The sequence below is a fragment of the Mustelus asterias genome, chromosome 2, assembly GCF_964213995.1.
Source record: "Mustelus asterias chromosome 2, sMusAst1.hap1.1, whole genome shotgun sequence".
Lineage (NCBI taxonomy): Eukaryota > Metazoa > Chordata > Chondrichthyes > Carcharhiniformes > Triakidae > Mustelus > Mustelus asterias.
Genome location: NC_135802.1, coordinates 79,247,549 through 79,319,637, shown reverse-complemented (window position 1 = coordinate 79,319,637; position 72,089 = coordinate 79,247,549). Strand labels below are relative to the sequence as shown.

Here is a 72,089-nt window from a genome sequence, read left to right as displayed (position 1 = left end):
TATCCCATCAGCGAGATGGGTCTTAACGTTGTCCGTGGATGGACTGATCTCTATTCTCATTGTCTTGCTGCTGGGCTATTTACTCCTCGTCTGCTGGCCATGGTTTCTCCTTTGTTTCCTGTTGATTAGATCATCCCTGTCTCGACCTTCTCGTTATTCCCAGCCTCTTGCATATTCATGTGGCTGTAAAGTTCCTGACAGCCAGCCGGCCATTTTAACAAATTGTCCATTCTCCTCATCCCTGGGTTCTTTAATCATGGAGGATTTGCCCTAAAACTTACACCCCCTCAGAAGACAAACACGGGACACGGTAGAGAGTACCCTTCGGCATCCAGTACCTCCCCGGAGCGGAGAAGCTACGACATCTTCTCCGGAGCCTTCAACATGTCATCGATGAAGACGAACATCTCGCCAAGGCCATCCCCACACCCCCACTTCTTGCCTTCAAACAACTGCACAACCTCAAACAGACCCATTGTCCGCAGCAAACTACCCAGCCTTCAGGAGATCAGTGACCACGACACCACACAACCCTGCCGCAGCAACCTCTGCAAGACGTGCCGGATCATTGACTCGGATGCCATCATCTCACGTGAGAACACCATCCATCGGTTACTCGGTACATACTCTTGCAACTCAGCCAACGTTGTCTACCTGATATGCTGCAGGAAAGGATGTCCCAAGGCATGGTACATTGGGGACACGATGCAGACGCTATGACAATGGATGAATGAACACCGCTTGACAATCACCATGCAAGAGTGTTCTCTTCCTGTTGGAGAACACTTCAGCGGTCACGGGCATTCGGCCTCTGGTCTTCGGGTAAGCGTTCTCCAAAGCGGCCTTCATGACACATGACAGCGCAGAGTCGCTGAGCAGAGACTGATAGCCAAGTTCCGCACACATGAGGATGGCCTCAACTGGGATCTTGGGTTCATGTCACACTATCTGTAACCCCCACGACTTGCCTGGGCTTGCAAAATCTCACTAACTGTCCCGGCTGTAGACAATACACATCTCTTTAACCTGTGCTTAACCCTCTCTCCACTCACATTGTCTGTACCTTTAAGACTTGATTACCTGTAAAGACTCGCATTCCAACTATTATTTTGTAAATTGAGTTTGTGTTTTTATATGCCCTGTTTGTGAACAGAACTCCCATTCATCCTGATGAAGGGGCAGCGCTCCGAAAGCTTGTGGCGTTTGCTACCAAATAAACCTGTTGGACTTTAACCTGGTGTTGTGAGACTTCTTCCTGTGCTTGCCCCAGTACAACGCTGGCATTTCCACATCATGGCTTCACAGCACCAGGGATCTGGGTTTGATTCCCGGCTCAGTCCGTGTCTGCATGGGTTTCCTCCGGGTGCTCCAGTTCCTTCCCACAGTCTGAAAGACGTGCTGGTTAAGTGCATTGGCCATGCTAAATTCTCACTCAGTGTAGCCGAATAGGCGCCGGAGTGTGGTGACTAGGGGATTTTCACAGGAACTTCATTGCAGTATTAATGTAAGCCTACTTGTGACACTAATAAATAAACTTAGACTTAAATATGTTACCGAAATAAGTTTTTGCTGAGAAACAGATTGGCCAACAGTTCCCCAGCTCCATCCTGGCACAGCAGACGTACTACAGTGCCGTGCCTGAGACGAAGTATTGGGACCCCAGGGGTGGGAGAGGATGCTTTGGAGGATTGGGAGGGTGGGCAATCTCAGTGTTGGGGGGGTAGGCTGGGGGATGAGGGAGAGCCAGAGATCCAAGTTCCCTGAAGAGAATGTGCCCCCCCCCGTTTGAAGGGGTCTCCCGATTGAGGTGTTCCCCCCCACCCCCCACTTTCTGGCTGAGATCGAGAGTGAGAACTTTTTAAGTTTCCCACCCTCATTCATCAGGCATTCACCAGACCACAAATTGAGGCTGGGCAGGAAAAGGTCCTTATGTGGCCTCTTAAGGGCCTCAGTAGGGGCATGGGCGGGCTTCCTGTCTGAGATCCTACGTATCCCATTGTAAAATCACATTGGGATTGGGGTGAATGGGATTCTAGAGGGAAATCCCTTCCATGCAGATTTATGCTCCCCGTCCCCATCTCAGACCCCTTCAGGTAGGAGGGCAGGGGAGCATGGGGTAGCACGGTGGCATAGTGGTTAGCACTGCTACCTCACAGCGCCAGGGACCCAGGTTCAATTCCGGCCTCAGATGACTGTCTGTGTGGAGGTTGCACATTTCTTGTGTCTGCGTGGATTTCCTCCGGGTGCTCCGGTTTCCTCCCACAGTCCAAAGATGTGCGGGTTAGGTTGATTGGCCATGCTAAATTGCCCCTTAGTATCTGTTTCTTTATATTCTGTGCCTCTATTAATGAAGTAAGAAGTTTAACAACACCAGGTTAAAGTCCAACAGGTTTATTTGGTAGCAAAAGCCACACAAGCTTTCGGAGCTCTTAGCTCCTTCTTCAGGTGAGTGGGAATTCTGTTCTGTAATTTATATGGTTTACAGTTTGTAAAGGTTATATTCGATAGTAACGAGCGGCTCCTCTTGCTCCTTGTTCATAAAGACACAAACTCAATTTACAGAATAATGGTTGGAATGCGAATACTTACAGCTAATCAAGTCTTAAAGGTACAAACAATGTGAGTGGAGAGAGCACCAAGACAGGTCAAAGAGATGTGTATTGTCTCCAGACAGGACAGCCAGTGAAATTCTGCAGGCCCAGGCAAGCTGTGGGGATTACACATAGTGTGACATGAACCCAATATTCCGGTTGAGGCCGTCCTCATGTGGTCCAAGTGCAGGTCAGTGGGACTAGGCAAAAAATGGTTCGGCACAGACAAGAAGGGCCAAAAAGCCTGTTTCTGAGCTGTAAGTTTCTATGGTTCTATGGTTCTAATCAAATTGAGAATTTTCTTGATGCTGAAAGAGATAGAGATTAAGATGAAGCAGAAAAATGTGCTCGTGACAGATGTAACGTGGACCAGTGAGCCTGCGCATGCCAGTGGGAGAGAGAATGCAGCCAGAGTGAGGATATCGGGAATTTGGAGCTGAGTGAGAATCGGTGCCGAGGGCAAAGAGGTCCTCATCTTCGGGAAAGGCAAACCTGCGAAGGAGACTCGAAGGCAAGTGAGAGGTAGAAGGAAATCGAACCGTGCCGTCACAGCCAGCAGGTAAGTGATTGGTTGGTGACTGGTAAATAATTTTTTCTTTTCTTTTTACTCTTGGCATTGTAGTTGTTGTTGTTGTTGTACACTACAATAGTGTTTCTGTGTAATTTATATGGTTTACAGTTTGTAAAGGTTATATTCGATAGTAACGAGCGGCAGGAAAGAAGGGCCCAAGAGAATTGGAAATAAGCTGAAACAAAACATCTTTCAAAAGTTTAATTTAAAGGGGGAAGACAGGACAGGACAGCTCCAAGCCATGGTTTGCTCCTCTTGCTCCATGTGGTAGGCTGGGGACAGTTCCAGTCCCCTGGGTTAGTATGTGTGCGGGAAGTGTCTCCAGCTACAGCTCCTGGAAGCTCGAGTTTCAGAGCTGGAGCGGCGGCTGGAGACACTGTGGAGCATCTGCGAGGCAGAGAGTATTGTGGAAAGCAGGTATAGAGAGGTGATCACACCACAGTCTAAGGCTCCACAGGCAGGAAGAGAATGGATGACCAGCAGACAGAGCAAGAGAGATACGCAGGTAGTGCAGGAATCTCCTGTGGCCATTCCCCTGCAAAACCGATATACGACTTTGAACACTGTTGAGGCGATGACCTCTCTGGGGGAAGCAGCAGCAGCCAAACTCGTTGCACCACGGTTGGTTCTGCTGCAGAGGGGAGGGGTAAAAAGTGTGCCAGTGCAATAGGGATTCAATTGTAAGGGGAATAGACAAGCGTTTCTGTGGCCATAAACGAGACTCCAGGATGGTATGTTCCCTCCCTGGTGCTACGGTCAAGGATGTCTCGGAGCGGGTACAGGACATTCTGGAGGCGGAGGGTGAATAGCCAGTGGCCGTGGTACACATCCGTACAAATGACATAGGTTAAATAAAGGGATGAGGTCCTACAAGCAAAATACGGGGAGTTAGGAAGAAAGTTAAGAAATCGGACCGCAAAGGTAGTGATCTCAGGATTACTACCGATGCCACGTGCTAGTCAGAGTAGAAATGACAGGATATATCGGATAAATATGTGGCTGAAGAGGTGTCGGGGGAATGTTCAGATTCCTGGGGCATTGGGACCGGTTCTGGGGGAGGTGGAACCTGTACAAATTGGATAGATTACACCTGGGCAGGACTGGGGCTGATGTCCTAGGGGGAGTGTGTGCTCGAGCGGTTGGGGAGGGTTTAAACTAATATTCTCGGGGGGTGGGAACCTATGTATGGAGTCAGAGAGGGAGGGAACAAGGACAAAAGCGAAAGATAGCAAAGGGAATAAGAAATGTGATAGGCAGAGAAACCAAGGACAAAGTTCAAACAGGGCTATAGAGAAAAATATTGGGAGCAAGGCAAACAATGTGAAAAAGACAAGCTTAAAGGCTCTGTGCCTTAATGCGCGGAACATTTGCAATAAAGTGAGTGACCTAATCGCGCAAATAGATGTAAATGGGTACAATTTAATTGGGATTACGAAGACATGGCTGCAGGGTGACCGGGGTGGGAATTGAATGTTCCAGGGTATTCAATATTTAGGAAGGACAGGCATAAAGGAAAAGGTGGCAGAGTGGCACTGCTGGTTAAAGAGGAAATTAACACAATAGTGAGAAAGGATATTAGCTCTGACAACATGGAGTCTGTATGGATAGAGTTGAGAAATACCAAGGGGCAAAAAACATTAGTGGGTGTCATATGTAGACCCCCAAACTGCAGTGGTGATGTTGGGAATGGCATTAAACACAAAATTAGAGATGCATGTGATAAGGGAATATCAGTGATCATGGGTGATTTTAATTTGCGCATAGATTGGGCAAATCAAATTAGCCACAATACCATAGAGGTGGAATTCCTGGAGGGTATACATGATGGCTTTCTTGACCAATATGTGGAGGGACCAACTAGAGAGCAGGCCATCTTAGATTGGGTACTGTGTAATGAGAAGGGAATCATTGCCAATCTAGCTGTTCGAGACCCTTTGGGGATGAGTGACCATAACATGATAGAAATTCTTACCAAGATGGAGAGTGAAGTAGTTGATTCGGAGACTGGGGTGCTGAATCTTAATAAAGGAAACTATGAGGATATGAGGCGTGAGTTAGTGTTGATAGACTGGGGAGAGTTACTTAAAGGGATGACAGTGGATAGGTAATGGCAAACATTCAGGGAACACATGGGGGAACTGCAGCAACTGTTTATTCCTGTCTGGCGCAAAAGAAAAATGGGTAAGAGGGCCAATCCATGGCTTAGAAGGAAAATTAGAGAGAATATCCGATCTAAGGAAGAAGCATACAAATTGGCCAAGAAAAACAATAGGTCTGAGGATTGGGAGCAGTTTTGAATTCAGCAAAGAAAGATCCAGGGATTGATTAAGAAGGGGAAAATACAGTATGAAAGTAAGCTTGCAGGGAACATAAAGTCTGACACTAAGGGTTTCTATTGATACGTAAAGAGAAAGAGGCTGGAGAAGACAAATGTAGGCCCCCTACATACAGAAACAGGGGAATGTATAATAGGGGACAAAGAAATGGCCGAGCAATTGAATACATACTTTGGTTCTGTCTTCACAAAAGAGGACACAAATCAAATACCAGAAATGTTGGAGAATGCAAGATTTAGTGAGAGGGAAGAACTGAGGGAGATCAATATTGGTAGAGAAATAGTGCTGGGAAAATTGGTAGGATTGAAGGCAGATAAATCCCCAGGGCCTGATAAACTATATCCCAGAGTACTTAACGAAGTGGCTCTAGAAATAATGGATGCATTGGTGGTCATCTTCCAGGATTCTATAGACTCTGGAACAGTCCCTGCAGATTGGAGGCTAGCTAATGTCACTCCAATATTCAAAAAGGGAGATGGAGAGAAAACGGGGAATTATTGACCAGTAAGCTTAACGTCGATAGTGGGGAAATTCTCTAATCCATTATCGAGGACTTCATAGTAGAGCACTTAGAAAGCAGTGGCAGGATCAGGCAGAGTCAGCATGGATTTATAAAGGAGAAATCATGCTTGACAAATCTGTTGGAATTCTTTGAAAATGCAACTAGTAGAGTTAACAAGGGGGAACCAGTCGATGTGGTATATTTGGACTTGCAGAAAGCGTTTGACAAAGTCCCACACAAGAGATTATCATGCAAGATTAAAGCACATGGGATTGGGGGAAGTGTATTGAGATGGATAGAAAACTGATTGGCAGAGAAGAAACAAAGAGTAAGAATTAATGGGTGCTTTTCAAATTGGTATGCAGTAACTAGTGAGGTGCCACAGGGCTCAGTGCTGGGACCCCAGCTATTCACAATATATATTAATGTAAGGTTATTCATTTTGAAAGCAAAAACAAGAAGACAGATTACTACCTGAATGGCTGTAAATTGGGAGTGGGGAGTGTGCAGCAGGACCTGGGTGCCCTTGTGCACCAGTCACTGAAGGTAAGCACGCAGGTGCAGCAGGCGGTAAAGAAGGCAAATGGCACGTTCATTGCAAGAGGTTTCGAGTACAGGAGCAGGGATGTATTGTTGCAATTATTCAGGGCCTTGGTGAGGCTATACCTGTAGTGTGTGCAGTTTTGGTCTTCTTTTCTGAGGAAGGATATTCTTGCTCTTGAGGGAATGCAGTGAAGGTTTACCAGGCTGATTATGGGGTTGGCGGGACTGATGCATGAGGAGAGATTGACTAGGTTAGGATTATTTTTGCTGGAATTCAGATGAATGAGGGAGGATCTCATGGAGACTTATAAAATTCTAACAGGACTAGACAGGATAGATGCAGGGAGGATGTTCCCGATGGTGGGGGAGTCCAGAACCAGGGGTCACAGTCTGAGGATTCAGGGTAGACCATTTAGAATGGAGATGAGGAGACATTTCTTCACTCAAAGAGTGGTGAGCCTGTGGAATTCATTACCACAGGAAGTAATTGATGCCAAAACATTGAATGTATTCAAGGAGGCAACTGGATGTAGCACTTGGGGTGAATGGGATCAAAGATTATGGGAAAAAAGCAGGATTAGACTATTGAGTTGGATGATCAGCAATGATCGCAATGAATGGCGGAACAGGCTCAAAAGGCCAAATGGCCTCTTCCTGCTCCTATCTCCTATGTTTTTATGTTTCTATAATACAATTGAGAGTCAGGTTGAAAGTCGAATATTCAGAGGGTACTTGAAAAAGCAAATAAGAGAAGCAAAAAGAGAGTATGATAAGATACTGGCAGTTAACATAAAAGGGAACACAAAAATCTTTGATGGGCATATAAATAGTATAAGGGTGATAAGAGGAGTGGGGTGATTTGGGATTAAGAATGGGATTGTAGGCAGGGGTCATGGCTAAGGTACATAGAGAATACTTAGCACCTGTCTTTGCCAAGGAAAAATATGTATGTTTCCCATTTCATGGTGAAGGAGGAGGTACTTCAAACACTTGAAGGCTTTAAAATTGATAAGGAGGGGGTATTGGGTAGGCTGTGTTAAAGTTGATAATGCACCAGGACTGGATGAGATGCATCCAAGCATACCGAGGGAAGTGAGAGTTGAAATTGCAGAGGCACAAGCTATAATTTTCTAATCCTCCTTAGAGTTAGGGTAATGCCAGAGAACTGGAGAATAGCAAATGTTCCACTGTTCAATCTCAAAATCCCATTTCTCATTAAAAGTATTGAGAATATGTGAATCAGCATGAGCTCTTGTGCGATGCAGCAACAACTTGTATTTATATCGCATTTTTCATATAGTGAAACATTCCAAGCTGCATCAAAAGAGTGTTATCAAAGAATGTTGACGCCGAGTCACTTAAGTATATATTGGGATGGCTTGGTCAAAGAGGTAGGTTTTAAGGAATGGGGCGGCATGGTGGCATAGTAGTTAGCTGTGTCTGTACGGAGTTTGCACGTTCTCCCCTTGTCTGTATGGGTTTCCTCCAGGTGTTTCAGTTTCCACCCACAGTGCAAAAGGCGTGCTTGTTAGGTGCATTGACCATGCTAAATTCTCCCTCAGTGTACCTGAACAGGCGCTGGAGTGTGGCAACCAGGGAATTTTCACAGTGACTTCATTGCAGTGTTGATGTAGGCCACTTGTGACACTAATAAATAAATTTTAAATGGAATTCAACACCACATGGTTTTCAGACTTTTCATCTCCTGCTGAATTCTCTGCTTTGGGCTGCCATCAAACTGGCCATGGGTGAGATGGGAGAATTCCTCCATTATGTGAATAAGTGTGAAGTTATTCCGATCGTGTCCATCAAAACCTGGATGTCTCCGTTCGTGAGTCACTAAATGTTAGCTTGCAGGTGCAGCAAGCAATTGGGAAGACAAATGGTACATCGACCTTCATTGCGAGGGGGTTTGAGCACAGGAGTAATGATGTCTTGCTGCAGTTATATCGAGCAATGGTGGGCAATCTGCATCCTGGTGGCCACATGAGGCCCACCTGGGTTCTGAGTGCAGCCCATGAGACATGTTGTTGTCCACGTGCAGCATTGTCACATTCCACTGATTTCCGTCCGCCTAGCATTTTCCCACCGGTATGACTGAAGTGATACCCCATTATAAAGCAAGGTCAAGTGAAGTGAGGAGAATGCTGATTGCACACATTGACTGTGAGAAACGTGCACTCCCTCTACATTCAAAGCATAAAAAATGTTTTTGTTTTACCATTTGAAGTTGATGATAGTTCTGTTAATATATAAATGCAGCTCCTTTAACTCGTTATGAAATATTTGGCGTGTATTAAATGTATTTAATCTTATTCATGGGATCATGGTTAGTGAACAAGCCTGATTTCAATCTTGCAGCCCACTGAGATGAAGGAGGGCCACTCATGCGGTTCACTCACTAATCTAGGTTGCCCATCACTGATATAGAGCCTTGGTGAGACCTAACCTGGATCATTACATACAGTTTTGGCTCCTTATCCAAGGAAGGACATACTTGCCAGAGAGGGAATATAATAGAGCTTTACCAGATTAATCCCTGGTATGGCAGGATTGTTGTGTTGAGGAGAGATTGAGGAGAATGTCTGCATTCCCTAGAATTTCAAAGAATGAGGGATGACCTCACCGAAATTTATAAAATCTTACAGGGCATGAAATGATGGGTGTAGAAGATGTTTCCCCTGACAGCTGAATCTGAAACGAGGGGACATAATCTCAGGACAAAGGGTGGACCACTTAAGACTGAGATGAGGAGGGATTTCTTCTCAGACTCAGAAGTCTCAGGGGGCTGTGGAAACTCTATCATTGAACATGTTCAAGACCAATGGATGTCTGGAGACAAATTACATCTAGGGATTCGGGGATAATGTGGGAAAGTAGCATTGAGGTGATCTAATTGAATGGAGGAGCAGCCTTGATGGGTTGAATGGCCTACTCCTGTTGTCCCACCACAGCTGTGATGAAAAAACTGAGAAATGGCACAAACAATAGTTTACACAGTTGCTCTCAGGTTTCTGCTGCATTTATGGTGGGAGGTTGGATGAACCCCAATGGAAACAATGTCAGCTGTGTGCTTTGAATGAGCAGTGCTTATTGGCTGAAGTTTTGCTATAAACAAAGAGTTTATCATCACTGAAGAATCCCAGCTGCATATTGCTTCACATATTGCTGTTATATATCTTGGTTTTGCTGTTTTATCTCTGTTTCAGTAGATGCATTAGCTAATCTAATAAGCTTAAAGGAGAAGTGTATTCTGTAGAATTGTTTCATAATTTTAAATGTTAATATTAGTTTAGTTTATTTATTAGTGTCACAAGTAGGCTACATTAACACTGCAATGAAGTTACTGTGAAAATCCCCTAGTCACCACACTCCGGCACTTCTGGGAGGAAACTGGAGCACCCAGAGGAAACCGATGCAGACACGATGGCACGATGGTTATCACTGCTGTCTCACAGCACCAGGGACCTGGGTTCGATTCTGATCCCGGGTGACTGTCTGTGTGGACTTTGCACATTCTCCCCATGTTTGTGTGGGTTTCCTCCGAGTGCTCCGGTTTCCTCCCACAGTCTAAAGATGTGCAGGTTAGGTTGATTGGCCATGCTAAATTGCCCCTTAGTGTCATGGGGACTATCAGGGTAAATACATGGGGTTACGGGAATAGGGCCTGGGTGGGATTGTGGTCGCTGCAGACTTGATGGGCTGAATGGCCTTCTGCACTGTAGGGATTCTATGAACGTGTAGACTGCATAGACAGTGACACAAGCCGGGAATCGAACCTGGGTCCCTGGCGCTGTGCAGCAGCAGTGCTAATCACTGTGTCACCATGTCTCCTAATATAAAGGGAGTTGTTTTACAAATTACTAATGATTCTCAGTTATCACTTGTTACCCACTCAAACATGTTTAAATTACTATTTAGAACCAAACTGGACACTGTGTAGTATGTCTCCTGCTGTGATATTATCGTCTACCAACATGGATGGGACCAATGGATTGTGAACAGCACTTCATATTTTGAACACCACTGGTTGCTTTCAGTCAGCAGAACTAAGGTTTAGTTATTCAAGGGTGACTATAGGAGACACTGGTGCTTAAATATGTCATTTGAACAATTAGATTGAGAGGACATTTCTGTAGACCATCACCCTGAGTTTTACAGGAGGGGATGGGAAGGGTGCACAAGCGCTCAGAGGTAGATGATGAACCAGACAAAGTAGGAGACATGGAGGTCCTGCAAAATAGCTGGTGCTTAATTGAATGAGTAATTCCTGATTTGAACCTCATTGACTACCCAACCAGCAGGTGGGAATAAGAATCAAGTGATATTCGACACAGGTTCCGACGGTAGATAGAAGGAATTTCCTTGCATCATAGTGGGAGGGATAGGCTGGGGTGAGAGAATGGGGTAATGTTGGGGTTGGGGATTCCCTGAGGATTAAGGGGATGACAAAACTAGTGAATGCCAAGGGCCCATTGAAAAGCCTCAGGGATTAACGTTTCCTCTCCTCTTTTGGTCAATTGGATCCATCTGGCATGTTTTTGCTGTTGGGCCATGAATAGTCAGGTCTACCCATTTGTGGACCTTAAAATTACAATGCATTGCTGAAGACATCATTGATTTTTGGCTTTGAATATTAAGAGGGCTGCTACCTACTTTCTTATGTGATCCTTGTCCAGAACCTGAATCATTGCTGTAAATGTGAATATTATGGTGTCCAGGAATGCAACTTGAAGGTGATATCACAATTTTAACCCCTCACCTGACTCTTTCCTGCCCACCATGGGAGTGCGATGTACAGAAAATTGAAACGTAAACTTCATATGAAATTCAAAGGACCTCAAACCATATTAGCGATTATGAATTTCAATACACAATTGCATCTCAAAAAATGTATCTTGTATAAAAAAGACTCAATCCCTGCTCTCTGCTCATTTTAACCATAGTGTGACATTGGTGCTCCAACTGGTCACAGTGCTTCTGGTGAGGGAGGGAAAAAATTAGTTAAGGTTATTGCTCTTCATGACTATCCAATGCCCCTCCTAAAAAGATACATACATGCATGGTTACTGCAAAGGTAGGACTATTTAAGCTGTGGGGTACTTTGTGGTCAAATAAGCTATTGGCACTTATTATTGAGGTTCATGCATGAAAGTTGGACATTTGCCAGGGTTATATAGGTGCATGATGCCATTAGAACTTTATCCCATCAAAGATCCAATGCCTTTAGAGACAAATGACAAGACAATGTGACTAATGGAGAAAATGCCAGAGGACAGGGATAGATGGTGCTGTGTCGTGGGCCAGTAGTAGCCAATTGTCATAAGAATGGAAATTGAATTCAGGGTCATTGATTGGGAAACACAACAATGAACTTTAATATGTGCCATTTTTACAATTGTAAGAATGCAAATTTTGCCACTTTTCTGAGTTCTGATAAAGGTCATGTTGAACATGAACACTAAGCAAATCCATCAGAATATTCTGTTCAAGAGAGGCTTTCTGTTCATTCTAAGTTAATTAATTGGTAATTATTCAAGTTAACCATTGCCTCAACCCTCACTTTACAAAATGATGACCAAGAAATTTGGGAATGCCTAGTTTTGAGCATTTACCCTTAGTCTTAACAGCCTGTGCTTATATGGGAAGGTGCCCGATTTTGAGCCCTGGAGTTCATCACACTGCTTTAGGAACCTGCACAGTTAAGTTCTCCAGTTCTTAGATAAGTGGTGAGATTGGAACATGGGGGTACTGAGGAGGAATGGGTCAGTCTTGGTGTCTTTGATTGGGGTTTTAAGGAGGGTCAGATAGTAAGGTTTCAGGCCTTGGGTTTACTGTTGAGGGGTTGGGTTGGATGGGGCTCAGGATTTCTGATGAGGAGGGAGTAGAAAGATTGCAGAATTTGAGAATACCACTGAATGGGTTGGAAGTGGTGGGAATTTGGGTGGTACGGGGGGGACGGGGGTGGGGGGGGGGCGGGAGAGGGGTGGTGAGAGTGGGCTAGGCGTGTGAGGCTCTAGGAGGTCAAGGATAGGAGTAGGGGGAGATTGAAGGTCCTGGAGTTCAGAATCTGAAATGAGGTCCAAGATTTCAGGATCAGAAGTGGTGGTGATTTTATTAAGTACTTATTTAAAATTGACCTTTTTTTTTTGGAAAAAAAACTTCCTCATTTTTCATTTAAGTGGTTTTCCAATAGGCAATCAGCATTGACACTTGTTGCTTGAGGGGAAACTAAAATTGCAGCAAGGACCAGAAGTAGGTGCAAGGCTGCTTATTTGCTTGCGCAAATGAACAAACATCTGTTTCAGACATGGGTACAGGGTGCATCTTGTTTGTCCTTTAACAAGATGACCTCTGGCATGGTTTTCAGAAGCATGTTTGCCCAAGTTGGATGTCATTTTGGTTCCCAAATCGCATCCATAGCTCCCAAACAATGGACACCGCCCATTCCAATTCTACTTACACTTTGCAGCCAATTTAAATTGGGGCCTATAGTGAAGGTACCAATTAATTAAACAATGTGTCACTGGCAACAACAGACTTTTATTACCAGTCACTGGACTGAACAGAATCTTACATCTCCATATGAGAAGGGTGGCGACACCCAACCAAACTACACCTCGGTCTGTATGGAAGGTAGAGACTGAGGGTAATTCTATTTTGCAAAGTTGTAACATGAACCACAGTCATGAGAGAAGTTACTTCAGAACATTTTCATGCTTTATTTCACAATTATTAAAACATCTCACTTGTCACATATACAAAATAGGAACATTTTTAGTTTTTATTATTTGATTTTAGAACTGTCGCCACCTTTTTCCATTCAGTTGGAGTGAAAGTGCATGGCTAAAAGCATGAACACCTGAAGTAATGAGATGGAAATGGCAAGGAAGGTATCCACATGTTTAGTTTGGGAATAGACAAGAGGATTCCATGATCATAATCAATGGATTTTACTATGAAATAAACCACTGCATAACTTAACACAGCACTGAAAATGTGGCCTCACATAGTGACAGATGGCATGGGACATTCAGTTAGCACCACAGTCAGTACTTCAAGTACGGTATCTGCACAGTTCAATACCTTAGCACCTTTAAAAAATGACTTGAACCCCAAGTACCACAGTTAATTTTGAGAAAGAAATTATGTGTTTAATACTTTAAAATAAGTATATGAGGTAGTTTAAACCTTGGGAAGCTGTGGTTATAAACTTCCTCTTTGAAAAATATTCAAGACTACAGATGACACTTATTTTCACTTTCTTTTATTTACTTTCCATTATTCGTGATTTAAACCTTTAGGGCAAGATTTCACCTGCAATAATCTCTTGAAATTTCCAAGTTGTTGGGAACTGCATTAAAATTGCATGGAGAAAACAATGTTCCTTTTTTTTTGGATCTCCTACTTTTCTTTAAGCCCAGAACTTAAGCAAGTGGATGAGCAGAAGACATGGAATGAGTCAGCATTCAGTAAAAAATAAAAGAAAAAATGCGGAGAGTATTCTAAGTTAGCTCAAGTTCATTTATTTGAAACAGACTGGGCCAATGTCCAAACCAAATTCTTGTTCAGGGCCACCAATGTCCATAGGTGCAATGTCCATAAATGGCAAGCGAGATGTTTTCTGTGTTCTGTATTCAATGACTGTCTTACTCCATTCACCAGTATGTCTCTGTTACAAGTAAAACAGAATTAAAGGTTATTTTCAGGCAATGCATTTGTATTTGTTAAAAAGCTAAACATGACATGGGTTGTGATCGGGAAAATTAGACTTTGTTTCATTCTAAGCAAAAACAGATCGCAAAAGAATCATAGCATCCCTACAGTACAGAAGGAGGCCATTTGGCCCATCTTGTTCATGCCAGCCAGCTGCCCTTTCTAATCCCACCTTCCTTTACCCGGCCCATAGCCCTATAGTTTAGGGTGCAGATCCAGGTATTTTTTAAAAGGGTTTAGGGTTTCTGCCTCCACCACCAAGTCAAGCAGCGAATTCCAGTCACCCACTACCGTCTGCTTTAAAACGTTCTTCCTCATGTCCCCTCTACATCTTCTGTCACTCATCTTGAATCTATTTCCCTTGGTTCTAGAGTTTTCTGCCAAGGGAAACAATTTTATCCTGTCCACTCTATATCTTCCCCTCATAATTTTGTACACCTCAATCAAGTCACTCCTCAGCCTTTTTAGTTCCAAGGAAAATAACCCCAACCTATCCAATCTCTCCTCATAGCAACACGTCTCTAGCCCTGGCAACATTCTTGTAAACCTCCTCTGCACTCTCTCCACACCAATTACATCCTTCCTGTGATGTGGTGACCAGAACTGCACATAGTACTCCAGGTGTGGCCTCACCAGTGTTTTATACCATCCTAACATTCTTACTTTTATATTCCATACTTCTGCCAATGAAGGAGAGTATTCCATATGCCTTCTTTACACTTTGTCCACTTGAACTGCTGCTTTTAGGGATCTGTGTACTTGTACGCTAAGATCTCTCACTTCATCTAACCCTCTTAGTATATTCTCATTTATTGTGTACTCTCTATAATTGTTTGACCTTCCTAAATGCATTACCTCACACTTCTATATGTTATCACACTTCTCTGTGTTAAAATTCATCTGCCACTTTACCACCCACTCCCACCAACCCATCTATATCATTTTGGGAGATTATAGCTATCCTCGACACTGTCCACTGCTCAGCCAATCTTTGAGCACTTGCAAATTTCCCAATCACATTCCCCACGTTCACGTCCAAATCATTAATATATAATTGCTGCCAGTTCCTGCCAGTTTATAACAAACAACTGAGTGGGGTTTGCAAATAAGGCCCAGGACTTAAAATTGGCCTGCCTCTGCCATTAAAGTTGGGGGTGGGAGGGGCCATAAAAATCACAGCTAAAATGTCAGCTACACTCAACGCCAGTCTTATTTTCTGGCAAAGCAGCACACAATACCACAGCCTAGTTTAATTCACATGGTTCCTTATTCAATACCGATAAAGGAATAGAAAGGCAACACGTTAAATAAAGTATTCTTCCAGAAGTTACTAAGATCTCCTATTATTACCTTCACGCTACAGGTCTATCAATGTTTCAAACATGTATGGATTTTTTAACATAGTGTGTCTATTGTGGGTGGTATCAACATTTTGCACAAGCTTTACTCATGCAGAGCGTCTTATGTGTTGCAGTTTATTTGTGTGATTAGGATGCCTTGTTTTACAGGATGTATTTAACAAATGTACAAAATGCTCATCATTTGATTTTCATTTTACAGTGTCATAGCCAATCACTGGTAAGATATTCCAATTTCCATGGTTACAGGAGCAATGAGATAATGTGAAAGATGTAAAATTTAAGGCATGGCCAATTCTGGAAGTGGTTAAATGAATGTGGAATGGGTGAAAGGAACAGAAAAGTGATAGATGGATATAGAGAAGCTAGGAATATGGTTGAGATTAATAATGAAATGGAGCGGCTTGAAGGGCCAAATTGTCTTTGTACAACTAAATTACCAAAAGATTTAAATGAGAAAGAAAATTAAAACAGTATCTAATGGAGGATAAAGAAAAGTATTTTAGTTTGAAAATATTTCCTGCGAATTCAGAGTTAGGAGTCATGTTCCTTGTAAAATCTCAGTTTATTTATTTTATTTGTTTGTCATAAGGCTTATATTAACACTGCAGTGAAGTTATTATGAAATTCCTCTAGTGCCACATTCCGGCGCCTGTTCGGGTCAATGCACCTCTCATTGCACACAGTCAATATTTTTAATCCAGGTTCGACTAAGCCACGCACACGCGATATATAGCCTGGAACACAATCTGTGTGGTGCGGTAACTTATAGGCTGCCGTGTTGCCACTTATGTCTGCTGCTTATTAAGGCCATTGGTTAGGAGTATTGCAAATATATTCACTGCTGTAACAATTCAGATCAGAGTTTTTAATCTCTTCATTGAGATCTCTGATGCTTCACTACTCTGGTTCCAGCCAAAACAGAATGTGTGCAAGCAGATAATGCATTTGGTCACTACATATTTCTTATGACATGCACAATTAGTGTATCTGGATATGATTAGTATTAAGACAAGTAACTGGGACTTACTGTGCATCCGTCTTCCAGAACGCTGTAAGTGAATCTGCTGTTACCTTCAGCTCGGAGTTCAACATCATTGGAACCAAGGAGGATAACTGACTTTTTCAGATTTCCAGTCTCCTCATCCATATATGCTACACTGTTCTTACAATGATAGGTGATATTTTGTGCGGCTTCATTGGAGAGGAGGTGCAGGAAGGTCAGCTGGGTACCCATAACAAATGGAGTAATGTGTTCATCATTGTAAGTGAACTGGAACAAAGAGATTCAAGATAAGATATCTATTTCCCAACATTTCAAGTACTATATGTTGCATAAACGTTTATTGTTATGGGTATTGTTTTACCCTTACCAACAAAAATCTGAATTGGACTTACTTGGACACCATCATTGATAGTTTCACCAAACCATATGTGTTTCTGTTCTTTGGGAGTCTTGTTATTCCACCAGTTCTTGCGTTCAATGATGTCTGGGTTGGCATGTACACAAGTTTCGCCTGATACAAAGTCGCAGTAAACTCTGATGGCATCCATGATACATCCTTGGTTGGGATCGATCCAATAATAACCTAAATGTGGGAAAGTACAATGATGAGGCATACTTTCTTGTTGCCAGAAGAGATTCACTGAGAAGCAATTGAGAAGTAGAATGTTGGTTATTTTTTCTCTTTCCTGGGAGCCAATTATAACCTTTCGCTGGGAACTGAATTAGTTCACACAGCTCAGATCAGGGTTTAACCTTATGACCTTCTAGGTCATTATGTACCTGACTACATGATACATTTAATGATTTTTTTATTTTAAATTGAAAAACATTGATAATTATGTAGTAATTTTGTTCATGAACGTACCGGACTTCCATTCTGGGTGACTGAGTCGCAGGTCACGACATGAGCGAGCAGGATTTTTCTTTGATCCTTCAGGGCTGCGAATATTCTCAATTTGATTGGTCAGAACTTTCAGTTTGGCGTCAACTTCAAGATCCTTCTCTCTTACTGCAGCTGGCTGATCGGCTCTGTAATATTCATGATCATAGCTCACTTCGTAACTACTGCCAGCCATACCTGGGTGACCAGGAGAGCCGGGTGAACCAGGAGGACCCTAAAAAAGGCAAGGTTTAGAAGTCATTTGTCTATTTTCAGTTGACTCCCTTTACGTGACAAATTACTTGAATGTGATTCCCTGTTATTATCATACAATTCTCCTCACAATGGTTTTAAATAATTCATTTGGATCATTTTCATTTATTTAGATGATGTTGCTTTATATGTTCAGCAATAGGAGAGCTTAGAATGGAGTGAAACTCATTCTTGACAGTAGACCAAGTAGCAGCTAATAATTATCTTCTCCTTTAACTTGTAGAGAAAGTTCAGCTGTCTGTGGATAACTTGGTAATCAAATACCTGAACATGGAAAGTCATAGTGCTCCAAGGTAGTCTTATTGTCCAGTCAGCCTAGTTCATTTGCACCCAAAATTCCTCCTTCTCCAGTCTTAGTTTACCCTGCAAGCTAATGATCTGTGGATGGAGTGATTTGAATGCATGAGCAGTGGGGAGAGGTTCAGTCCTGAGAAATAGTGATTTTAGGTGGTGAAGCTCCATCAATACCCAAGGGTACAACTCAGGATTCCCATGTCTTAGCCTATTAATCTTTGCCTCATTCCATTGGACACATGCAAGTTAAGTGTGTCCTAACAGGGAAGGGAGTACCCAAACAGAAATTTTGGATTTGATGCAATGTTCTCAATCGTTCTCTCACTTCAAGGATTGTTTGTCTCCTTAAAATCTTTCATCATCACCCCTCTTCTCAAAAAATAAGCTTTTCACCCCCAATGTCTTAGCATCTACCATACCTTTTACAAGTTCTTTTTGTTCTCCATGTTTGAATCTTCTAATCAAGTTTCTGCCTCTCCGATTGTACTGAAACAGCTCTTACCAAATTCACAAATGAAATTGTAGGTGACAGTGATAGAATTAAACCATTCTTCCTTGTGCTTCTCAATCTGTCTGAGGGGCCATTAACGGTTGACTACACCATCCTCCCCCAACCCCAGGAATGAGTGGGTAAGCATTTCAGGAAAGGATGGACAGGCTACCTTTCTTTTGGCAGGGTGGACACGGAAATAAAATTGCCTTTTGTGGGAAAGAGAATTTCTAGAGGCCATCAGTAAAAGATAGTCACAAAGAAATTAAATTGGGGATTCAAAATAAACTTATTTACTTAAGGATTGGTGAGTTTTTGAAAACTTGATCCCGCAAGTGGTGGTTGCACTGTATATTAGAGATGCATTTAAAGGATAGCTAGACAAATATAAGAGGGAGAGGGGATAGTTCTGATGAGATTTCTAGCTGAGGAAAATATGAGGAGGTTTGAGGAAACCATTAACATTGGCATAGCCTGTTTCTGTGTCATACATTCTATACAATCTTGTATAATGTCATATTTCGCAATGCCATTGTGGCACTAGAAAAGTGGCCTGTGTACTTAAATATAAAATATTCCACCATCGGCTTATAAATGTCAAGTTACCATAGGACCATGATCACCAGGACGTCCACGATGACCAACAGGACCCATAGGACCAGGATGTCCCGCTGAACCATCTTTACCATGAGGACCGGAAGGACCAGCTGGACCCTGTGGAGAATGAGCACATCCATTTAATTTATTGTTAGTGGATTGTTCTCAATTGAAAATGACCAATTAGTCAAAATCTGAAAATTTGTTTCTTCACTTACTCTTGGACCAGAAGGACCAGTGGGACCATGACCACCAGCTTCACCAGAAATACCCTAGAATGGAAAGGAAATCAATCAGGAGGTTTCTACAGAGAATGATAGAAAAAAGCAAAGGTGGTGGGGGGGAGTGGTGGTGGGGAATGTTCAAGAATCTTAGAAAATACATACAGAAACGCCTGGAAGACCCTGCAAGCCACCAGGTCCTCTTAATCCTTTCAGGCCTCTGACACCGGCAAAGCCAGTTTCACCCTTTTCTCCACGTGGACCTTGTGGGCCCTGTAAATGATAAATAGATTTACTTAATTGTTGATATCATATGGGAAAAAAACAGAACAAAATTACAAAGGCTGACCCCAACGAGGACCCTAATTCTATAAGTAGTGGGTGAAAACAGACTTTGCTGTTAGAGAACAGCAGGAAGAGGCACAATCTAATTGCATCTGCAGTACAAGGACACTCACTTGTTAGTCTTTTTTTGCCTTGTCAAGCCCTTCAGCTTGAAAGGAATTCTGTTGAAGTCTTTTGAAGATTGGAGAAACAAATGAGGTGGTTGAGCTGGAAATGCCCATTCCCACATCATTATCATGCCACCGTTGGAGTTGTGACTTCATCGTGGGTGGAGATGTCTCTGCTCTCTTCTGGAGAAGCTCCATAAAACCCCATGCATGCAAGATCTGACATAATGGGTTCCACAACCCTTTTAATCTCCAGAGTAGCAGTGAAATGATTGTTTCCATTGGTGTAGGGGGATATATATTAAAGCCTAAATCATCTAACCTTTCCCCTCAACATGAATGATATTACAGCTGTTTGAAAATGTACTCACAGCAAGACCTCTTGGACCCATTTGACCAACAGCGCCAGTTGAACCTACAGGACCCTTATGTAAAAGGAAACAAAAAAGTATTTTTATTTCTAAGTTACAAAATTTAAGACTTAAATCCATTATTACGCACTTCCTTGGTTGAGAGCAAAACAAAATTGTAAACTTACGGCCTCACCACGATTGCCAGATTTGCCAGCGGGACCTGCGTGACCATGGGCACCAGGTTGACCAAGTGGACCAGATGTGCCAACCCTACCAGGCTCACCACGTTCACCCTGAAAACAAGAAAAACAGGGAGAGAAAAAAATTAATAATTGAAGAAGCTATGTGACATTAGGCCAAAAAGCTTTGACTTTATTGGAGGATAGAAGTCAAGACTGCACATACCTTAGATCCAGATTGTCCAGCACGTCCAGGGGAACCATCACGACCAGGATTTCCCTTAAAAGCAAAAGAAACGAAGAGAAAAGATCATGTAATGTTATATAGTTTATTCACTTACGATATCATTTTCTTAACAATAATACTGACAATTGTGACCGATTCATTCACTTACATCACGGCCAGATTCACCATTTTGACCAGTCAGACCACTAGAACCGACTGCACCAGCTGGACCGCGGGGTCCATGAGCTCCTGAACGACCAGTTGGACCAGGCATACCCTAGAAATAAGTAACAGTGAAATAAGATTTAACATAGCAGAACTATCTGAGCAAGACAATCTTAAATGGAAAGTGAAACATTTCATAAACTTAAACAGTATTCCAACACTTCCTAAAGAAATTCTGCAGAGGTTCTGGTATATTGCTCTGATTGCTTGGTTTCCTCATGGGCTCTCGTCAGTCCTCTCGGAGTTATGATGAGTTGCTCCTTGATAAATTTTGTATCTGAAAGGGATACATCTTATAAATAGCTGTCTATGGCCAATGCCTATTAGTGAAAGCCTGAATAAGTATAGTTCTAAGAAACCGATCCCTTGATTGCTAAGTTTGTGGAACATTGTTTTTATACACCTTTTAATGACAAATTCCAATGCTACACATATGGGAAGCATCTAAAATAGCTATTCTGATCTTTAACATTGAAACTTCAGATTGATGTGTTGACCAAGATCAGAAAGGTTCAAAATAATTTAGAAAGTGCCCCTTCTGTTTTGGATAATTATGATAACGATAATAAATCTGAAATAAATGTTTTAAAAGGGTAACTGCAAAGTCTGATTCCATATTTAGGAATCCCCAGAGAGGAATGTAAGCAGTATTTCAAGGAATTGCAGGCCGAAGGTAATGATTTTCTTTCTATTTAAATGAATAGACTGACAATCAGAGATGCAGCTTTCTGATTTCCCCACTAGGGGGATGTGCGGATGCTGCTTCTTGCTGCAAAAATTCCATGTTTCTAACCTATTTACGAATCGGAGAACAGGGGCAATTTTAACCCTTGTGCAATTAGATGGGTTTTCCTCCGGGATGTGCTATTTACGCTAGTTGAATGTGAAAGAACTACAACTCACTCCAAAACACCATTGTGGAGGAATAACCCAAATTGGAGCAATTAGCCCAAAATCTTTTGCTCTCAGTAGTTTGCTTTCAAACTATTGGAATTTTGCTGGCATACTTGAGGGATTTCCATGACTAATTTCTCAATGGGAATCCTTGGCTTTTTAAAAACACAATTTTGTTAGCACCTGGTTATAGTTTCTTGATTTACCTGGTTTCCTCACTCACTCTTTCCAACATTTACCTAGATTTCTGAATAATAAAGGTATTGAACAACATTCAAGTTTTTAATATATTATCACCTCATGCAAGGCACCACATAACTGAGCTGTTAACAATTTCAGCAGATATTGTTTGATAAAACTATTACACTTACATTTGGACCGTAGACACCTGGGAGACCGCTCTCGCCTCTTGAACCAGGAAGACCAATTATACCACCACTACCAAGGAAACCTTGAGGACCTGAGATGCCTGGAGGACCCTGGACAGAAATATTAACAGAAGTGAACAAGTAAGAATGTTGATCGAAGGAAGTAATGGAAATAATAAAGTTATATATCAATTATAACATTATTTTACTACTAGTTCAAAGTAACTTACAGAAGAGCCTGTTTCACCAATTGGACCTCTTCCTCCAGGTACACCAATTGCACCAAGTGGACCTGCTGAACCTGGACGACCTTGTGAACCTCCATCACCTCTTGGACCTTGTGGGCCAGGATTACCAGTTGGACCAGTGGCACCTTGTGGACCTGCAGGACCCTATGAAAGTGCAATGTATTAATCACAATTACCTATATTTATATTCCTGATTACTTCTTCTAATGCCTCCTGATATAACGCATTTTCTATTGTTCACTCCCTAATAGAAAACATGTTTCTTCCTCGTTGCCAAAGTCTTCAAATGTCTGTATTATGATGTATTTTCAGAATATGCATTCCAAGAACCACACATGGGTGTCTTCTGCTATGGTATGAATGTTGGTGGGATATATTCTGATAGATATCTCTATGGATATAACAATGTCAAAAGATAAATGCTGGAAGTCTTTACAATGTGGTCTTAAATTTGCATGGTCACTTCCATGATGATTTAACAAAAGGAATAATTAAAACAGGGAACAAGAACTATGAAATTTAAAAAAAAATGACAGATATTGGAAACACTGAACAGGTCAGAATTCATTGTGGAAAAATGAAGATAGGATTAATGTTTCAGGTTTACCCCTTTATCAGAATTGATAAAATTACCATCCATGTATTGAGGGGTACTGGATAATGGTTTTGACCTCGCAACATTAACTTTCAGTCTAGATTTTTCATTCAGAGCATTAAACACTGAAATTATTACTGTTGGAAAAAACAAATATTGCCCGATGCACCAGAACACACAAGTTAATGCTAACATTAACGTGAGCCACTTGAATGTTCTGCATCACTTTCATCACAGTGTCAGTGTCAAAGTTAATTGCTAAACAGTAGAACAAAATACTTACTGCTGGACCTGGTGTGCCTGCTCTACCAGCTGGACCTGGGAAACCTGTCATACCCTAGAAAAAGGAAAGCAATTAGTTGAAATTAGCCATTTATATACCAAGTCACATTTCTCAGCTTGATCACTGGAATTCGGAACAGCATTTAGTCTTACCACTCCACAACCTACATCTATCCTGTCAAACGCTTCAAGAATTTTTCACTTCTCTATGAAATCTTATTTTTCTATACTCGATGGAATGTGATCCCATTTGACTCAATGAAATATTTGCCGTACAATTATTATTCAACTTACTGATGGTCCAATAGAACCAACAGGTCCTTGTAGGCCAGGAACTCCAGAAGGGCCCTGAGGAGAGAAATACAAATAACAGGTTAGATTTTGTTTTTGTGATAACAAATAATGCACGAGATTGTTACAAGCAAGTCATTTTCTGATTGCTGTAGCGGGCACATATGATCTATTTTCATTGTATGTTACAAAATGACACCCAGCGTGAAGTGACCAGCAGGTAATATCTTGTTGATTCCTCATGGTAATATTGTTTGACACTAATGTTTGCATAATGGCTATTCAAATTCAATTTGCGCATTTCTGCGATATTATCACTTTGCGTAAGTGATGGATTGAATGCTGATTCTTGTAATTGCTCTGCTCAGAATAAATCAGAGTGGACAAGTGAGCATTATGAAGCAACGAGTGGAACTGTATTCAGTGTGCCATGTACAGCACAACTGGCCCAGGTGGAGCAGCTTAAAATGACAATGGGCAGCTTGTGTGGTAAGTTAATACAAGAAAGCAGAAGCTGAAGCATCAAATGTATTATTCCTTGCAGATTCCTGGAGCTGGATTCTTCAAAACTTCAAACATCCCCTGTTGAAGGCCTGCGGTACACCTTCATGCAGCATGCCAGTCACAGCGGAGCCCACCGGAATTACTGTGCCTTGGAGGCATTCCTGGCAAGCACTGCAAATATGTGAACCAATTTGTTGTGCTCAGGTCGATCTCAGCCATGACAATTAATTATTGCCAGGCCAATAATTTAGTTCCTTTCTCAGTTGACTAGCAGCACCAAAAAGGCAATATAAGCAACTTATTTCTCAAAGGTGTAGGAGTCACTGTATGCATCTTGACATCCATTTCCATATGCATAATATAACGCTCCATATGAAATGCAAGGGGTTTTATTGACCAAATAGGCAGCTAGTTTGCTGTTACCAGCTTAGAATTATATGAGTTAGTGGTCACCTCCCAGGCATAGCATGTTTATATTAAGACCATGGATTGTATCATTGTTGTTTGGCGGGAAAGTAAGATTGGAAGTTAGTTGCAGTTGCACCTTCTACTATCATAGCTCATGAAACTTTTGCATTAATAACAGATACATTAAAGTGTAAATAATGAGCAAGAATGTTTAAATGGCCGCATCAACAACTTTAATGGAGAGAAGGTTGTTCAATGTAATGTTCCTTATTCATGAAATTTGTGGTTTAGAGTGGAAACAGCTGCGTGCTAATTGTTGGGAATATTGCTTGGCTCTTTAAATTGTTTCAGGTAGTGCAATTCCGCAGCAACAAGATTTCAATGATGAGTTCCCAGGAATACTTACCAATGCCATAGGGCCACCATCTAATAGATTTAATAGATCTAAATTCAGCTAACTGCAGAAAGTTCACTGGAGTCAGCGCTGAGTCTGGCAGGCAGGTGGAATTCCTGCCCACCATACGTCTGCTAATGATAGTGCTGGAGAGGAAAGCCTAGCCTTTCTGGATGAAAGCAGTTTTGGCAGCCTTCACGTGGCAATGCCATGCATCACCAAGGGCTCCCCGACAGACACCAACGTTGCTGACTTATTCTGCCCCTGCCTGGCACACCAAGTATATTGATCTAAGAGTACTATTCTGCCTTGTCAGTGGTATTCATCCATACTCTTATTTCCTTCACCAAAGCCCTAAGTCCATGATTGTTGCAGTGAGATTGCCTAGGGAAATGCTGTACTGAGGTGATAGGATATGAAAATTGTACCTAGGTGGATGCTCACCACATTACAAAGGTGCTGGACAGGACTAACGTAGCTAATATTACACCCATTATTGTGTGCACAGAATTGGGTATTAAATAAAAATAGTAAAACTGTGGGGTTCAAAATGGACAAAATAATGCTGAAGCAATATGAGCAATATTCACTTAATATTTCTTTATTGCCAAAAGAACCATTTCTAAGTTATAAGCAAACATATGGATTTGGAGCACGAGTAGGCCACTTGGCCCTCAAACCTGCTCTGCCGCCATTCAATAAGACCACAGTTAATCAGATTTTAACCTCCACTTCACATTCTTGCCTACCCCCTTGATAAGCAAGGGGTGGAAGGTTATCAAGAATCTATCTAGCTCTGTCTTAAAGATATTCAAGAACTTTGCCTCAACCACCTTTTGAAGAAGAGAATTCCAAAGTCTTGCAACCCTCTGAGAGAAATTTTATTTCCTCAACTCTGTCCTAAATGGGCAATGCCTTATTTAGAAACATTTCTCAAATTCTTCAGGTCATGCAAGTCTGATTATGTCAGGTTAAGTGACATAGATAAATTGATAAAAAATGAAACGTTTGTCTGGATATCAACCTAAATCATATGCTGCATAAGTATGTTGTCGTTAAAATAAATTGTGCCCGTCAGCATTTTCAACAATTCATTTCCATGCAAACTAGTCCTTAGGATCATAATCCCAGCTAATCTTTCATCTTCATTGTCAGGAGTATCTTAAAGATGACCAAAACTGTCCTCGAGTTTGGACCGTTCAGGCAGGACCTTCCTCTGGTTTACTGCTGCTTTAGTTACAGTAAGAGTGGGGTGGCAGCTGAAAATTGGACAAGGACGCACTAAGCCAGATCACTGCCCATTTTTATGCCAGATGATTTATATTATTTTAAACCATGAGCTTGGATGTATAAAAAGAATTATTTGAAATGATTGAAGGTAGAATCACTTTATCTTACGTCAGGATACTTACCACAGCACCTCCAGGACCAGGTACACCAACAGCACCAGCAGAACCGACTTCTCCTTTGGAGCCAGGACCACCTTTCTCACCTTTAGCTCCAGAGTGTCCATCTGCACCCTGCATGAGAAAAGAGTAAGGTTTAAATAAGAAAAAGGCAATTGTTTGAAATGAAATGGAATTAATTCAAATAAAGAGAAAGTTTTGAAACTTACAGGTGGACCTGCAAATCCAGTAGGACCAGTACGACCAGCTTCACCACGTTCGCCCTAGGCAGAGGAAAATCAAACCAAATAATCTTATTGTCCGTGCTCCTTCTCAAACAGTGGCCCAATTAAAATGTCACGACTAGTACTGTTAATTACACCAGAGGTTCTATTGCATCATCAACAAAAATGTTTAGAAAACATAAAATACAAGATCTCAGTCAAAGTTAATCTTTCCACTTGCGCTTGTGTTCTCTACTTACTGGAGCACCACGAGGACCAGCTGCGCCAGAATGACCAGAGGCACCAGATTCACCCTGAAAAAAAAGGAAGTCAGCTGATGATGGTAATGAAAAGGTACAGACATGAAAACTATTATGAAAAGGATATCTGATTTGGAGCACTAATGAGCACAATGTGATACTGATGTCAGTAATAAAGGACAGCAATGGGAATATTAATAGAAACAACAGCAATTCTGATCATTGCTCATGTAAACTTTCAGAAACTCACCCTATCGCCAGGAGGGCCACTGGGACCAGGAGCACCTGCAGGACCAGGAGCACCCTATAAAATATCAAATGTTAAGACAAAGCTCAAGTCAACATCAAGGTTAGATTGTGTGTACTTACTGATACAGCAGTATTAAAGGCTTAAATTTATGCAAATAATTATGGGATTCTCACCCGTGGGCCATCCATGCCTGCACTTCCTTGAGGACCAGCTGGACCAGCATCACCCTGGAAAAATATGTATGACGAGTTAGACTGATTAAAGGGTGGTGCATATATTAGAAATAACAACACATATTGTTGCTTAATACCTCGACGAATTCTTTAAAGCACTATCTTAAACTGCTACTAATTTTATACTTTTTTGTTGGAATATCTTATTGCTCTGTCCATGAGCTGAAGTTGGTCCGTATACACTTCCACCATAATGTATCCTTTAAATCATTAAAAAACAATACTAAATGATAGAAACATATAGGGCGGGATTTACCAAGCGACCCGCCAAGTGTTTTGCCGTGGCAGGAAGCAGCCCACCATGGGCTGGTGACAATTTTCTGGTCTCACGTCTGACAATGGGATTTTCCGTCGAATGCACCCCTCGCTGCTGAGAAACCCGCGATGGGATATGTAAGTGGCGGGATCGGAAGATCCCACTGGTGTGAATGGATGGAAAGTTCTGGCCACAGCATGAGATATTATTATAAAGATTCTCGGATGAAGTACGGAAGATGAGTAAAGTTTATCAGTTTTTATTTAGATTGGTGCTGGTGCAGTGGTGATGCAGGGCAGCCGGGGGGGGGGGGGGGGGGGGTGGATTTGGAGGGGAGGCTAAAGAAGCCGACACTACAAATGTACTCGGAAGCTTGGGGATCTTAAAAAGGGAAAACTTTTGAGACATTTACAGATTGTTCCAAAATAGATTCACAATATTAAAAACAACTTACCTTTTCACCTTTGGGGCCCGGGGTTCCAGCACCACCTCTCTCACCTGGCATACCCTGAGCACCTTGGGGTCCTTGATGACCAAGCAAACCAATAAGACCAACTTCACCCTAATAAGGAATAAAGATCAACTGATGAAGATTGTCAAGAGTTAGTCAGTACAATGCCACAGTCAAAAACACTGAAAGCCCCTTTGATACCTCCTTCTAAGAAATCCAGGTGACACCATAAAACCCATTTTTAAGGAGGCTAATGCTAGTTTCAGGTGTGTACTTTGGATAACTAAGGGCAGAATCTTCTGCTGATAGATTATCTTCAGGTGCAGGCACCATCTCCAGGTCCTGATCCCACGCTGATGTGTAATTTGCACTCCCACGTGACCTTCTGGGTGGTGACCTTCAGGTAAGGATGGCTAGTGGGTTTCTGAGGCTGCAGGTCCAATCAGATGGCCAGAAGCTGTGAACACTGCTGCCTCACTTGGAGAGGTGGGCTCTGCGGAGGGGGCTAGGGGACTGCGAGTTTACCTCAAAATGGAAGCGTCCTTGGAAGTGTGAATGAAATGCTGAAAATAAAGAGGTCCGAGTCCACTAGACTAGGAAAACACCTATTCTGGTGTCAGCTTTGAGTGCAACCCTTCATGCCCACAAACCTCTTGCTTCGATGGCCCTCCCTGACCTGCAGCCCGTCTCCACGGAGCTGCATGGCTCTGCACTCATTGATGGTCCGTTCTTATATCGGGAGTCCTCATCAATACCCCCTATTGGGCATTTAATTCAACTAATTGATTACCTACCGTTGCCTGGTGGGTAGCCAGTGCCACGTTGACCCCACCTCCGGCATGACCACCCAGAGGTGGCAATATGTCGGGGCATCAACCCAATACCCTTATCTCTGATTTTGCTCTCCATCCTGCCTGTAGAGCTGCCTCCGGGGGATTGGGAAGATTCTGCCTTAAAGGTCAGCATGACATCCCAGCACATTACCAACACAACTTAAGTATGATAGATGGTGATATGAAATTTGAAATTCTTATACCAGAGAAGTTGAAGAATATAAATTTGTCCCCTATTAAATCCACTGTGAAATATGTTTAAATGATTTCAAAGAAATATTGCAAGTGATCAAGGAGATGATACCAAAGCAGAGGCTTGATAATGAGTCGTCTAAAAATATTCCTATTAGCTACTGTAAAAATGTGTTTAGAAACTTAAGAGTTAAATTATGAGAAAATAACATCAGTGACAAGGGAGAAAGTATCATTTGTGAATGTCTGATTAGATTTTCCCCTGGAAGTTCTGGCTGCATTCATAGTATAGTGGCATACAGCCAGTTCAAAGTGGTTTCACTTCATATTTTTTCCACTGTGTAAGGTTTTTATTGTATTATAATTTACAAACTGCAGCCGATTCCGATGAATTTAACAGAAATGCTGTCCATCATCTTCAAACAGAAATACATTTTATATTGACACAGCAGTTACAATGGGAATCCAATATCAGGAGCTAGCTGACACCTGAGCAAAGGAGAGTGAGATACATTGGGAGAGTTTCTCATTGCCTCTCATTGCCAAACTCTCAGTTTGGGTTTGAATATCCTCATCAAGTCTAAACTTCTAAATTAAATGCATTTTATTCATGACCCATTGTGTCATATATATTTCCTTATACATATTTCCTTGTTCAAATCAATCCATGTGGCATCAATAAACCTAATTTTATTCTCTTTAATTCACAAGCTGATATTTGGGCTTGTGCAAAATATAGTGGCATCTAATTAGATATCAATGATTTATCACAGCATAATGTTTATGAATGCTACAAACATACATATAAATTGCCTTTTGCAAGAGTGCAAACTCTGACTTTGATTCCAGCCCACCCGCCCACCATGGGAATCGGAGCAGGCAAGGGGCAGACAATGGGAAGGTCCGTTGACCCATGATTTTTAGACAGAAGGAAAAGTAGAGGTGATTTACTTACCCCAGATTATTTTGGTTTAATAATAATCTATATTATGATTTATTCAAACTAAATATTCTAATTTTTAAAGTAAAACTAACTGTAGAGCTTTACAATTAATTCTAGATAGAAGGCAAATGATCAATGTGTGGCAGTGTTCTGTTATAACTTAAAAATAAAGCCACCAGAAATTCACTAATGAATGAGTGAGTTTGGGTAACATCGATCACGCATTTGTGTTGTCTGTAATTAGATTTTAAGATATAAATCAAGCACCTTCCTTGTTTTGAAAGAACATTTTTAAAAAACAGGCATCGTTTGTTGAGCTGAGTTTTTTTTGCTTTCAGCATACCTTTCCGCCATCAGTACCAGGAGCACCAGAGGGACCACGGTTACCAGAGAGACCTTGGGGACCTTTAGCACCTCGTTCACCTGGGGGACCTCGTTCACCCTAAAGAGCAAAATATGAACCATAATGCTTTAATCATGATCTCATAAAATTAAATAAGCTGAAAGTACAAAAGTACAGAAGAAACTTAAGCTTACCTTTGAACCAGCAAGACCTGGACTACCACTGTCACCTCGGATGCCCTGTGGAGAAAAAGCATGGACATTGGTATGATATTTTGACATCGCAATGCATTATAAAGTACAAACTAATTTTTTAAAAATCTTAAGTTTGACCACTGTGATGAAGATTTTTCTGAATGCTATTGTAATAATTTCTTGAGTCTTTTGGATTAATGATTTCATCACATATAGCAATAAAAGCTGGTATGAATGTTGGAAATATGGGGTAAATTTCCATCTTTCCTGTCTGGGTTGTCTACCCATTGTACGGACCATCTGATTTTAATCCAGTTGAAATGAATGCACTGGAAATCAGAGATGTTCCATAAAGCTGTGAGTATGAAAATCGACCTGAAATTCTTTCAACAAAAATTAATACACATGGATGTCACTATGCTGATTACTGCTACAGTTTGTTTATGCTAGGACAAATATATAAATTTGAAAGCATAAGTGTCCTTCAGCTTTGCTCAGTTCATAAAGAATAGCAGAAAAGATGATTTATTGATGCATTATTTGTTAATTAAATCAACCGATTGAAGGTAATTAGGCAAATGTTGTTCTCATTGCAGCTCCACTTCTCTGTGCATGTGATGGTTGCACTTATCCCCCTATTCCTGCTGATCTCTGGCCTGTCACGATTTTGGAGTGGGCCGCCATACCCATCTGAAGCAGGGGAACCTCATTCATTCATGCAAATTGGTGTCTGATGATATATATAGGAATCTGATAGACGTTCAATACTGCAACACATGTGCATGTGCCAGCACCACCGAGCAGAACTTGAAGTAAAGTGGCTAGACTATTAGTCCTTAAACGTGCCATTGAAGTCTGCTCAAAAGAGTACTCCAAATAAGTTTTTCTATCTACAATAAAATTTTAATGAGGTCCAAACATGAAAGTGGTCTGGATCTCCAGTGAATGGGTGGATTTATTCCATCTTTTCTGACCAATGTTTTCTCAATAAACTTGGGTAGGGATGGTATCATTATTTTAAAGTTCATGCTGGTATAATCTTGTACCCGACATTTCAAGTTCAAACATATAGATCACACAAGTTAGTTCTCATACTTTGCCTCTCCTGGAGAGCACGGATAATTGGCTGCCTTACCTGATTACCAGGTTTACCAGGCTCTCCAGCTGCACCAGGAAGACCAGGGGATCCCTATTATAACAGAAAAAAAAAACTTTACATTAGCACATTTTGATTACAAGACCAACTGAAAGGGACTTCATTCATGAAGATGCGTAGTCGGCAGACAAGACTAGTAATATAATTTATAACATTTATAAAATCTTTTATCGCTTAAGAATAAAAACTAAACATTTTTGAAAACTGCTTCATACTACATTCTTCTCAGTAATTACACCAAATTTAAAAGTGCAGAAATGATTGCTGGAAATGTGAATTCATGAGTTGCTTAACTTGTTTATACCAACTTCTTCCCTCTAATATTTCCAGATGAATTAATTAATTAATTGTTCTGAATATCTTAAACATTTGTACTTTCATATCATTAGCTTTGATCCTTGAAGAGGAGGATAGGGGCGGCACAGTGGTTAGCACTGCTACAGCGCCAGGGACCCGGGTTCAATTCCAGCCTCGAGTCACTGTCTGTGTGGAGTTTGCACGTTCTCCCAGTGTCTGCATGGGTTTCCTCCAGGTGCTCTGGTTTCCTCTCACAGTCCAAAGATGTACAGGTTAGGTGGACTGGCCATGCTAAATTGGCCCTTTGTGTCAGGGGGATTATCAAGGTAAATACATGGATCATCAGGATAAATACATGGGATTATGGGGATAGGGCCTGGGTGGGATTGTTGTCCATGCAGGTTCAATGGGCCGAATGGCCTCCTCCTGCACTGTAGGGATTCTATGAGTGATTCTATGATTGATTCTATGATTCTAGGATATCTTATCAATTAGTGTGATATCAGTAAGACACAGATTAACACAAATGCTTGAACATCAATTATTTATACAAACCAATTGACTTTAAATTTAAGACTAGTAAACCAATCAGTTGCAAGCCATTTGTGTTTATCGTAAAAATAACAGGATTGCTTTATCTATTTAAATGTGTAATTTTACTCTGCTGTTCCACACAAAAGTATTATAATTCAACAAGCTTATTCAATTGTATCTAGTATAAAAAGAATACTCATTTTGGGGGACGTACCTGGAAGCCAGAACCGCCAGATGGACCCGATTCACCCCTTGCTCCAATAGGACCCTAAAGAAAAACACATTAAAATTGTTTAACTGTCTAGATTGCTGAGTGAAAAGTATAACTAACTTGTCAAATTTATGAACATAATATTTATGGTAATCAAAAGAAGTAAATGTATTTATTCAGCAGTAATATTGGCATTTAAAACCTCCTAACATGAAAATCTTAGTAAGTCAATTACATATATTTATTAATTTAGCAGCAATGTAACATCTCCCAGCATAACATTGCATGAGGAAAACATTTTGAAAATTTCAAATTACAGCCTATATAAAAACTTAATGTTTTCAAATTAAAGTCTGTGAATATTAGTATGCAATCAGGTTAATATGTTACACAATATCAAGTTTCTCTCTGTTATTTAAATCTAGGCATTGACCCACTTATTTTAAGAATAAAGTAAAGAAACATGAACTAAATAAGGAATTAAACATTCATCAATTAATATTTTAAGGCATAGTATTGTATTATTTTTGTAATTATTTACTTACAGTAACACCAAGAGGACCTTGTGCTCCAACCTCACCATCTTTGCCAGGTACACCCTGAAAAGCAAAGAGATCAGAAAAAATCTTGTCCGTGGTATTACATACATCGCTAAACATAACTTATTGCCATGTCTCTATTCCTCATGGTGAATTTAACATTCAGAACAAATAGCTAACTTACATTTTGTGCCTGCCATTTTAGGAGACTTTTGTGATTCTTTACCCTGTACAGTGCCCTGCTGTTCAAATATTGAATTTATTGAAGAATCAGGAATTGTTGCTATATCATTTTCCAGAAATGGAGAATCGTCTACAGATTTTTGCATTTTTCTAAATGTAATAAATGATCTATTTTATTTTGTGTAATTCTCAAGGAACTTTAATTAAGAAGAGCAACTGATCAACAATATTAACAACAGTTACTTTCTCTCTCATATTGGGGAGCGATTTTCAATTGGTGGCTGTTCCTTCCTTGCCTGGGAAACAAGTGACGAGCTGAGGAAAACCTGGAAAGTATTTTGGACAATAATCTGTCCACCTGGTTCAACCTTCAGGCAATTCTTGAAATAGGGATCCAGCCTCTCCCACCCAAAACCGGCTATAGGTTATTTTAAGGTGTAAATTGGGTTTTAGGATTCTGACTGTAATGCTAATAGAAATGAGGATGAAGTGCGCACACTAATTAGATCTCTACCAGACATCCAGGGGCCTAACCATAGTTCACAGGGCAAGAAATTTATATTTTATTCTAAGATTATGTGAGATCAGAAGGAACACACTGTGTGGACGCTGGTAAATTTCTGAGGTCTGGAAACTATAACCTGTGCCTATTTTATTCCTGCAACTTGCTGTCAAGTTCAAATAAGGCCAGGACACAAAAATGATAGGGGCCTTAGGATTGTGGCCTTAGGCATGTGGCCTGGATTCACTGCAGGTTCCAAAATCCATTTATGGTCAAATTTGAAATTCCCCCGTTTAATTTGGTAGCCTTCCTCCCAATCTGCTTTCAGTCATTCCTTAAGGTCCCATATAATGCACATGATTCCTGTGAATAATTGAAGAAGGTGGGCTCCTAAAATGTAAGCACATTGCATATTTTTACCAGATTGCCTGATAGAACATCAAACCGCCATTTGATTGTAATAGATATTATCATACTTTTTCTTAAGTACCTTCCTCCTGAAGGTCCACTTCAGTCCTTACTGTGTCGTATTGTCTAGTTACCTGTTTCTGAGAATCTTTTGATTGTCTGAATAGTCTAAGGCTAAGGCAGAGTTAACCATTTTAGATGAAAAGGACTACAGCTTTGAATTATATGATGGAATATTGCATATGAGTGCTAATACAATGGTCTGAAATTCCTCCTTCCATCGTGTTAGTAGAGCCATGAACCGATCTGAAATAAACCAGTTGATGTCTCTGCTAAGATAGTGGAGGAAAGAATTTCAGAAGACACATTAAAATTTAAATGGCTGTATTTCATGGCAAAATTTCCATGCCAGTGGGGGTTGGGGGTAATGTACTTAAATTGTTCTATGAAAGGACACTCTTACTTTAAGTGCCTAAGTAAATATATTGGGCAGAATTTTTTCACTTTGTGATGATGGGCTTGGCGACAGGGGATCTGTGAAAATAGCAGGAAATGGGTACATGCGTATTTCTGTTGGAGAAGTTTCCAAGGTCACATTGGCCATCCTCTGAATGGAGATTGGTATCCAATTTACAAACAGGGCAACCTTATTTTGCTGTACTGCTGGCTGCAGAGCGCCGCCCCCCGCCCCCCCCCCCCCCCCTCCACCACTTGTGGATGGCACCAGCTTCATGTAGGTGACCTGCCCTGGAGCAGGCTGGGAGCCATCAGAGTCGATGGCCCCATGTCCCACTGAGAGCCTGCCAGTAAGAAAGGCCACATGTTCTAGCCAGAGTGGTTTCCATTCTGTTCTAACAGACTTACAGGCTTGGCCCTCCTGAAATTTTCATTAAAACTTTGGCCTCCAAGTTGAGACACCCTTGTGGTCTCCAATGTTACTCAGCAGTGTCCACCTTTCCCAGTGGGATTGCCCAGGCTCGCCAGATGCCTGCCCTTTGATTGTGCTGGCTAGTCCTAGTTGGTGAGCAGAGAGGCAGGCAATTAGGATGCCGCCTCTGGGAAAATTTCTCCACTGTCTTGCTCCCAGTGAGTGGTGATTTGGGGCTCCATTTGGCCCCAGTGTAGATGTCCCTGGGAAAATACAGCACATTAAAGCTTGAGTGTATTATCCATTGACTTTATATGGAACATTATGTAAACAATACTGTTCAAACTTATACAGAAGGACTAATGGCATTAAACATACCCTTGGACCAGCACCACCAATAGCGCCTCTCTCACCAGGTTTGCCAGGTACACCCTGGGAAATAAAACATATATATTAGTAAGAATAAGTTATGATCCCATTACAAGTTTTTTAATCTTTGGAATTTTGAAAAATCTTGTCTGAACGCATCTAAATTAATTCAAATAAACTTATATTTTATTTAACTTGACAAATTGGGTTTATTTCTGAACCAAAATGTGGGGGCTTAATACCAGACAATGGATGGGACTTTTTGCACCCGCCATGGCGTGTTTCCCGATGGCAGAGGCGACCCGCCATTATCCGGCGGTGGGGTTTCCTTCGCTGTCAACAGGATTTCCCACAGTAGGGATTCAGCGTCGGTGGGTGTTCACTGTCAGTGGGACCAGAAGGTTCCACTAATTCCAACGGCTAGAAAATTCCAGCCAATATATGGCAGAGCTCGTGCAGTCGATGTTAAAGCTGCTTTCCACGTTTCGAACTTCTGGCACTGAGACAATGACAGTTAGTTCTCTGGATCTATATTGCCCAGGCTATCAATTTTGCCATTCAGTTTCAGGAGCTGGTTTTAGTTATGTTAAAATGCTAGAACAGGCAAAGATAAATCACTCTTCCACAACCCAAACAACTGCGCATTAAACATTTAGTTCGCCAATAAGTAACAATGGCCAGGAAGTTCCGGCTCTGCCTGCCACAGGGATCTCCCTATCCTGCTGAAAGTCAATGGACTTTTAGCAGGCCCGCCACCTCCCCTGTGGAAGATCCTGCTACGGTGGAGCTAGAAAACCCCAGCAAACATCTTTTGCATTGTTTTAGTCATAGAATCAACCTCCAATCACTTGTTGCTAATCCAACTAAAGCTATTTTTAAGCGTCTAAGCTAAAAGTCTTAGAGTACACCAAGGATTTGGCTATAATATAAATTAATACTTTTAAATTTCATTAAATATTTTAAAAAGTTTTTAAGGAAACGCTTATTTAAAAATCATCTGAATAATTTCAGTTTGCAACAAAGATATTTATAGATCAACTGTAAAGGCTACTCAGAAAATGTTAAGACAAAATATTTAGAATTTATTTACTGACAAAAAATGTAACTGTCACTTACAGTAGCACCCTTTGGACCAGGGAAGCCCATCATACCAGCCTGACCTCTTGGGCCAGCAGTACCAGGGGGACCAGAGCGACCTTCTTCACCAGCTGTGCCCTAAAATGTACAATCTTAGACAATGAAACGATGCTCTTCACAAGTTACTGGAGATTATTTTTGCATATAAGTCAATTAATTGTGTTTTGGTTTATTATTTTACTTCCATGCATGTTATTACTTATTGCAAAAACATTTGAGTGAATATTCTGCATGGGTTATTCATTTGTAATTTCATAGTAGTTGGCATAGGTACAATGCACAAATCTAACACATTAGTACGCTTTAGTATTCTAAGGATGACATTCTACTTTGAAGAGAATTGTAGTTTGGGGAACACAAAATGAAAATCAATTGAGGATTACTATTATTCCTATAATATATCCAGTGATACGTGAATTACAGTAGGATTTATACCTTTAATCTACTGGTCCATGTATTGGTCTGAGGGGCTGGGATTTAAATCAGGATATTATAATCTTAATAATACTCTAATGATCACTTGACAGTAACACATAAAACAGCAACCAAATCAAAATAGACTGCTGTAATTGTACTGCGATGGCTAATGCTCTCAATATGATTCAGAATTCTTTGTGCTCAGGGCATAATAGGGTTCTAATCTAACATTCAAAATGTTTCCAGATGGACACTTTTACTTTCTCAAGCAGGTTATTCTGACTTTTTGTCTTTTGTGTAGCCAAATATTGTTTTAGTACATTGAATTCCTTGTGTGCCTTCTCATATATATGTGATTGCAATGTTGTATTTAAGAGACTATTTTGAATTCCTTAACATCATATATGTATTATGCCTAAACATGTATTTTTTAAATAAGTATATGAGTTCAGTTTTGGGTAATCGATCACTGATATATACCATAATTATATATTTGAATTAATTGTGAAGTACAGGTTTTGTGTGGGGGAAAGTTTCAATTACAATACGGAAAAAAAATATTATTTCAGGTTACTGGACATAGCATTTGTTAAATAATAATGAGTATGCAATATTATTGCATCATATATAAGTAATTGTTAGTATCACTAAATGGCGCAGTGTTGCAGTTACTGTACCTATATTAATAAATTATTTGAATTGCTTCTTAATTAAAAGAGTTGTTACTTTAGACATTAGCAAAACCTAACAATTGAAGCCTTTTCATTTTTAGATGTTCTGCACCATATGTCATGTCGTATCCCCATGCAATTTGCCATGCCTGATTCAAACCTACTTTTAGATTGAATAAGCTGTCAAGAAGGGGAGCAGAAAACCTCAAAAACAACTTACAGCAGGACCTGATTTGCCTGGAGCACCTATAATGCCAGCACTACCTACGAGACCCTGAAAAAATAACACACTACTGTAAGGTGAGAAAACTTACTGCAACACCTTGATTTCCCACAGCACCAGTTCTACCAGGTTGTCCACTATGACCCTATAAATGTTGAGGAGGCAAAACAATTTTAGGTGTCATTCCATCGTGTATACAGCAAAGATACTTTCTTTTATATTTTCAATGACACCTACTTCATTGTGCAAACTCTTTTAAAAACTCTCAAGGATTAACTTTAATTGGGAGTGATAACAATCACATTTGTGCAAATAAAGTTTGTTGCTTCTAACAGTGCTCAAATCTTAGAAAAACCAATGGAACATCATGTGCAGAATTTTACGACCTCGCTTGGACGAGGCTCGTGAAATCCCGCCTGAAGCCAACGGAGAATTCCGTTCTGCGAGCCTCGCCCACCCCGGCAGTAAAATCCAGCCCATTTCCAAGTTAAGAAATAAGAAAAACAAAATCAGTGAAAATACATTTTTTTGAGGACAAATTTATTTAAAAAAAATCAGGAGATAGGTTAAAATGTGTAAGTTACATGGTACTTTTTAATAAAGAAATAATATCTATTGTCTACAACTTAATTCTGGGAGTTTCTACTGAAATGTCATTTACAATTAATTAGCATTTAAAAAACTACGGGAGTATATCTGAGTGAGAAATAAATCTAAAAGTATATGAATAAATGATAAATATCATTCAAGAAACTTTTAATTCCATGCTGTACATCTATGTCTATTGCTGTGGTAGTTGTTTCAATTTCACTCACCCGAGCACCATGCATACCACCTTCACCAGGGCGTCCAATGTCACCAGGAGGTCCTTTGACACCAGCAGGACCAGCTTCACCACGTCTGCCAGGTGCACCCTAGAAATGAATTACAAAATAAGGTAGCATCATTCTGAATGATTCACATAAATGAACCACTCTAGTCATCTAATAAAGAAAATCTCACAGTTCCTTAAAAATAAAAAACAGGTTTCTCATTTTTTACTCGGTGCACTAAGCATAATAAAAGAAAAATTTACCATGCCGCCAACTGATCCATCACGACCTGGGATACCACGGGGACCAGGGGAACCCTGCAAGTGAAATGAGAGAAAAAGTTGAAAAAATCTACTTCCCCCCTGGGAATGAACTGTGAATGAGTTAAGCTTACCAGTAAAGAATGGTAACTCAAAATTAACATTTTCCCATTTACTATACTATTAATATATATAGAGTTGTTATGAAGTAAATAGACTAATATTATGATGTCAAAACTATTATGTCCAGTTTGTGTGTAGAGGATTGTCCCACTAAAGTTCCTGTGATCAGCTCATTAAAACTTGTTTAAAATATCCAAATATGTTCTAATTATCAACTGTATTCAGACACAAATTAATTTGTGAGTATGCAAAATCTTTTAATAATCTGACATTCATTAGATTACGGCCAGGATACTAGGACTTTATAACTGTAAACAATAGATATAAGCATTTCATTAGTTTATTTCATCGTTTCAGAATTACCATGACTTATTGTTTTAAAGTTGAAGATCTCTACATATACTTAAGTCATGTGTCGATGTAATTCTTAGGATTTAAAATTCATCTTACCCTTTCACCGGAAACTCCAACAAGTCCCTGAGAACCAGATTCCCCACGTTGACCTTTCTTTCCTTCTTCACCAGCTGTACCAGTGGCACCTGCTGGGCCAAGGTCGCCCTGGTTTTGGAGCAGAAAAAGGTGAGGACATGGGCAATGGGTAATCAAAAATAGGAAATAAATTACACTATTAAAATATAATATGCATGTTTATTACAAAGTACTTACACGCTCGCCTTTGGGACCGGTCTCACCCTTGACACCTTGAACACCTGGATCACCCTGTATGGAGAGTTTAGGAAAGGAAAATCTTCTTAGAATTTTAGCTATAACTTTAGTAATTTGCCATTATTGTAATCGAAGAAGGGGTTATTTCTAGTGATTGCTTCACTATAGGATTATATTTGTTACTTACACTAAGACCCCGAAGACCTGCAGGACCGATTGCTCCATGTTGGCCAGAGAGACCACGTGGTCCTGGAAAACCAGGGGCACCACCAATACCTGGAGCACCCTATATTTAAAAAAAAGCACAAGACAAACGTTTGTTATTTTAAAATGAAAGTAGATTTATCAATGAGGTTATTCATGAAAGTACTAAATAGGTGTGCCATATATACTTACCATGGCACCCTTTGCTCCGGTGAGACCGTTTGCACCAGCATTACCCTAGGATTAGAATAAAATAATGAACATTATAGATGCAATTTATCCAGTCAGGTAAAATCATATCTCAAGATGTAGTAATGATATTGTTACCAAAACTACTTACGGAAAGACCCACTGGTCCACCTAGACCTGCAGAACCTGCCTCACCTCTAGCGCCCTGAGCACCAGATGGACCACGAGCACCAACTGGTCCAACCTCACCCTATGTTATATGGAAGTAAAAGAAAATCAACTTATATATTCAATATAGGTTGTTACCACACTTATGCTGCACTTATTAAGGTGCTAAAAGCTCATTAATACAATACTAAACACATCTAGCACAAACACTCAATCTTCTCACCAAACCCGATTACTGAAAATTACAGACTGATAAAGTGTCTAATTTGGTTTGGCGATGCACTATTTTAGTTCAAATTCTTTTTAGTTCTATTGTTTTCATGAGGATGTTAAGACAAATTGAATTGTCGCTGCAGTAGATCCTATCTAAAAATAATCAAATACCATTGAATAATTTTAATTGATGGACAACGAAAAATGGACATTTATCACAAAAATTGAATCCCTGTAGTGCAGAAGCAGGCCTTTCAGCCCATCTAGTCTGTACTGACTTTCTGATGGAGCATCCCACCCAGACCCTACCTCCACATATTTACCCTGCTAATCCACCCTAACCTACACATCTTGGGACACTAACAGACAATTTAGCATGGCCAATGCACCTAACCTGCACATCTTTGGACTGTGGGAGGAAACCAGAGCACCCGGAGGAAACCCACGCAGACACGGGGAGAATGTGCAGATCCACACAGACAGTGACCCAAGGCCAGAATTGAACCCGGGTCCCTGACACTGTGAGGCAGCAGTGCCAACCACTGTGCCACCGTGCCGCCCTTAATTCAACATCTTTTGGTGCTAGAATAAATAAATTGTAACTTTACTGTTCTTATTTACATTCAGTATTTGGAGAACCTTTTAAGCTTATTAATCAACAAATTGATGATTTTTTTGTACAGCTGAATGATTGTCATTCCGTTCCAGAATCTAACCTAATTATAAAGTGGGTGCGCTTTTGACTTTACTCGGTGATATAAATTAATACTATATTAATATAATGATCAATTTGTTGGGTCTAATTATAGGTTGCTATTGAGAATAGAAGGAAACAGATTAGTTTTAATTTTTTTCATGCCCACAAATAAATAATATATTCACTTCCTTGACTAAAGTGATAACAGGTCAAAACCAAAGCATGACTTTCACAGGCTTAGAAAGTCACCATTTTGTGGAGACTCCACTAAATAATCGATCAGTTCATTTTGATGGTATATTATTTTACTGTCTGAAATAAGTTATGGATGCAACATTCTTCTTGTAGGCAGAATGTCTTAAGACAGTTATGACAATTAATTTAGTTGTTAATAACTCAGCATAATTTTAGTTATTTCTGCCTGCCTTTGTTTTCTCAGGAATGTTGTAAACTTGAGTTTTGTGCCTTTAGTAGCACTGGGTTTCTGAACTCCTGTGATATTAGGAGCATTACAAATAATAGGCTACAGTTAAGAAATCCAATTCATAAATAGGTGCCTCGTTACAGCTATCAACTATCATACCCTTAGGTTTGTGGTAACCTAAGTCAAAATAGTTCCTACATGGCTATCATAAAGATAAAATGAACTCAATGGTTATTCTTGATTGTGATGCTTCATCTAGAGTTTGGAAAGTTGCAGTAATTCTGTAATTTCTCAAGATTATACAATGTTTACTTTGATACGATATTGAAGACAATAAGTTTGACATCTATGTAACAAAAAGTTAAATGTTTGGTCTCTGTAGAATTATGTTCAAACAACTGAACAATCGTTGCCATCGGCTGTGAAACATCAGTGTTACAACTGGGGTTTGTGAATGGGAATCATTGTTAGACTTTAAACATTTTAAAATTATGCTATTAATGAATATTGGCAGGTTGCAATTAATTGGTAAACAACTTATTGAGAGCATTCCGAATGGTTTGAGACAAAGGATGATAGAAATACAAGTATATTCCAAACCATAAATGATTTTAAAAAAATGATATTACGGTATTCACCTTAAAATAATATTGTACTGCATTCACTTTTTGTCATTAAAAAATTACCTTGAATCCAGGGCTGCCTGGGAAGCCTGGGGGACCATTTGTACCAATGGGTCCCTATAAAGAAACAAAATTGCAAATATTAACAGTTTGCTTTTTTTGTGTTTCTCTTATACTAGAATTTACTGCGGCCAAAATTTTTACAAAGCTCGAGTGGGCGGGTGTCCATTCTCAACTCGCGCGATAAGAAGTTAGACACATGTCCCAATGTCATGCTGTCCTCGTGCGATATTTCAGTCAGTGGTTACGCACAAGAATTGGACGTGCTCACTGACAGTTGAAAGGGCAACTAAGTCCATTAAGCATGCCATTGACCCTAATTTTATGTGACCCACATGGTGTTCATGTTTTTTCGCCATTCCCGATTCAGGATGGGATTAAAAGTTTGGGATAAAAAAAATGTCGGAGGGTTGAGGTGTTATGTGTTATGCTACCAGTTGCTTGTTTCTGTAGTATGGAGAGAGTTTTTGGTGCAAATGTCACTGGGACAAGACTGCAGTTCCCTGAGGCAACTGTCAAACTTCAGGAAGCTTGTTGGAAATGCTCTCTTGCACTGTCACTGCTCTCAGCGCCCACTCTTTTCCTGCCCTCCCTGGCAGCGCTCAGCCTTTCAGAGCGCACATTTTACGCTGACTGGCCATTAACTGGCCAGCAGGCCTGAAATCACACTCCAAGAACGATTATGACTGTTTACCAAGTGCATGTGCCCAATGGATGAAAGATTCAGACCCTTGTATTTCTGTGCTTTATCTAAGCCTGCAGGAGCAACTTTTTTGCTAATGCTAATGAAGACTAAAGTAATTGGAGAAGTTGATAAAACCTCCACTCTATTCAATTCAATGCCATCAGAGTGGACCTGCTTATTATAGATTAGGCATCGGTGCCTGGATAGCGACTCTTCCAGTATTGTACCTGTCTACCCACATTCTATTATACCACCTTTACAGACCTACCACCATGGACAGTAACTTCCATGGAAGTCACGTAACACAGACTAACCTAACTTAGCATTTATACATCATTTTTTCATACTATTAATGTGCAGTACCAGACTAGCAGCAATGTACAAAACAAAGTAATACCAATAATATATACTGGTGGACTGATGATGAAATTTAATTGCATCTGAAAATGGACCCAGGCTTCACGATAACCTGTATCTGTTGAATGCAATGTGGGCAACATGTCACCTTTGTGCTGCCTGCTCATTTCAATGTTTTCTCCACCCAGCCAACACAAACTGGCCGAATTCTCTGGCCGATCATGCCCCACTGCCACTGCCAGTGAGGATGGAGAATTTGGTGCTCAGCCATATCTTCACTCACTGCAGCGAGACTAGAGAATTCCGCCAGCGTGAATGGCCAGCGATTCCCGCCCTGTGCTGCTGATTACCTCAATACATCAGCAGGGGCCAATATCATGAGAGGCTAGCATCACTTAAAGCTAGTCTGTCTACAGTGGTTAAATCTAACCTTGTGCTTCTTTAAGTGGGGCTGCCTTATGGCTGAAACAGGGTGTTGTTAGTCATGCAAAGAGGTGATCTGACCAGGGATTATTGGAGAATCAAATAGGAGAGGATGGGCTCCATGAGTTTTCAAGGCTGCATTGGAGGCCTTGGTTAAGAAGAGGCAGAGGAGGAGATATGTCATCTGTCTGCAGGGGGCCATGTAGTCCCCAAGACCAACTCACAGAAGACTGGGAGCTGATAGTTATAGAGGTCAGTGCCAGGGGTCAAACCCTAAGGATCTGAATAGAGTGCTGTGAGAGGTTTAACACACCTCCTCAGTGATCAAGGTTTATACACCTTCAAATGCCATATCCCATCAAGTCCACTCATAACCTCTCACCCTGCTTAATTTACCATGACTAATTCTCACCTACCAACAATTGATATCAATCAGGACTCATGCCCAACATTCCCATGTGCCACTACACTTTCATACAATTAGCACCTTTGCAATCTTCATACCCAGATCTCACACCTTTCACACACTGGCAGCTATTTTATCCAAACAGACAACAGACTGCACCACACTCACTGACACACTTCCCTCTCCTTTGCAAGATAAGCTTGTGGACAACTGTAGTAGCGAACCAGACAGAGACAGGTGGGCCTGTTTGTCCTAACCCTCACGGAGGAGGTGATACTAACTATTATGGGAATAGTGATTGCTGAGGATAGGGCCACTGGTGGGGATGAAACTATTAAAGATAAAGATAGCCTCATACCCAATCCATCTTCTCATACCCCTCCCTCCTCCTTATCATTCTACACTTTTTTCTGATTTGGAACTTGTAGATGGTGTAGACACATAACGACTACTTTCCCCCATCCTGCTACAGTAATTCTATCATTGTGTCTTTCTCCTTTCAGATATCCAAGAAATGCAACTTGGCCAGGCACTGGAAAAACACCAAGAAAAGAGTCATATTGAGGTGAGATCTGCATGTGGTATGATACTGGGCCTGAGTGACCTGAAGAAGGGGAACAAGGGGAGCACAGGTGCCAGCTCACCGAAGGCTCAGGTGTAGACAGATTCTGCTGCCTAGGACTCAAATGAGTATTTCAATGGGGCAATCTACAGATGCATGTTGAATGGGCATACACAACTAAATGCTTGCTGCATTGTAGGTCCATCAGACATCCTGTGGTCAATGTCCAGAAGCATGAAGGAGTCCGGCACTAATTCGATACAAGGCTTTACACAGAGCTTGGAGCCCATTATCTCCGAATTGGAAATGGTGTCAACTCCATGAGAATACTTGTGGACTCAACCATAACGAAGCAACTGATGGTTAATGTCACAACTTCCAGTGCAGCAGCCACCCAGTGTCTGGCTGCTGCAGTGAAAGCTCAGCTTGCTGCCATGCAAGGTCAGCTTACTATTATCAAGGCTGTGGACTACAATGTTCAAAGGGGTTTTCAGAACCTCACAGCAGTCCAGCATAGAACATAGAACAGTACAGCACAGTACAGGCCCTTCGGCCGTCGATGTTGTGCCGAGCTTTGTCCGAAAACAAGATCAAGCTATCCCACTCCCTATCATTCTGGTGTGCTCCATGTGCCTATCCAGTAACTGCTTGAAAGTTCCTAAAGTGTCGGACTCCACTATCACAGCGGGCAGTCCATTCCACACCCCAACCACTCTCTGAGTAAAGAGCCTTCCTTGGACATCCTTCCTGTGTCTCCCGCCATGAACCTTATAGTTATGCCCCCTAGTAATAGCTACATCCATCCGAGGAAATAGTCTCTGAACGTCCACTCTATCTATCCCCCTCATCATCTTATAAACCTCTATTAAGTCGCCTCTCATCCTCCTCTGCTCTAAAGAGAAAAGCCCTAGCTCCCTCAACCTTTCCTCATAAGACCTACCCTCCAAACCAGGCAACATCCTGGTAAATCTCCTCTGCACTCTCTCCAATGCTTCCACATCCTTCTTATAGTGAGGTGACCAGAACTGCACACAATATTCCAAATGTGGTCACATCAAGGTCCTGTACAGTTGCAGCATAACCCCACGGCTCTTAAACTCAAACCCCGTTAATAAACACTAACACACTATAGGCCCAGTCCATATGCTGCCTGCCACGGGAATCGTAGTAGGCGGGGGCGGACCATGCAAAGATCCATTGATCTCGGGCGGGATTTTCTGCTGTTGGGTCGAGTGCGGCCAGAAAATCCTGCCCATAGAGTCATACAGTGCAGAAAAGGCCCTTCGGCCCATCGGGTCTGCACCGATAACAACTACCACTAAAGGCACGCTAATCCCATTTTACTGTACTTGTCCCATATCCTTGAATGTTATGATATTTCAAGAGCTCATCCATATATTTTTTAAAGGTTGTAAGGTTTCCTGCCTCCACTACCTTCTTACTTTGCAGACTGTTCTCTTACTTTATTAGGATTTCTGAGGCATTGGCATGAAGAGTGGCAATGGCTCCAGGAGGCACCAAACTGGTCTCCTCTCAGGAAGACAGCATTCATCTTCTCATTTCTAACACTCCACCAGTGTCCTTGTTGTTGCCTGTCAGCGAGGCAGCTCAGACTGATGCCATCCATCTGAGATGTTGCAGTCTGCAGCGAGGCGCTCGAGGCTTGGAGCTGCTCGAGGGGGCCCTGCAAGACCACTTGCAGTCTGCCAGCGTGTAAGTCTGTTGCCTTCCACTTGCTATGCTGCCGCCACTGGGGTTGTATTGAGTAGGAGCACTATGAGTGGAATTGTATGACTACGTTGCAGTGAGGGTGGGGCTGTAACATGTGCGATCCGTTTAAAACTACATTGACTTTGACGGGACTGTAAAATCCCAGCTGGTGTAAAATTCTGCTGTAGGAGAGGCAAAGGCACTCAGAGAATAGGCACGGAGGGAATATGCAAGGGAGATTAATTAACTTTTGTATGCTATATGATTTCACTTTTAAATCTGGTTTCTTTCGTGATGACTTTTATTCTATCATTGTGGCCAGTGGACACCGTGATGGTCAGTGACAGATAGAAGGTAAGGTTTGTGAATGGGGGAAACTGGGTTGCAGTTACTAATATCGCTCTTAGTTAAGTCAATGACAGATAGCAAATGCCTGAATTGCTCCTTCCTCTTCTTCCTTTCCTTCCACATTCTCCTGGTCCTCCTTCTCATCATTCTGTACCTCAACTGGCCACTCTGTAGCTGGTGGTAAGGTCTTTGGCCCCATAATGGCGGGGTTGTGTTGTATGCAGCAGACTATCACAAATTTTGTCACCGACATTATTGATGGCTCGAGGGCTCTTCTGGAGAGGTCCAGGCAACAGAAATGTTTCTCTTACATTTTAGGCTTTCATTGTATGGATGCTGCACACTTGTATTTGGGTTGTACAATGAAGTCATCAGCTAGCTATATAGTATGTTGCCCAGTATTCACTCTTTGCTTTGTTAGAGACTGTGACTCTCCGCTGAATGTATTGTATTACAGAATCACTCTTGTAACTTGCTAATAATTGTGCATTTATCAATTTAATGATTAATTAAGTTTTATTTGCATACTTACAGGAGGGCCGGCAGGTCCAGTCATACCATCACTGCCTCGGGCACCCTTAAAGGAAACACAAAAGTTGCATTATTAAATTTACTAAAACTTATGAATGCTCAATCTTGTCAGACGAACGGTCAAGAGGCATCACATTGAAAATAAGCATAAACACTGAAATAAAGGCTTTCATGAAAATGTTAGAAAAGATTACAATATAGCATTACAAATGGACAAAATGCATCTTAGAAAACTATTTAAATGGCATACAATTCATAATGTTCAAAAACATTAATGGTGATCTTAAAGCCTATCCTCATTCAATCTGAAGGCAGATTTGTCAATTAATAAGTAAATAATTACAAGGGCTGTGAATCACCAAGCCGAATTGTCTGATCTGCCTCTTGTTTCATGCAATTCCATGCTAGGGATACCAATAAGTAGAACTACTTCTCTCAAAGGGTTGTGAATCTGTGGAATTCGCTATCCCAAAGTGTGGTGGATGCTGGGACAGTGAGTAAATTTAAGGAGGAGTTAGACAGATTTTTAATTGGTAATAGGTTGAAAGGTTATGGGGAGAAGGCAGGAAAATGGGGATGAGGAGCAGATCAGCCATGGTCGAATGGCGGAGCGGACTCGATGGGCCAAATGGCCTAATTCTGCTCCTATGTCTTATGAACTTATGAACAGAGAAAATATTAAAAGCTTGAAACTTACAGCGGAGCCAGCAGATCCAGGACGACCTCTTTCGCCTGAGCTACCACGAAGACCCTGTTAGCAAAAAAAAAGTGTTTATTTTTTGCTCAGTTTATTTTTAAATGCTTTACATGACATAGGTACAAAATTATTGGTGAGGATTATGCAGTCTGTGATTAGCATTATTTCCATATTTTGAATGATGGAATACATACCGCGAGTCCTGGACTACCATTTGATCCTGCGTTACCAGCTTCACCCTGGGAAAAAATAAAGAAAGGAACATTTATTTTGCTTCTTGCTTTTTACAATATTACTAACACAAGAAAGCATATGAAACTTCCTAACCTTACCTTGGGACAAAGATCCCAATTTTTGCAAAATACGTCATTACCTGACATCTCGTCAGTTTGAAACAAGCATAATCAAAAGAAACTTTGCTTTGCTCTGTACTTTCTTCATAATATTGAGAAATGCACACGCCTGCTGTTCTGATAACAGTGGAAAATCTACTGCAGTGATGAATGACATGGGCTCTGTTTATAGCTTAGAGATTCCTCAATGCTCATGTTTAGTAACAGAGATAATCCATTTACAGACTAGAGGTCAGTCATTTTTTTTGACAGAAAAGATTCAAAAATATCTACTAATTTGAATAAAGTAATGCAAATGGCAAGGTTAATTGTAAATGCAATACTAAGAAGTTAAATTGTTATTTTATTTGAAGCAAGCAACTTCAACTCAGGATGAGTCGGACTGTCCATCACTTTCTCACTAGCTTGAGGAAGAGAATGCTAACATGGTGATGTTAAATGGTAATAACATTTTCCCGCTTATATCTGCTGCAAGATAACAACAAGATATAAGAGAGCAGAGAATTCTGCCATGCAACTTACTACTTTCACTCTGCATAATGTGTATAGTATCATCTTCATAAAACTGAAGGATATTGATGTGAATTTCTCTGGCCTGTCATACTATACTGTAGCAATCTTTTCATGTATGCTCTAGGGCTGAACCAATAAGGCTTGATAAAAATAAGGTGGGGTGGGGGGTGGAGGAAGAAGAAAGATGTGCCCTTATCAAACAAAAGCAAAGAAAAGTTTATGGAGTGTACTTGGATTCAGTTTTAGTAAACATTTGCTTCTTCAATTTATCAGAAATATGATTCAAAGCAGAAATAATACAGATTGTCACCATCTGTCATGATCATTGGTAAATCTCCAAACGCTGAGGATTCTTCAATGGAATCATGATGTGTAAATTTTGAAACTTCTGAGTTGTGCTTACAATAGAAAATAAACATTTCTGGTTCTTGTAGAAAGTTGCCATCTGTATAGCATCAAGTTATCTAAAAGAAATCTTTAACTATAGAAGGCTGAAATTTCACAATCCCAAAGTCAGCCTTAATTTGGGATGGGGAAGCCGAAAGTGATGGTGGCAGGACATTGATCGCAATCTTCCTGGAGGCAACCAATTAAGAAGCCGCTTCTGGAAGTCCCATCCAATTAAGGATGGTGGGCAGATCAAGGAAGTAGAAGGTCCAATCAGAAGGCCTGTAATAGTGTCTGGCTGGTAGCCACACTGGGAGAGGTGGGCGATGCTGAGACAGGCAGGTAATCTTGAGGGTGCCTCAAAATGTAACATTGTGAAACATAAAAAAATCAAGCATTGGCACAGCTGTCAGGCTGATGTTTAATAAATGTAAATAATGATGTAAATAAACCTGTTGGACTTTAACCTGGTGTTGTTAAACTTCTTACTGTGTTTACCCCAGTCCAACGCCGGCATCTCCACATCAAGGCTGATGTTGTGCAGGGGAAACTCCATCGACTGAGGCAATTGAGAGGAGGTTTCAATGGCTCCCAGTCTGCTGTCAAGAAGACACTTCTGGGTCAATTCTGGGCTCTGGCCTCAGTGGGGTGTCCATCCACCATGGGTAAGAAATTGGAAGGGGGGGCGGGAGGCAGGGAGAGAGTGCTATCACTTTTCCCTCTAATTGCCTAACCACTGTTGACTGCTCATGGGCAACCTGCATCCATGGTGTTGGGAAGCCAGAGAATTATGTCTGGCATGTCTGTTTGAGAACTATTTTGGTTGTTTCATGGTGAACTTAAATATATACTTAAAGTATGTCCCCTGTTTACTGCAGTTTCAAAACCTCAAAGCACCTTCCAATGTCTTAAAGATACGATGAAACAGCAAACATTTGATTTGTATCATTTATCATGTTCTGCCATGTGAACAATTAATGGCCCTAAAGTTATCAATCTGTTTCTCATTTCTGCTCTGGGATATACATGGCTATGAAGCTAAAATGTGTTTCCTTTTGACAAAGAATGAATCATTGCCCTCACAGTACAGTAACGTTTAACATATGTGCTGCAGAAAGAACATTTGGCACTTCAAACCACAACTATGGGGAGTAACTAAACAAATTCAGCAGTTTCTGGCCATATTTGGTACTGTACTCTTTTGTATGAGTCACAGCCACATAATTTAATTCTGTTTAACAACGTGCATTGTGTCTGATATCCCAGGAATTGGAGCCTGGCTGGAGGTTATCAGGCAAAATCATAGCTATTTATCTCTGTTTTATTTGTATGACTGTATCTTGATATTAATCAGTCTTGTCCTATGGGTGTCTTTAGACTTGAGAATCATGAAGCCTTTAATTTTGGGACTGGCATGGAAAGTGAAGAGGAAATCTGCTCAACCAAGTGCTTTATGAACCCTTTATGCAATGGTGTTAGCTGCAAATGACTGCCTCTGACTCTCATTGCTTTATGGCATATTTTAGTAGTATGACACACATTTAATGTAACACTGATGTTGCTTAATAGGATGCTGTGGCATATGAAAGGCTAGTTGTTACAGTATAATAACAATGCTAACAATGTGACTAAAAAGATGTATCTCAGACATATAGAGGAAAGAACTATATGCAGGACCTAAACTAAGAGCTTAGATATCCAGGAAAACCCATACAGCAGAAGAGATCTACATTGTAAGAGATCTACATCAGTATTAGGATCCGGAAGTGGGCAGTAGTGAACAATTCACACATAATAAGATTAAAAATGACAAGAAATTACCTCCTCAGTTTTAGCTGATTTATCAGTGTAGGAAGATTTCCACTGTGGGGTCCATGTTACAAAATTCTAAATCTGCCCTTTACAAGGGATCTTACGATTTGAGTAATCTGTATTCTCCTTAATGGACTGCAGTTGTATTTTCTGGTCTTGGACATTCTAATTTCCCAGTGAAATGAGTGTGATACTGCATATTCAGTTTTATACTCATGTCTGGTTTTCACTAATATTTGAAATGTCAGCAATGACACCTAAAATGTGTAAATGGCTAAACATGCACAAAAAACGTTAACGGTTTTCTGTTTAATTTCCTGGTATATTGGTTATATGTTGAAATTTAGTATTAGATAGAAAAAAAAATCATTTGTTTACTCTATAATATACTTCCCAACTAATATTTTAAAACTCAGACTGTAACTTGATAATTGCTGTATATTTCTTACCATCTCACCAGTGACACCAGCCTCTCCCTTAATTCCATCCAAACCATTGAAACCCTGTCGTGAAGTGGAAGATAATGAAAAATGTCAGTTAAACATATAGGGCTAATTATTTACTGCGGTAGAAAAAAAGATATCAAAGGTATCAAAAATGAAATTGCCGACTCACTCGGTGTCCTTTCCTGCCGGAGAGACCAGGGGTTCCTGGGAAACCACGAGCACCCTATATAAAGGAAGCAGAGAAAACAACCCAATCATCAAAGTGGAAAGATCTAACACTGTTGCTATGGCTGTTTAGTAAAGAAAGTATGAAATAAATGTTCGCATTGAGCTGGAAGATCAGTGCCTTCAGGTGAGATAGCACAAGATAATAGACCAGAAGATAATAGATTGCACAGATAAAGCCTCATGTGGCAGTATCTCTTACCTGAGATCCAGCAATACCACGATCACCAGATTTGCCAGGTTTGCCATTTGAACCCTGTGAGAGAAAAGTCAAATATTTTTAATATTAATAGTGCATCAATTAAAGAAGAGATACACATATATTTATATAATAAGGTAGATTATATTGTAATTAAGGTATGTGAGCTATGCCTGGTAAAATATATAGTTAATGTATTTACTTCCGGTACATTTACAACTATTGATATAAGTAGGATGTTCATACGTTAAGCATTTCTGAATTGTTCACAGTTGGGCGAATAGATTTTCAGTACCATATACCAAAATGCTAACATCCAACATGGTGGATCCAAATGCCTTTTTGGTCTCTAGATCAGGTGATAGTTGAATTCATTTTTTTTGGAGGCAAACTGAAGGGATATTCCTAAAACTGTACCCTGGACAGATAGGTCTCAAATTAGCCACTGGGCTACTTCTGATCTCATCTAGACCCACTTGCAGAGAGGAACTAAGCTTGTTTCTCTATAATGGGGAAGTTGATTTGAATTCCTCATGTACTCATCAGCATTATGCTGGTTACAGAAACCAATAAGCACTGGCAACAGATGACTAGCAATTCTTTTGGTCAGGGTAACACGAGGGGGGTTGGGGGGGCGGTGCGGTGACATTGGTCTATACCAGCGGTACAAAACTGGCTTATAGTGAACTGCCAGCTGATTCTTCATCTTGTCACTTTTTATTTTCCATCAACTTGTGAAAATATTGCCAAGATTTTTCATTTCAAACCAAATAAAAGTAACAGTGAGACCAGGAAATGAGTCACCAAAGAGTCTGAACTATCATTCTGGAAACTTTTGAAAAGGTCAGGAGCGATTAAAAATTAGCTGCTAATTTGTACTTCTGGCAGAGACCAATTTCCCTTGTAACATTAATTAATTTAGTATTTGATGAGATTCTAAGAAGTCAGATGTTTGTCAGTCACAGAAAGGAAAAATGATATATGTGTTAGTAATGCTGTCAACCTATCTTATTGTGAAACACCTTGGGGGGACTTTTCCCATCCCACCCGCCATGGGAATCATAGCGGGCAGGGAGGTGGGGCCGGGGGGGGGGGGGGGGGGGGGGCAGACCATGCAAAGGTCCATTGACCTCGAGCGGGATTTTCTGGTTTTGGGGCGAGTGCGGCCGCAAAATCCCACCCCTTGACTCTTCCTTACACTCCAGTGCAAGCTCTTATCTTTGGCACAAAGGAGGAAAGGAAGCACAAGTGGTTGCAGATTTCTATTAATGGAACTATCTCCAAGTCAAAGCTGCAGAGTTATTTGACAACATAATAATTCTTTGAAGTATGCAGTTTAGCATAAAGAAAAATCACTCTGATAGGACTAATACCGTAACTCTGATGGTTCAGAAATAGTTTCTATAAATTAAATTTTGCACTTGAAATTCAACAAATTCCTAACGGGGTGAAGAGGTGTGTGAAGTTCTCAATTTGCAGTTCAGAATTATCTAAATACCCAGCTCTAGTTTCTAGAGATTTCCTTCAATTATTCAGAACTTAATTCTATTTTATTTTCTCTAGACATTGCCGTTGCTTGGCAACAAAATGTGAGTGATAACCAATTTCAGATAGGGTGAGGTACCAGGTGAGGCATCCCAATGAGTGACGTTATCTGATTGATACATATAGTTGTGATTCAGGGAGCTGAGAACATTTAAAAATGCTGCCATGGTTCCTATTTTACTTCTTCATAATCTATACTTACATCTTCACCAGGTTTTCCAGGTACACCTTGGGGACCACGAGGACCAGCTGGACCCTAGTGAGTAAAGAGACGAAAGGATAATCAAAATCATTATGAAAAAAAAAATCACAAATTACTTAAGTTGCCACGAAATGAAACTGCTGATTCAAACATGTACTTACATGTACACCAGCTTCACCTGAAATGCCTGAAATTCCTGGGGGGCCAGGGGAACCCTGGAAGTGAACACATGCATTTGATTCAAGTTTTTTTGGAAGTCTGAGATATCTAAAATAATCATTAAACATGGTAATTTCAAATGGAGGTAGTACAATGTGTTGCATAGTTTCAATTATAAATGAGCAAGAGAAAAATATCAAAAAGCTGTAAAACTTACAGGAGCACCAGAGGCTCCTTGTGGGCCTTTTGGTCCCATTGGTCCCTGAAGAAAAATAGAGTATATTGGAATTAGTACACACAATGCTAATCAGTGTCAAAGCAGCAAGGCAAGCTTTCGAAACAGAAACACAATACAGTTGGAGGCAAGACAGATAAAATTGGGGTGATGATGATGACTTACAAACAATTCACATTATTATATTTTTGACTGTCTTTAGACTTTAGTCTTCATAAACAGATGGCACTTAGCAGAAATTTATTTCATAGTGAATTGGACATTAGGTGATCATTTAACTGAACTGAAAGTATTTCAAAGAGAAGGATTCTGACGAAAAGTCACAAGTTAACTCTGTTTCTCTCTCCATGGTTGCTGACAGGCCAGCTGAGTCCTGCGTTTTCTGTTTTTATTTCAGATTTCCAGCATCTGCAGTATTTTCCTATTTGTTGGCTGTATTCTCATTTGTTTATGTTTCAAACAAGTTAACCTACATTTACATATTCAATTCTCTACCAATTAAAGGTAAAGATGAACATTTAGATTTATATAGGACTTTATCGTGCCTCACAAACATCTCGAGGAGCCTCACAATGAGTTACATTTAAGTGCAGTGAGTTTTTATTTGGATAAAAGTCACAGCCAATTATTCTCACCAAAAGGTGAGGTGAATAATCAGTTTGTTCATTTCTGGGTCACCTGAAGTGCAGAATCTTCAACAATGTAACACCCCATTAGTACTGCACCAAGATTTTTACTGAAATACTGGAATGGATCTCAAACATTCTGACAGAGGCGACTGCCAACTACCCAAAGCTCACAATGGGAAGTGGAGATCAAAAGAAATGTGTATGTTAAAAGGGAACTGCCCAAAATAAAGTGACAAAGGAAAATGTTTTTAGCTGTGTTCTAATCATAATTTGTTCACTGTTGCAAAATGAGAATAGAAACAAATCTTCTGCTAACAAGGTGAGAACAAGCTGTGTGAGATAGTTTTATTCATGGTCATCTACTTTATCTTTATTTTGCCAGTGATTTCTTGACCATTGTCAAGTTTTGATTTAAATTATGTAATTCTACTAAACTAACCTAACTGGAGAAAAACAAAGTGAGTGAAAATACCCAATATATTCCTTAATGGCCATCGCCTTCTGCCTTAGTTTGGAGGGGCATTACAGGGTTTGTTATATTTTATGTGCTTGGGGAGATTTAGCGAAACACTATCATGATCAATTTAATGTCAGAAATAAGGAATTTATACAAAATTTATTATTACATTTTAAGTCAGTGGGAACCTGCAATTTAGATTTCTTCTTGGATACAGAGCTGTGAAAATCCAATATTTTCTTTGCTCAGGTACCACTGAATTAGTGTCCAACCTGTTTCAAATTCTGAATTTTGTGTTATAATATGGAGCTGTTCCTGGAAACGTTTGTAACTCACATCATTAGACTAACTACTTGGAGAGGCATTCAATATGAGTCTAGGACAAAATGGCAAATAAGCATGCTGGGAAGATACCGTACTAAAAGTGATGGCATTGTCTGTAGGTCTTTTCTTCACACCTCAAAATAAATAGTCTGGGGAGTAGTTCATATTGAAATGTTCCCTTACATTCAGCCATCATATTAAAGATTAATTATAAAGTGACTTAATGATATTGAACAACTGACAATTCCTTGATACAACATGGAGCAAATACGATCTTGGTAATAACAAGATGGTGTAACAGCTTAAGTTCACCCTTTCAACTATATTCTGGTGTTTTTCATGTATTTTTTGGTGTTTCTAATGCTTCCTTATATTAAAAAAATTCCATCGCATGCACACTTTATAGAGGCCGAATCTCTGTTCCCTGCAGCGGGACCAGAGAATCCTGTTGGTGTGAATGGCTGGAAAATTTCAGCCAATGCATGGTTTCAGTTTTTTTTAAGTAATACTTTCAAATAATACATGATTCATTTTCAGGACGCTTAATTGAAATAAGAACATTCAGATACAGAATGACGTAAAGGGTATTCCTGCAATCCTACTGTCCCAGTGATCAGCCACACTTGTTGGAAATGTAGGCTGAATAATCATAGCTACAATCTTGTAACTTTATCAAGGCTGTACAATCTCTTCAAATGTGGCTTCCACATTGGGAGAGTAGGATCTTGAAATTTACCATACTGTGTTGTGAAATTATTGAGAAAGGGGTTGTAAATGCATACCAGGATTCCTGGTGTCAATTCGTCCCGTTTAATGTACTGAGCAGCAAAGCTCTGAGAAAAAAACAGATACATTTTTATTTTAAGAGAGGACCGAACTGATTATTAACTTATATGCAGTCATTGAAATATTTATTATTAAAAGCATCAGGTCTACACTGATTAAAGAATGTTGCAAAGACATGCATGCATATACAGTTTGTCCATGTTAAAAACCAATAATACATAGATAAGTAATCGTAATCTCCCTCATTCACTCCCTCCACCACCGACGCACAGTGGCAGCCATGTGTACAATCTACAAGATGCACTGTAGCAACTCACCAAGGCTCCTCTAACTGCACCTTCCAAACCCACAACCTCTACTACTTAGACTGGACAAGGGCAGCAGATACATGGGGACACCACCACCTGCAAATATTCCTCCAAGCCTGAGTTAAAAATACATCGCTGCTTCTTCACTGTTTTTGAGTCAAAATTCCAGAACTCACTCCCTAATAGCACTGTGGGTGTAGCTACACCACATGAACGGCAGCGGTTCAAGAAGGCAGCTCACCACCACCTTCTTGAGGACAATTAGGATGGGCAAGAAATACTGGCCTAGCCAGCGATGCCATATCGCATGAAAGAATAAAATAAAACCTACACAAAACTCTTTCAGTGAATAAAGCTGCCATCCTAATTAACTAGTTGTTTACAAGGACAGGACTGGGTATAAGGTAATGAAAAAAGACAGAAAAATTGAACTATATTTTTACATTTATCACTGTTCTTATTTTCCTTATCAATAATTTTTAAATATTCAATTGTTATAAATCAAAGTAAAAAAACATACTTGTATGTAAATTATACCATATTGTTGCTTTATGGAGTAGGAAAGTTCTATGCCGGATTTCTGTGCCCTACCCAAGGCAAAGTAGCCCAAAGTCTATTGACCTTGGGTGAGAGTTTCTGGTCCCACCCGTCGCTGGAGGGACCAGAAACTCCCGGCCCCAGTTTCACTTCCTGGGCTATGTTGAACTCAGTTAAGGTGAATATGGGGGAAATACAAAAATTACTTCCACTGTCTGCAGGTTAATCAAGAGAAAACAATCCAATTAAATTCTAGTTTCTTTTCAGTAACTTGTGTCCACATCTGCTTCCCTCCCTCACTGCATTCACCTCCCACCTCCCCCAGCTAGAAGGATATGCCTGGGTGAATGCAGGGTGGGATTGGGTTGTGATGTTCCTACTTTGCATTATATTTCTGACACAGTCTTTAAAAGATACAAGAGTTGGTGTCTGGATAAGGCACTGCATAATTGTAAATACAGCCCTTTCTTTTGTTATCAATAAGCTCTCATTAAAACATTAAATTTTACTGTGCTAACTGCACAGAAAAAGCAACTGCAATGAATATACTAAGGGCGGGATATTCATCCTCCTCCACCACGGGAAGCTGTGCATCTCTCACTGGTGGCAGGATCTTATGGTCCTGCCGTTGTCAATGGGACTTCCCATTGAGCACGGGCGGCACAGTGGCACAGTGGTTAGCACTGCTGCCTCACAGTGCCAGGGACCTGGGTTCAATTTTCGGTTTGGGTCACTGACTGTGCGGAATCTGCATGTTCTCCTTGTGTCTGAGTGGGTTTCCTTTGGGTGCTCTGGCTTCCTTCCACAGTCTGAAAGACGTGCTGGTTAGGTACATTGGCCATGCTAAATTCTCCCTCAGTGCACCCAAACAGGTGCCGGAGCGTGGCGACTAGGGGATTTTCACAGTAACTTCATTGCAGTGTTAATGTAAGCCTAGTTGTGACACTAATAAATAAACTTTAAACTCATCACCAGGAAACCCGTGGCGGGGTTATGCTGTCAACGGAACCATAAGATTCTGCTGGTGTAAAGGCCAACAAGATTTCAGCATAAGTATTTTTCTTATTGTTATTGGTGGAAGGGAGAGCAGTGGGAGATGGACTATATGCTTTTGTTAGTTAGTACTACTTACATATATTAATGGTAATTGACTTTGGTCTAAATTATTGGTCTAATAATGAACAGAAGCAGCTAAATTTTAAATCAGCTGAACTTACATCGCCGGGTGGGCCTGGGAGTCCTGGAAGGCCTGGTGTTCCTGGTAATCCATCACTGCCGTCTGGTCCTTGAGGGCCCTGTGACAGAAAGTATTTAAATTGTGAGTAAGCACCATTGACAATTTGTTAAAAAAAGAAAATGTTTAGGTTTGACAATTTAGTCACTATAGTACAGAGACAATCCATTTTGATTTAAATTAATATATATATTAATCAATTCAGTATTATGAACAGAAAGAAAAACTAGAAAAACCTGACAATATTCTATAGCAACACTATTATCTCCAAACAGGTTCAACTAATATTGTAATTTAAAAAAATAGCAGGTGTAAACTCATAGAATTTAAGCATAAATACCCTGTCTCCTGATGAACCTCGATTGCCAGGGGGTCCTTGTGGTCCCTATAAACATAAATATTTAAATCAAGTTAGATATACAAAGATGTGACATAGTCCCAAATGATTACAAGATTGATACATTACACTTTGCCTGGACTTGTGTGTGATGGACCCTATTATAGATAGATGGGCAGAGGTACTTATAACAGTGGTCTTTCATAACCTCGAGGCACCCCAAAGCACTTCACAGTCAATGAAGTACTTTTGCAATATAATCACCATTGTATAATCAATGTAGGGAAACTTGATGACCACTTTGTGTATAGCAAGCTCCCACAAGCAGCAGCAAGATAAATGATCTGGAAATCTATTTTGCTGACATTAATTGAGGGATAAATGTTGGCCAGAATATCTGGGGGGTTTCTCAAATTTTCTTTCAATATTCCCATAGTGGGCTGGATCCTCAGACCTCCCAGCCACGTGTTTCTTGGTGGTGGCAGGTGGTGTGCCGTTTGCTGGCGATGGGATTCTCTGGTTCTGCCGCTGTCAATGGGAACTTTCATTGGAGCCACTCCACGCTGCCGTGAAAACTGTGCGGGGATGCACTGCTGGTGGGGCCAGAGAATTGCATTGGTGTGAACGGCTGGAGAATTCAGGCCAGTATGTCCCGGGAAGGCAGATGGGCCAAGTTTAACATTATTCAAAATAGCAGTTCTGACAGTCCAGCATTCCTTCAGTACTCCTCTGAAGTTCCAGCCTAGATCATGTGCTCAACCCTCTGTATTGGAGCTTTAACTTTACAACCTTCTGCCATGGAGGCAAAACTGCTACCATTGAACCAAAGCTGACACATAGCTGAAAAGACCTACAAAGTTGCCAGAAAATGCAAAAGCATTTTGCAAAAGATTGCAAAGGATTTGGGAGGTGATGGTAAAGTGGTATTGTCCAGAGACCTAGAGGGACAGGGCTCTGAGGACCTGGGTTTGATTCCCACCATGATACATGGTGATACTTCAATTTAATAAAAATCTGGAATTTAAAAGTTTACTGATGACCATGAAACCATTGTTGATTATTGTAAAAACCCATCTGGTTCACAAATGTCCTTTAGGGAAGGAAATCTGCCATCCTTACCTAATCTGGCCGACATGTAAGTCCAGACCCACAGCAATGTGGTTAACTTTTAAATGCCCTCTGAAATGACCTAGCAAGCAACTCAGTTCTAGGTCAATTAAGGTTGGGCAACAAGTGCTGGCCCAGCCAGCATTGCCCATATTCCACAAAGGAATACAAAAAGATCACTCAGAGAGACTGGGAAAAGATCATTAACATAAATCCTTTGAAATCAAGCATGGATGATTATTTTATACTGTATACATGTAAAGTTGTCTCACTGTATACACTGAAAATGAGTTCAGAAGCAATGCAATTTTTTGCAGACTTGTTTCCTTCATCTAAATAAAAAGCACATTCTACATTTGAATGCTGCTTCCAACCTCCCTTTTCAACTTTGCCTACTGTCTCTCCCCGTCAGTGTGTGAAGGGACTATGACAAGTGACAGAATGAAAAGCCGCCTAATTAAAAGGTAGGCAAACAGGATAAGTGTGATAATGTAGTTCTTTGTATGTTTGCTTCACAGTAGCTAACCAGTCAAATGCTTATTCAGGGCTGCTTAATACTGCTGCTTGCTTATTACACCAGAACATGGGGGTCGGTTAGCTCAGTTGGGGACTGGGGTGTATTACTGACCCCTTTAACTACATTTTGATTTAATATTTTAAGTTTCCGTTCTGCTTTGTCTTTTGTTTTGGGTGGTTCCCTCCTTTTTGGGGGCTGCCCCTTTTAACTTATCCCTCAGTTTATTTGATTTAATTTATTTGGTTTGCCAAAAAGAATAGTTAGCTCAGCTAGTTGGACAGCTGATGCATGATGCAAAGCAACACCAACAGCGTGGGTTAAATTCCTGTACTGGCCGAGATTATTCATGAAGGCCTCACCTTCTCAACCTCACCTCTTGCCTGAGGTGTGGTGATACTCATGTTAAATCACCACTAGTCAGCTCCTATGATCATCTGGGACTATGGTGAATTTACCTTAGCACCAGATCATATGTAGTAGGAATAGAGAAAGATTATGCAGCTTGGTCCATCACCAAGTTTTATTTCAGAGTCTCTTTGATTTGAGCTGCTCAGCCAAGCAGCTCAATAAAACATTAACAATGAATATTATTTCATGGATGCAGGGAAATAAAGTATCATCTAATGATAAATTAATTTCCCGAGTGAAATAATATCTGCAATCCCTAAAAGTCATACAGATAAATATCTGTGTTTCAGATTATCCTGCAATCAAAACTGGAGAAGGATGTGTGATGACTGCACCTCACAGCAAAAGGTTCCATGAGAAAAAAAGCATGTAAGAATCACACTTGAAATCTTTGTGATAATCAAACAGAATTCCAGTGCTTGATTCTCAACTGCCCTCTGAAATGGTCTGGCAAACACTCAGTTGTATTCAAGAAGGTGGCTCACCACCACCCTCTCAAGGGCAATTAGGGATGTGCAATAACTGCTGGCCCACGTCCCAAGAATGAATACAAAAAGAGTAACGGGTGTGAAGTTAAAGGGAAAGGGAGAAATGGGATAAACTGAATGGGACAAACAACTCACATGCAGCACACTTCAAATATTAGTGGAGCATCAACATCCATATCTATAAGGATGCTGAATTTTTGTATTTTAATTTTTTGTATCTTTGTTTATCAAGTTGGTGGACACATAATGCAAACAACTAGGCAGCAAAAATGGAATGTAATTTATGCCGCATGAGTGTGGACATATATGTACCTTATGAGTAAAATAGAATCCATAAAGTACGGGGAATACCATGAGGAAGATAATAATCATGGCTCGTGAATTGTGTCTGTATTATACACTGATGTGGCAATTTCCAATGGATATGTGAAATGTTCTATAGTGTCTGAAGTCTAATTAGCATTGAAGTGTAGTCAAGTGCTGGTTGAGACTATAGATTGTTGTCTCACTGTATTTGTATTTCAGTAGTTTGCAGAAATACGCCAGGCCACAGAGTTCACAGTCACACAAAGAAAGAAATGTCATTATACATACCATCAAATCTTCTTGGTAGGCCTGCAAGAAGCAAGAGAAAACAAAATTGTTTAATTATCTTATCTAACTAAAGTACAATAGAATTTCTAATGATTATAATTGTCAATACTTACGTCGCTTTCGTATGTGTCTGTGGAAAAAGCAGAAAATAAGATATTAGTTATGAATTCATGACATATGTAACTGTAGCGTCAATAGTACATTGTGTGTACACAACACTCCATATAGAAAATATTGAACATTGGTGTAAACCTCCTCTGGTTGATTCTGTGGTATTAATTAGTCAATATATAATTACAGTGAAAATGGCAGAATATTTTGTCTGTTCATTACTTGCAGTGAATTTTTAATGGCATTATACATCTGATATGTGGTTTTCCTAAAAATAACAGTAAAATGTTCTCCCATATTTGAGGAGGTGCCTGTGATATTTTTCAAAATGTACCAAATAAAAATGCAGTAAATAAAAATATCTTTCTTACATTGATGAAGACATTTATCACCATAATTCTTTTCAATAATAAATAAACCACAGTAGAACTATGCTGTGCCTGAATTCTGAGCTATGAACAACAATAATGAACACAGCTTATATTTATAAAGTGCTTTTAATGTAATAAAGATTCCCAAGATGTTTCATAGGAGCTAACAAAGCAAAATATGATAAATTTAAATTTAACTCTTAGTAATTAATACACTTCATAATGTGATAAATGACTTCTTAGAATCATAAATATTTTAAAAATGCAATATTGGATTTCTGTGCTGAATTTTGCATTCATAGATAAATGGAACACATTCGCATTTCAGGCACCCAGCATCAAGTTCTCCCAGATCAGGCACATCGGGGTCAGATGTACTGTAAGAATGAGGCTGAATCACAACACCCACTGTCAGAAGTGAATCCTCATTGTCTATAGCTAAACTTTGAGAAACGGGCTTGCCATTTTTGGAAAAATACACCAATTGTGCTCTTTGTATTTGGATAACAAGGTTGAGACTATCCAACCTAAGTTCATATATAATTCTTATTGCCAATTGAGCTTAAAAAACCTTTATCCTATTTTGTTATACTGGAATTAGGAACAAAAATACGATATCTGATGTCACTCTACTATCATGCAGTGATTATTCTTTGGACTGTTTTATGAACTCATAATAATGAACCAAATGTACCAACTAAGGGTATATCTTATTTATCCCCTTCCTCATCTGAACAGGATATTGCAGGAAACATTTTTTTTGTTAGTTCTCATTAATATAGGATTCAGACTGGAATAGAGTTAATCTCTGTAAATTAGGAGAGAAACTCATCTTCAGCTGAAGAGGAATGAGACTGGTGTCCATTGTTGTCACTGTATCAATCAGCAGGTATGCTTTGCACCAAGTTTGCTGAGAGATTATTTTGGAATTGATTTTAAGAATTATTCCTATCGAATCCTATTATTTATCAGTATGGTGCATATTCACCTTGGTCTTGAAATTAATGAATATAAATAAGTTTAAATTTTAAAAATGCAATTAAAAAAGATAAAAATTAAAAAATGTATTTTAAAAATTCTCTCAAACGCCAATTTTAGTGAAGCAAAGGTTTTATATTGTCCCAGTGCACATTAATCAGAAATGTGAGAGAAAATTAAACGGATGTCTTAATCATTGTTTATCCTTATTAATTTGTTTAATTAGATTAGCACAATTATTTTCTAGTATTTATACATTAAGAACAAATGTGTAAATCTCTTTCAGGTAGTTAATTATCTTCTCGGCTTTCAGTTTGGAGTCCAGTTATATATTGACGTTAACAGTTCAGTGACGCAGATGAAAGCAGAAGGTAGAAAGTGTGTGGTCTGGTGGACCAACTAAGGCTAGTGGTGTTAGGATCAAGGATGACAATCTGGTGACATTTCCTCCCTATGACTTTGGAGTCACCTTGCCGACGCTCCAATGATATCATCAGACTGCTGACACGCAAAACCCGCCAACAAGGCAGAGGTTTCAACACCTCCTTGCTCTTAATTTCCTGCACTTTCATTCATCCAACACTGTTAGCTAGACCTGCTGCAACAGGTCCACAAACCACAAATCATGTATATATATATGGTTTTTCTCTCCTTACAGATGCTGCCAGACCTGCTGAGATTTTTCAGCGTTTTCTCTTTTGGTTTCATGTATATATACAAATGCACTGAAACCAAATTATTCATAAAAAAGGCTTAATAGTACAAACTTGCTTGGCCTTTTACTGAGTATATCGGCTAGCTTGGTGGTGGCAATGGTATATGAGTATAGAACTATACACTTCGAACAATGGTAGACAAATGATATTTTAAAAATATTTCTACCATATTTATGATGATGCATGATATTTATAACATGGATCATATAACACTAAGATAGAAATTATTTGATTATTCGTTTACCCTTATATGAGGACAGGGAAGCACAGATAGCTTTTGCACTGGCAGTAGATGCATATTAATATCACTCTGATAAGTGCTTTAATAAAATCACTTTGTGATGTGGTAAACAATCTAGCTGCCTTGCACAGCCGAAGATTATCTTTCGAGCTCCCCAAAAAAGACGGCCCCAAAAATGAGAAGGGCCGAGTAAGAAATTCCTTAAACAAAATAAAATGGAAAGAATGATTCCTCTGAAAAAACGTCAAAAATCTAATTAATTTCTATCTATGTTACTGTAACTGCTCTGCAAAGCCAGCTTTCGCCAGGGCCAAATCAGCACCTACTTCAAATTACCAGTAGGAGGCTCCAAAGTACTAGTGTTGGTTTCAGATCTTTCCACTGTCAGTCTGCATATATTATGTGTGTCTATATAGGGAGGTGTGGTCAATATACATCTATACGTTGCAGGCATATATATACATAATGTAAATCACATTGCAGGCAATATAATCTGCCAAATACGTTAAAAAATCCCAAACGCATTTGTTATTAATTAGAAAAATGCCACCACATGTTCCGCCGCTGTACAATTTGGGGTTTTTTTTTGGAGCTGTACCGAGGCTCTGCAGATGTATTCTCATTCCTGCCAATGGTCAAACCTGCTGACCTCTCCCACAACACACCCGCTCAGTAAAACCACACCCTCTCCGAGAGGATTTAAGATTTCAGAAATCGCCCTTCATGTGGGCACTTTCTAAGCTGCACTGCCTCTTCCCCAGAGAGCAACATGAGAGTGGGCAGCGGTATTTTAACAAAATAAAACCCCAGGCGCATGGAACATACAGCTCAGAACCCTGACAGCAACCTCGCCGATTCTCCAGTCATACCAAAGATATGGGAAATGAGAACAAACACTCTTAAAAACTATTTCTAAAACTCAGTAAAGCGGTCTTCACTGCAGTCTGGACAGAACAATGAGCTAAAGCGCCCAATACAAGTGAAAGGACTACCGCGAGGTGGCGACACAGCAAAATATTCGCCACATTCCCCCTCCACCCCCGTCTGGCCCAGCATTTGTCACTGAAAACATAACATATCAATTTTTAAAAGTCCACCCTCCCCTCCCAGACTACATACTTTCCTATTTATTTGTATCTAAAAATTGACCACAGATTCTTGTATCACCTGGGCCTCAATGAAACAGAATAAGTGGCGTAGACCTAATTTAAGGATGGAACATATTAAATGCACCCGCACTCGTGTTCGGTAAAAAGCTCAACGCTTGTGCGAGCCACACCTTCAAATACTTAAAATACACGGCAACTTTAAGCAACTATTTCACGAAATAAGCAAGGTGCGATTCTTCGCTATTGTAGTGCCTTACTTGTTTAAGAGAGATTGTTCATTGCAAATTACTGGATTCGTAGCGGGTCAAACTTTATTTGTCTTGTTTCACTGCTATACTTTTTGATAAGTTTGAACTTCGGGTTTCTGAAAGAATCTGGCATGCCTTATCCTACTGGGCTGCAGCGTCCAAACAAACATACACATTATATTGTCAGATTTAAAAGGGGCACTTACATTCATCTCCATATTGGCCTCTTGCAACGAACGTCGTTACTGCAAGCAGCAACAAAATCCGTGTATCCACAAAGCTGAGCATGTCTAAATGTTAGACATGCAGACTCCTTGTGAAAAATAGCCCAGCCTTTTTACCCAGCAAGCATAAAACAGAGGTGATGATAACTCCAGACTTTACAGAACCCTCCTGCCGTATCTTCAGCGTGATGTACCCTTCTTATAGTACAGGAGGATCCCTGTCCGCGTGTCAGGACATCCCCTCAGCCAATAGAAACCCTACGGCCCAATGCTATCAACCCCAACAGGTCCATTGGAGGAGCATGCGGCCAGCCTGCCAGAGGAGTACTGGCACAGCATCACTGCAGTGACGACTCCAGAAACACTTAATTAAATCCAGCCCTCTGCCTCCTCGGGTCAGTCACCGCGAGCTGTCTCGGGGTATTTAATATCTGCCCCCACGTTGATGGTTACCGTGTCAGTAAACTGCTAGCACTAACCAAGCGAGACTGTAGAGAGGGGGAAAATAAAGGGAGCAAAGTTTGTTTCCGAACTCGAGGAACAGGACATAGTTTACTTTGGGTGCAAAATCGATCTTTTCGGCAGCAAGGGCTTAACGATCGTCTCAGTTACTTGTATCGGAAAGAACGAGTATTTATTTGTGTTAACTACGGGGCAGTCATTAAATTCCAGTGGATTTAGTCGAAACTTCGACACTTATTTCAATGAGAAGGAAGAACAGCGAAATCAAAAGGATGACAATTTGAGCTCCACGCCCTTTGCCCAAGAGTTCACTGTGCTCCCTTCTTTCAACCCAGGCACTTTTAACAGGGCTCTTAAAGCAACTTGCCTTTTATTTTAGATTCCTAAATGGTTTCATAACCTGCACATCAGTAAGGATTGTATACAGACCGTTTAACGGCAGGGGTTCAAATTACATTGTGAAGGAACAGAGACAACCGAAAGATTATTTAGGTACATTGCAGAGAGAGAGAGATGCTCACTACCACAAAGGACATCACTTGAAAATCACCCTGAAGGATATGAGATATTAAAATAAGTGTATCTCTGTACAATAAACCATATCTGACAAAATGAAACATGCATGGCACCATCTATTGTAAAAAATGCACACGCTTTCTTTTGTTTGAATCCACATTTAATTTACATCAATGTCGTTTCTCAATGTTTGTCGCAATGCAATTGTAAGATTACACAAGGACCATAATGAACTGTCACCGAATGTACTTGAAGTCCCTTCATCAGCTACAGTAGGAGTGAGGAACATTTCGTCTCTGTACAAAATGTCATTTACATTAAAAGATCAGATGACTCTGGTTGTCTCTGAATGAAACGATTAATTCAGTAAGCTTCCACCACTAGTGTCTTCTGAAAAGCTTACAAAACTTTTAACAGCAATGTCAAAGTTGTCCGTTCATCCTTTTGCCTCCGAAAGTTAGCGCCATTCAGAATTGCCCCCGCTATAGTGGTGTTGCAAGTCTTATCATTGGTAAACCGAAAAGGGTTTCATTCTCATCAGAACCCAGCCTTCATCTAAAGTGTACTCGTGGCTTAGCGGAAACGCATTCAATTGTGTCAGTTTCTTTAAAAAAAGTGATGGAATTGCCATTCCAGTTCCAAATTCAAGTTTCATCACACGAAGGCAATTATACTTGCGATGGGGGTGGGGGAAGGTTGGAGAGTGGGGGTGGTGCTATGCTTACAGAAGGTTTTCACATATTTTTTGAAGACAGTGACTGTCCAAAATTATATAACCATACAATCTGTCTATTGCTGACTTCGTGCTGGTTTCAGTATCTATGCAGATTAATTTCACCACTTCACAATATCTTCTATTCAGACTGGTTTGAAAATGCTATATTTAAAATGCAGTGTTAGTTGTAATCGTGGCTGAGGTTTTCTCTCCCCAGATGACCAGATACTGTGCTCTTATCTGCAGCTAAGAGCAATAGACAATGCCACATACTCACATTCCTTTTGTGTCTATTGAATTGTACGTCAGTCAGACCAAATCATTCAAACGTCAAACAAAAACGCAGGATAACCGAGTAACTTAGTAATTTTACAATCGCACATGTACCAATAACATTTTGTACATCTCCGGAACCACTTGTCTATTTCGGTGGAGATGGAGAGAGTGCGAGAGTCCAAATTGCCTTTGGAAACTTTCTCATTTGGAGGAAAGTAGCGTTGGCTTTAGTTTGGTGATGGCCACCCAGCCTTATCGGCAAATTCTTAACACAGATTAGCGCCTGAAGGGAACAAAAACTCCGCTCATATTCCATTGGAAAAGAGACACAGGGCAAGAGAAATCATGTTCAAACAGAAGTAGCAGGCGGCAGCAGCACTCCTTCTTGCCGAGTAGTTCCCTTATCTAAAATGTAAAGATGTTAGCCAGATGTGAAATTGGGTCAGGGGGCCATATTCACGTTGACGGGATTTCACCTTTGTTATCAGGCAGCGAGATCACAGTGTTTTAATCACGGTTATTTCTAAATTATCCGGGATACTGAGCTTGAATTGTGGAGACAATGGGAATATCGGCTGTTTTTTTCCCCCAGCCGTGCCCGAGTCAGCATTTCATCCCTTATGCACATCTGGACATGCTTTTAAAATGACTATGATCCGCAGGGAAAGATAGGCTCTCTCCAGGAATACAATTACAAGCAAGCACCTTCCACTTTACAAGAAAGACCCTCAGTGATCTGAAGCTGTCGGTGACCGCATTTTGTGAATATTCTTGAAGTTCGAACGGGTCTTGGATGACAAATTCTGATCAAGAAGAAGTTTGACAAGTCTATCTTTGTTAACAGTAACGTTTGTAAACGTGAAACTATTAACGATTTTGAATTTAATGTTTTATTGCATCACGGTAACCCAATGTTTCTTAACACCAGCTCTAGATCAGTGCTGAAAAGGGCCGAATTCCACATGAAGTAAAACATTCGCAAGCAGTAAAAATTCCAGTCTGCCAGCAATGACCCTCAGCTTGCAGTGAGTTGTCAGTTTAATTCTCCACCTGGATCGCACGCTGTCTTCTACGGTGTTCTCATGAAGTTCAAAGCCTCAGGGACAGCACCTCGTCTTTTGCTAAGACACGTTACAGACTTCTGGACTCAGAAAGATATCTGGAATTAAGAATCTACTGATGACCTTGAAACCATTGTCGATTGTCCGAAAAACCTATCTGGTTCACTAATGACCTTACCGGAAGGAAGGAAATCTGCTGTCCTTACCTGGCCCGGCCTACATGTGACTCCAGATCTATAGCAATGTAATAGTCGCTCAACTGCCCTCCAAGGGCAACTAAGGATGGGCAATAAATGCTGGCCCAGCCAGTGATGCCCATGTCCCACGAATGAATAAAAAAATATTGTGTTTAGTGATTTCAGACCTTAATCTCTGCTTTCCCATTTTGCTTCCTTCCCTTTGCCGGTATCAGCCTTTCTCTTGTTCTCATTTTTGCTTTTGGTAGCTATTCATTACTCTGCAATCCACACCTCCACTGAACACATCTTTTGTTTCTTCATTTGTCTCATTACTATTCCCATTGGCACTCCATCTCCAATTCTCTTCTCATGTCTCCAGCCTTTTGCCCGATCACATCTTCCCTTTTGATTATTTTTCATTTCACTAACTACATTTCTAACTTTTTGCGGTTTCTGATAACAGGTCTCTGCCTGAAATGTTAACTCGGTTTCTCTCTCCACAGATAATGCCAGACCTGCTGAGTATTTCCAGTATTTTTCTTTTTGACCTCTGCATCAGTCTTCCCTGACCAGTCGACCCCTTGACAGTGAATACATTCACTACCACACATCCTGGAGGATTGTTGAAAAAAACAATGGAAAGTAATCTCTGAAATCTTCAAGATAATATCGACATCTGCAAAACCTAACTGATAGCATCAGATCTGCTCTTCCACTGGTTTGTGGGCACTCCAATCCAAGAATCACACAAAACAGTCATTTTATCGTGTACGTAATGCTTACAGAAAAATAAAATCCCTTATCTCTGAGTTTACCCATTGTACTTGTCCGTATTGTTCTTAAACCCATCTGAGCACTCTGCTGCAGTGATACATGAGTTCTAGGCACGTCAATAGTGCTAAGCTGCATTGTGGTATCATGAGTCCCTTGGAATCAATGGGACTGGGTCTTGTTGCAGAGCTACTGAACACTGAGAGGACATTTCAGTAAGCTGTTTCACCACTATAGGTGCACGAGGAGCCTGGTCCTATATCTTTACACATCAATGAACGGACACTGAAAAAGCTGGCTAGAAAGACCACATGATCTCTCATGTAGAGAGAAGTTGGCACCATAAAAGCCATAGACAAGTTTCTGAGAGGAGGCAGATCCTTTATGGGCTGCATTCTCCAATTAATAATATCTGTTCCTTTGTGAATGTGTGCTGAACGAATCAGTCTCAACAGTACAACAATTGTTACTAACACATCTGTTTTCAGTTCTTTATTAACAGTCTTATCATTGACCAGTTACCATCCATCCTTCCCTGATTGCAAAGTAGTGAAGCTACATGATACCACAATTTGCAAGAGAGTGCTAGACGATACCCCTTAACCTGGATGAGTAACGGATAAATGGAAATTTCCTCCAATTAACAATTACCCCTGTCTCTGATCGCTACCATAATCTCTGCTTTCCAAACACCAAATCCGTCCCTCCCCTGGCAACTTTCTGTGGCTGAACCTAACTGCCTGTAACCTTGGCATCATATTTAACCCTGAGACATGTTTCTGACCCCAAGTGCACACCATCACTACTACAGTTTATTTCCCTCTCTGTAATATTGTCCAACTCTATCCCTGCCTCAGCTCATCTACTCTGAAACCCTCATTCACCTTTTTACTACCTCTAGACTTGACCATTCCAATACACCCCTGGCTCGCCTTCCATGTTCTATTCTCCAGAAACTTGAGATCATCCAAATTTTTGTTACTTGTGTCCTAATGCACAGTAAGTCCTGTACGTTCCTATGTTTGCTGACCGCCTTTACCTCCTAGTTAAGCAACACCCTGATTTGGAAATTTGTCCTTGTTTTCAAATCCCTCCAAGGTCTCCAGCTCCACAATCCTCTGAGATACCTGTAATTCAATAATTCTGGCTTCATGAACATCCCCAATTTTAATCACCCCACTATTGGTAGTCATGCTTTTAAGTGCCTGGGCCCTAAGTTATAGAATTCTCTCACTAAACCTTTCTGCCTCTCAACCTATTTTTGATAAACTCATTAAAATAACCTCTTTGACCAAGTTTTGGTTCATTTTGCCTAATATCTCCTTATATTGCTCAGTGTCAAATTTTGTTCTGTAATGCTCTGTTGAAGCATTTTTTTTATTTTAAAGAATATATTAAATCACGATGGCAGCTACCAGCATGTTGTAAATTCACACGTGAGAATGTTTGCATGATGTTTCAAAACAGTTGTCCATTTATGGAATAAAGGTCATTGGGGTTCATTTACATTTGGGACACATAAAGCTGTCTGAGAGCAATCATAAATCCCAGCAATCTAGGCGAATCTGTTCATCCTTGAGTCTCCCAGAACTGAGTTCATGGCATACAAGTTGAATGATGTGGAGATGCTGGCATTGGACTGGGGTAAACACAGTAAGAAGTCTCACAACACCAGGTTAAAGTCCAACAGGTTTATTTGGTAGCACAAGCCACAAGCTTTCGGAGCGCTGCCCCTTCGTCAGGTGAGTGGGAGTTCTGTTCACAAACAGGGCATATAAAGACACAAACTCAATTTACAAAATAATGGTTGGAATGCGAGTCTTTACAGTAATCAAGTCTTAAAGGTACAGACAATGTGAGTGGAGAGAGGGTTAAGCACAGGTTAAAGAGATGTGTATTGTCTCCAGCCAGGACAGTTAGTGAGATTTTGCAAGCCCAGGCAAGTCGTGGGGGTTACAGATAGTGTGACATGAACCCAAGATCCTGGTTGAGACCGTCCTCATGTGTGCGGAACTTGGCTACCAGTCTCTGCTCAGCGACTCTGTGTTGTCGTGTGTCGTGAAGGCCGCCTTGGAGAACGCTTACCCGAAGATCAGAGGCCGAATGCCCATGACCGCTGAAGTGTTCCCCAACAGGAAGAGAACACTCTTGCCTGGTGATTGTCGAGCGGTGTTCATTCATCCATTGTCGTAGCGTCTGCATGGTCTCCCCAATGTACCATGCCTCGGGACATCCTTTCCTGCAGCGTATCAGGTAGACAACGTTGGCTGAGTTG

The 72,089-nt window shown here is 40.5% G+C and overlaps 1 protein-coding gene across 1 annotated transcript; it reads right to left on the bottom strand.

Moving 5' to 3' along the window:
- Nucleotides 1-14,046: 14,046 nt before the first annotated feature.
- On the bottom strand, nucleotides 14,047-66,085 carry col1a2 (collagen, type I, alpha 2). The gene is made up of 52 exons (XM_078237664.1): nucleotides 65,817-66,085; nucleotides 61,950-61,966; nucleotides 61,837-61,857; nucleotides 58,726-58,770; nucleotides 58,369-58,446; nucleotides 56,303-56,353; nucleotides 54,093-54,137; nucleotides 53,878-53,931; nucleotides 53,717-53,770; nucleotides 51,973-52,026; nucleotides 51,715-51,768; nucleotides 51,549-51,602; nucleotides 48,229-48,273; nucleotides 48,035-48,088; nucleotides 47,339-47,383; nucleotides 42,319-42,372; nucleotides 40,282-40,380; nucleotides 40,134-40,178; nucleotides 39,925-40,023; nucleotides 39,738-39,791; nucleotides 39,522-39,629; nucleotides 38,952-39,005; nucleotides 38,692-38,790; nucleotides 37,968-38,021; nucleotides 36,545-36,643; nucleotides 35,438-35,491; nucleotides 33,105-33,158; nucleotides 32,563-32,616; nucleotides 31,497-31,550; nucleotides 30,362-30,406; nucleotides 30,168-30,266; nucleotides 27,860-27,967; nucleotides 27,090-27,143; nucleotides 26,917-26,970; nucleotides 26,667-26,720; nucleotides 26,413-26,466; nucleotides 26,210-26,317; nucleotides 23,495-23,548; nucleotides 23,202-23,255; nucleotides 22,306-22,467; nucleotides 22,079-22,186; nucleotides 20,758-20,865; nucleotides 20,589-20,642; nucleotides 20,369-20,476; nucleotides 20,202-20,255; nucleotides 19,544-19,651; nucleotides 19,376-19,429; nucleotides 19,167-19,274; nucleotides 17,489-17,738; nucleotides 17,016-17,206; nucleotides 16,648-16,890; nucleotides 14,047-14,215 (listed from the first exon to the last, which is right to left on the bottom strand). The coding sequence occupies exons 1-52, from the start codon at nucleotides 65,896-65,898 to the stop codon at nucleotides 14,069-14,071; spliced, it is 4,113 nt and encodes a 1,370-aa protein (XP_078093790.1). The 5' UTR covers nucleotides 65,899-66,085; the 3' UTR covers nucleotides 14,047-14,068.
- Nucleotides 66,086-72,089: the final 6,004 nt, after the last annotated feature.

Bases quoted from the DNA above. Each gene is read 5' to 3' on its own strand.
- col1a2 (XM_078237664.1), bottom strand. From the start codon at position 65,898: ATGCTCAGCTTTGTGGATACACGGATTTTGTTGCTGCTTGCAGTAACG. The intron at 35,492-36,544 runs GTAAGTGACAGT...TTTATTTCCCAG, and splicing joins CTGGTCCAAAGGGTGCTACT to GGTGTACCTGGCAAACCTGG. The intron at 22,187-22,305 runs GTAAGTTACTTT...ATTTCTGTCCAG, and splicing joins TTGGTGAAACAGGCTCTTCT to GGTCCTCCAGGCATCTCAGG.